The sequence below is a fragment of the Trachurus japonicus genome, chromosome 8 (assembly GCF_045865225.1).
Source record: "Trachurus japonicus isolate A0001 chromosome 8, Traja_1.0".
Taxonomy (NCBI): domain Eukaryota; kingdom Metazoa; phylum Chordata; class Actinopteri; order Carangiformes; family Carangidae; genus Trachurus; species Trachurus japonicus.
The window spans coordinates 7,330,281-7,383,324 of NC_140914.1; the positions used below are offsets into that span (position 1 = coordinate 7,330,281).

Here is a 53,044-nt window from a genome sequence, read left to right on the forward strand (position 1 = left end):
ACGTGGGTATGTATGTTTGTGTGCTTGTTTATCTTTTCTGTATGTATGTGTATGCAGTGAGGTTTACCTGCATCTCGTTGTGCAACGTGTGTGGCATGTGTTAATGTGCTTTGTATGTTTTTATTGGAAATTAATAAAAACATTGTTCAAAAAAAACTCTAGTACTTTCTAGAGAGTAATAAACCAGACATTTGCATGAAGACATGTACATTTAATTTTTTCTAAAAATGCTGTGTTCAAAAACTGACTTGTGACTTCTGTGAAATGAAACTGCCAGTAAGGACACGCCAAACTCTGATGTCGCCATCCCATTTTCACTATTGCAACAGCAACAGGATCCACTGTCCGGTCACAGTTAAAGTTGAGTCATTGTTCCGTCCGCAGCTTGGGAAAGTAGTAAAAATGCTTGATCATCATTAGAGTAATTCTATCACACTGTACTGTAGTAGAAATGAATTGGAAAGAAAAGAGTGTAATAATCTACTAATCTGCACTAGATTTCAAGCAGTACAGTAACTAAGATGTCCCTTATTCATCTAAAATTAAATAGATGACAGCACTGTGAACATATGTGATTGACAAGGAGAGGAATAAACTCACTCAGGCTCTTTGATTTCTTGTAATCACAGAGTTTTATGCTGATAATCCGTCTGTAATGCTACAAACAACATAATCCACAGCTGAATCCGCAAAGCAAAACCTTTAAACTGGATTTTCAAATTAACTTTAGGTCTCTTTTGAATAAGATATAAAAAGTACAACCTAAGATGTCATATGTTTTTTTGACTGCAGCACAAACTGATAATATCTTTTCAAGTTAAATTTGATGAGGTTGAAGAAACATTGTTACTTGGGTTGGTAATAATCTCAACAGTGGCTCCTACAGGACTGAAGATATTCAAGCATAAGGGTTTTTTGTTTTTTTTGCAACGGTAAACAAATCCCATATACAACAGGAATTAAATTTCACACAAATAAAATGTACAATTGCCTTTTATTATTATTTCAACAAAGAAATTAACCACATTTCAGCTTCTGCTCACATTGACATGGAAATCGAGGATCCGTTACATGATAATAACCAAAATACAGACAGCTCATATCTACAGGTAGAACTCAATGAACGGTACAAGTACAGAGGAACATTGTTAGAGTTACATTTTACTCAGCTGTGTTTATGTGTGTGTTTGTGTGTTTGTGAGAATGTGTAAATGTGTACGTTCCTTACTCAGCTCATAAAAATAAATGTACAAGCCAGCCCTGGGTCGTCGCCGCTGCTTAAAAAAACAAACCGACTGGGGATTTACTGTGTGGCAGCTCAGAACCAAAACGAGTCCCCTCCTGACATTTCACAGATGTGCATCTACTGACCGCTGGCTGTGAAGTCTGTGTTGTGGCCCGGTTCAAACCAGCTGGAGGTGAACAGAGAAACAACATAGAAGTAGTAGTAGTGAGGCATCTCTGAGGTGGCAGCTCATTTCCTTCTTCTGCTGGTTGACGAGCGGCTTGGTGACTGTCTGCTGCCGCTCCTACGGAGAGGAGAAACAGAAGGTCAATCATCATTTCTAAAACGGTACAGTTACAGGTCTGATGCAAAATACAGAAATAAAGTACATTAAAGGGATACTTCACCCAAAATCAATAATTCACCAATCATTTACTCACCGTCATGCCAAGGAAGGGTTTGGAGAACTTTCTGTGTCATCAAATACCTCCATACTGCTCGTCTGTACTGACCCAAGTGTCCTGAAGCTGCCACATGAAAAAGTTGTTCGGAAAAAACTAATCTGATCTCTGTTTTTAGCCTTATTGTAGCAGTAGCTCCCAGTGGCTGTGTTGGTATTTGTGCCCATGTGCGAGTTTTGCTGCAAGACATTCATTCGTCGTTGTAAACCATTGGATGTTTGATGTAAACACGGAAGAACATCTCGCAGCAAATCTCACACAGCCACTGGGAGCTACTGCTACAACAAGGCTAAAAACAGAGATCAAATACATTTTTTCCAAACAACTTATACATGTGGCGGCTTCAGGACACTTGGTCCAGTACAGACGAGCAGTATGGAGGTATCTGGATGTTTCATAGTGTGTGTTTTGGACCATTCAAAAGTGAACTCTATCTGCCGCCATTATATAAAAATCCGTTGCCAGCCGGACCCCCCCTGGAACTCCTAAAGCGTTTTAATGACTTTTGATGAAAGCTCTCCAAACCCTTCCTTGGCATGACGGTGAGTAGGAAATTGGCGAATGATTTTGGGTGAAGTATCCCTTTAAGAAGGAAGCCCAAAACTTTGACTACATGAGCACTGAGAAGCCTAAAAGGCATTTTTCTGAACACAGATTAATGGAAACTATTTTATCTAGTCTGTAACCAGGAAACCGACCTTCATATATTATTCATATGCTGCACATTTCAATGTGTCTATGTAAACACTCGGTGTGTCACTGTATTTACACAGGAACCATTATCACACACGCCATTTGTACACTTCGCTAGCTGCCAATTAGCCGCCAGCTAGTTCTAGTTCTCTGTAGCGTAAACGGACCTGCGGCTCGGCGAGGACGGCGCTCCTCTCATGTGCCTCGGAGGAGAATAACTGAGCGAGCGAGAATCTCTCAGCGAATCAGCCGGCACCCTCTGAGGCCTGGCAGGGCTGAGGGGAGAGCACAGGTGTAACGTCACAACACTAGTGTCAAATAACACTCATGTACCAATAAGAGCTGGAGATGTGGTTAAAACTAAAATATGATAGAAACACTCGTCGTTCAGTTTGGATCGTTCGGTGTTTTCACTCCATCATGAACATGATCCTTAAAACTGATGTCTGTCTTTCTCACCTTTGCTCCAAATGGAAATTATTCATTCATTCATTAAAAACAGCCTGACCCAGTGATACCATTCTGGTTTGCAAGAGACATTCACCAGCTATGAAATAATAATGTAACATTACGAGACAGAGTTGTTTTAGAGGCAAATGCAGCCGGAACTACATTCCAGACGCGGCTGCTGGGCGGAGTGATTTCAAAAGCGCAAGTAGTTCTGAGTATTTGCTTCATGTGTCATAATGTTACATAATTATACATGATTATTTCACAGCGTGGTGAATGTGCAGGTCACATCTTGTCCACTAGAGCGTTTTGGAGCTGTTGGATTGTGTATTTGATGAGGGAAAGGCAAAAGTACCGCACGCCTCTGTTGCGTTAGCTGAGCAGTTCGGTAATGAACCTACTCCTAAGACTATAGGGATTATGGCAATAGGCGAGTTTGCCAAAATGCTGAACTATCCCTTTAACAGTCTATATATAACTATAGGTACCACGTCTTGGCCAGTTGTTTCTTTAAGGACGAGACAGACTAACTAATGCAAACCTGAAATTTTAGCTCACTCTCAGGTGATTGCATACATACGCCATGAAGACATTCAATCAGTAACCATTCACGTAAACCATTAAAAGTCATTTTTCCTTCCTAAGACCTTTACTGCCATTTTTTTCTGTTTTAATTAATAAATAAAAGATTTGCCTTAAAATAATGTCACATAAAAATGAATTCGTTTTTTCTCTTCTTACCTCTTATTCTTCTTTTCCTTTTCATCGTCGGATGAGGATGAGGAGGAAGCAGAGCTTTGAGCTTTGGTTGTTTTCCTGTTGAACGGAAACCGACACAGTAAACTGTTAATAACTGGTGTGTTCAGTGATGCTGATTGTTGTATTATTGATTATTCGATCAGCTCTTTAGGAACTCATTCCCCGTCTCTTGCTTACCCCTTTCCCTGTTCCGCCTCAGAGTCGGAGCTGTCTGAAGAGGAGGACGAGGAGGAGGAGGAGGAGGAGGATGAAGAGGAGGAGGAGGAGCTGGAGCTGCTGCTCCTGCTGGCTTTCTTCTTTGCGTTCGCCTCCTTGCCGTTCACAGCGCCGTCGTTTCGGACCGTTGGCTCTGGCACTGGAGGAGCTGCCGGTGACGGCTGCTTCCTGCTTGGTCCCCGTGACGACGGTTTGGCGTCGGGTTGGTTGCCGGCGGGAGACCTCCTGGAGGCCACGTCGGAGCGCCGGGACTCCGACTGGGAAGCTCCTCTACCTGAGGGAGGAGCGCGGGACGAGTCTCTGGAAGGAGCCTGAGAGGAGGAGGAGCGACTTTTCTGCTCCCTGTCGTCTTTCTTCTCGTCTTCCCGGTCTCTTCTCCGGTCCTTCTCCGCTAACGGCTGCACGTCTTTCCTTTCCCGAGGTGGTGAAGGTGAGGATGAAGAGGAAGAGGAGGAGCTGGAGGAAGAGGAGGATGAGGAGGACCGAGCCGACTGGGGAACATCTTTTGGGTGCGGCTGCTCCTTCTCCATCTCTCTCTGTGGCTCCACCTCCCTCTGCCTGGGCCTCTGCTGTTCCCTCTCTCGCCCTCTTTCTCTGGAGAGGGAGCGACTGCTTCTCCTTCGTCGCTGTGGAGACGGAGAACGACGGGTCCTACAAGACAAAAACATTTACAATTTACAATTCAGCCACTAAAAACGTCATCTATATAATAAAAATGACAAAAAAAAAAAAATTTCTACAAAAAAATTCTGTGAACTACTAAATGCTAAACTTACAACATTAATCTCGCCATGTTTTGGCGAGATCAGTGCTGAAGGTCAAAACCATTTATCCGTGATCCTTAAAGGGATAGTTCAACATTTTGGCAAATTGGCCCATTGCCATAATAGTCATAGCAGTAGGTTCGTTACCTTTAATTGTTGGTGCAAGCTATTTTTAGAACGGCGGAGCAGAGCCGTGAGCTGCTCAGAGCTACGCTACGGAGGCTCATGGGATTTCTTGGTTTCCCTCATTAAACTCATCAAATACACAATCCAACAACCCCAAAAGCTCTGGTGGCAAATTCATGCAAAACCTCTGATGCGCGTTCCCGTCAGGGGCAGTTTTTCATCAAGCAGTCTCTGTATTTACCTTGAAAACAACTCCGTTTCATAACGTTCTGTTATTATCTCATAGCGTGGTGAATGTGCAGGTCACAACTTGTCCACCAGAGCGTTTTGGAGTTGTTGGATTGTGTATTTGATGAGTTTAATGAGGGAAACCAAGAAATCCCATTAGCCTCTGTAGCATAGCTCTGAGCAGCTTGCGGCTCTGCTCCGCCGTTCTAAAAATAGCTTGCACTGACAATGAAAGGTAACGAACCTACTGCTATGACTATAGTTATTATGGCAATGGGCCAATTTGCAAAAATGTTGAACTATCCCCTAAAATCGTTGCAAGGTTTTTTTCCTGTCCTACCTGATGGGGGGGCTTCGCCTCCTCGGACTTCTGGATCTGGATCTGCTTCTTCTGGCAGCTCGCTCACGCTCTCTGTCCCTCTCTCTGTCTCTTTCTCTTTCTCTTTCTCTGTCCCGTTCCCTCTCTCTATCCCTCTCTCTGTCCCTGTCCCTGTCCCTCTGCCTGTCTCTCTCCCGATCCGACCAGGCCGGAGGCGGAGGAGGAGAGCCTCTCCTGGACCGGGATGGTGGATCCTGATACTGCCTCGGTGGCGTGCGCCGGGCTGGGGAGGTGGGGATGGATTTCTGGGGCGGAGAGCGTGACCTCCGGGCTGCGGGGCTGGATCTCGCTGGTCTCCTGGCAGCATCCCTCTCCTTCTCCCTCTCCCTTTCTCTGTCTCTGTCTCTGCCACCGTCCCTGTCCCTAACTTTGGCCTCCGACCTGGTTTTCTCGGCCTCGGCCTCGGACCTGTTGCTGCCTCTGCTGTTGTCCGCTCTGCTGGGCGGCGGCGAGGGTGGAGGAGGACTGGGGCTGTCCATCTGCGTGGGGCTGTAGCGCTCCTGGCCTTTTGTTCTGGGTGGGTAGCTCTCTGCAGGAGCTCTGTGAGCAGCAGGAGCAGGAGGAGGAGGTCTTTCTCTTTCCCGCTCACGTTTGTCTCCTCCGTCCACTCTGTCTCTCTGGGGTCGTCTGGGCCCGTCGCCCTCGGAAGCGGAGCTCTCCTTTCTCCCATTGGCTAAATATCTCTCGACTGCGGCTCCGATGGCGGCCGGTGTGTTTTTCCCGGGGCTAGTGGCTTTCTCCCTCCCAGTCTTCTTCTTCGCCTTGCTCTCGTCTTCGGAGGATGAGGACGATGAGGAAGACGACGACGAAGAGGAGGATGAGGAGCTGTCGCTGTCGCTGTCACTGCTGCTGCCGCTGCCGCTGCTACTACTGCCGCTACCGCTACTGCTGCTGCTGCTGCTGCTGCTCTCTTTTCTCTTCTCGGCCTGCTTCGCGCTCGCCTCGTCTCGTTTGTCTTTCCTCGGAGGGCTTCTCGTCTTCTCCTGTCTTTCGCTCGCTCCTTTCTTTCCGTCTTGTCTAGTTTCTGCAGATGACCGAGCGACCTCGTCTCTTTTCCTGCCGACCTCTTGACCTCGCGCCCTGTCTTCTTCCTCCTCCTGCTGCTTGTTCAGGTGCCTGTCCCTCTCCTTGACGCTCTCTCTGTCTTTATCTCTCCGTCTCTCGCCGCCGTCTCTTTCCTTCTGACGCCCGTTGGTGACGGGCGAGCGAGGGGCGGGCGACGCGGAATCTCGAGACGGGTGACCGCCGTCCCTTCTCCTGTCATTTTTCTGCTGGCGAGGAGACGCCTCCCTCTCCTGTCTCTTCCCGGCGTCTTTCCTGTTGTCTCTCTCATTTGTCGCCCTCGAGGGTAAATCTCTGCGCTCCCTCTCTCCGCTCCTCTCCCTCCTCGCTCTCTCTTTCTCGGGGGGAGGCGGCGAAGGGGACGAGGAGTCATGTCTCGTCTTTCTGTCCTGTTTGTTCCTGTCTTTTTCCCGCTCGGTCTCTCTGTTCCTCTCGCCCCGGGCGTCCTGTTTAGGTGGACGAGAAGGCGGAGGAGGGGGAGGGGATGGAGAAGGGGATGAGGAGGAGGAGGAGGAGTCATGCCTGCTCCTCTGAGGAACAATCTCCTTTCCTTTGTCCCTTTTTTCTCTGCTCCTCGAACGCCTCCCTCTCTCCCTCTCGTTTTCTCTGCTCCTCGAGCGCCGTCCTTTGTCCATCTCTCTGCTTTTGGAGCGCCTTTCTCTGTCTCTCTCCTTCTCCTTGCTTCTAGAACGTCTCGCCTTCGCCCTCTCGTTTTCTACGCTCCTCGAACGCCTACTTTTTTGCACCTCTCTGCTCCTGGAGTGCATCTCTTTCTCGCTCTCCTTCTGTTTGCTTCTGGATCGGCGGCCTTTCTCCCTCTCCCAGCTTTTCTCTGCCTGTGGCGGTGGAGAGGGGGATGAGGAGTCATGTCGTCTTTTGGTGGAGGCCTTCTCCTTTTGACTGGGTCGCTCTTTTTCTCTCTCAAGATTGGACCTCTTCTAGATGATGGAGAAAAGATTTGTTGATGTACTTGAACATACAAATTCTTTTAAAGGGATACGCCAACATTTCTTGCCTCACTCCCGAGTCCATGACAAGCAGATAGACACCATCCTTTCGATTGTGCGTGCAGTAACGAGGGAGATAGAGCCGTATCGCCCATAATTAGCTTAGCTCAAATGCTGGAAGTGTATCGGTAGTGTTAGCCTGCCTGCTACCCGAGCCAAAATCAGCAGTCAGACGCTGATTTCATTTTAGCTCTAAACTCTGTAAATATATCACTTTATCGACATTTCAAACATTTTTAGGCGAGAAAGTAGCCGTTTAGATCAGCAGTGTGTCGTTAATTTGTCTAAATACCAGCTGTTTACAATTTTGTTCGGATGAATTCGGCGCTACTCAAGCTAGCCGTTGCCTGCTTGTCATGGACTCAGGAGTGAGGCAAGACACGTAAAAAAAAAAATGTTGGCGTATCCCTTTAACCATCAGATAAATCAGTTCAACTTGGGGATCATTTGAGTGAAAGATTCAGATGTTTCTGTTTCTGATTGATGCAACTAGTGCAATTCTTACCATGTCACCTCCGTGGCGGGGTGGGCTGTGCTCCTCGTAGCCCCGCCTCCTCCTGTCTGGCGATCTCTCCCTTCGTCCGTCATCAGCTTTTCTTGCAGTCTGGTCCTGCTGACGTGACCTCACTGGAGCTGGAGACTGGCTGTTAAAATCACAGAGGGGACAATGATCAGTTTAACCCAAATTAACTTCTTTGGGGGCCACTGCCAACACAGAGAGGAGCAAAACAAAATGCAGTTTGAAAAAAGCCAAAGACTAGGAGTGCTGCCTTGAAATATGAGTTTCTTTTGCTAAGATGGTGCTCTTTGGAGAAGGGCTGGGTCAGTAGAAAAAAAGAGAAAAAGCCAAGGGACTCATCTTGTATCAAAAATTTAAAATGCCTTTATTGTATTATGGGTCAAACATAGTTAAAAAAGGATGCTTCGACGCGTTTCGGCCGAGAGCCTTCGTCAGGAAGTGTCAAGATGCAGTTTATTGAAGAAAGGGGACTGACCACCACTACTGGTCTGTAGTGGAGGAAGAATGAAGTCTTTAAAGATTTGCACTCCCCTCCACCTTGAAACACAGTTCTAGCTTTATTTATTTATTTATTTATTTATTTAACAATCCACAGCAACATACTGCACCAAGGTACTGATCTAATGTGCCACCTGAGGTTGGTTTCACCTATTCACACACCTGTGAGCAGAGCTGGAGGATGCACTCCTGTGTCGTGCCGCCTTTGCTTTTGGAGGACTCGCGCTTTCACTCTTTTTTCTTTTCTTCTTTGACACCTTCTGTTTCTCGTCTGAGGAGCTTCAAGTTGGGAAAGAGATTGAGATTGAAATGTGCAACTAAAATAACAGCCACAATTGTCACACTACAAAAATCATCGGACTTCAGTATCGTTTCATATTTGAATGAACTGCACCAGGATTCACACAAATACACCTACCTATCTTCTTCCTCCGTCTCCTCTGACGCGTCACTGAAAGACAAATTCATAAACCATTGTAAGTAAAAGGCCAAAAACTCAATTGTAAAACACTGACAAAAAGAATCTGGCAGCAGAATACCGTTTCTTTTTCTTCTTTTTGGACTTCTTCTTCTCTCTGCGGGGAGATGGGGAGGGACTCTCTGAGCTGCTGAGAGAGGAAATAAAAAACCCTGTCAGACCCGCTACCTGCTGTAGTCAGTTACTTTTCCGTTCTCATCCAATTAATTTTCTCACCTGTCTTTGTTCTTGTTTTTCTTTTTCTTCTTCCGACCTCTTTTCTTTGGCGGGGAATCAGAATTGTCTGAATCTTCCACCAGCCTGTGAGAACAAGGACAACACTTTCCCAGTCAGGAACAGAACAGAGGCGGCACAATGAGTAGTGAACTGTAGTGAACCACAGTGACCGGTTAACTTAATAAAGCAAAACTGTGTTTGTTCATTGTTATCTTATCTATCTTATCTGCTTATGCACTTCTGGTTAGACGCAATCTGAATTTCGTTGCCTAGTACTAGTGGCATGTGCAACGGCAGTAAAGTTGAATCAAACCTAATCTAATCTAAAAGGCAATAAGTATCAAAGTGTCTTTATAGACAGATACACTATATCAGCTGATGATCGGACAAAGTTTGGACTTGAATCTCATGTTTAGATTAACTACTACTATCACTTCAACTACCCTTTAGCAACCGGCCCTGTTCACAACTATATCGTCACACAAGCTACCTCTGAAAAATATTAAGTTAAAGAACCAGTTCACTATAATGGATTATGTAACTCAAGCAGATTTGAAAGATGTCCAAGTTTATTTTCAGTGGATATCGGCAGAATCACACACCAGTGAGTGACTGCCTCCAAGGTCAAGAACAAACCCGACATGTCTTTATAAAATAGTATGAATGAGAATTTTCCTCAAATTAAATCTTTTTACTCACACTGTATTTTTAATAAAAACAAAAACAGATCACCAATGTTTGTAGAAGGGATTGCACACATTTAGTGTTTTTGATGATATCCCATTATCAACACCCATCGAAGCTTTTCATGAGTGAAACACACTCCTCTTCGGTGTTTAAAAAAAGAATCTGGGTCATATACTTTTATAGGATCAGTGTGCTGTCACTACCACCCACACCTGTGGTTGATTCTTTTCTAATTACAAGTCAACCCGTGTCGCTAACTGCGCAGTCTGTGCTTCTTCGTTCTCTTCTTCCTTTTTCAGTTACAGCTGGGAAACACAGACAAGTATTTTTAGCCACATTTGCCAGCTCTTGCTTCGCTGGGTCTAAATAAAATTTTAAAAAACCATTCATTTACACATACAACATCGCTGTAAGTGTTTTATGCCCGTCATACTCACGTGTAGTTCTGCTGCTGCAGCTTCTCCCTCTCTAGGCGTTCCTGCTCTCTCTTCTCCTTCTCCCTCTCCTTTCGGTCTGCATGGAAGGACGATCCATCCACATAATCGCTGGAAATACCGAAAGCAGCTCGAAGACGGTCGTTCTTCTGCTGGTTGGCTGCAGCCAGGGCGTGAGTCTCTGTCACCCTGGGAGAGAACAAACCAGAGAGACTTGTTACCATCATCACTACAAAACAAACCAAATGAGATGCACTTTGTATCTTAATGGATGCACTGATCTCAACATTAAGTTAGTCAGGTTGTTTGACTGCGGTGCTCTTACGTTGGTCTCTCGGTGGTGGCGGGAGCTGGCTCCTGCTTCTCCTGCAGCATCATGCGGAAACTGTTCACCTTCTCTTCAATCTCCTCTGCAGAATACCTGACCGTCCAAACAGAGAAAAGGACTTCACATTAACACTACTATTTTACTTTTTCTGCCACTACTTGCAAGTTTGCATACAACTCATAAAAGGTCAGTGTCAATGTGTGTATTATTTTACCCTTGCTCCTCCATCATGTCTTGTAACTCTGCACACTTGACCTCCAGCTGCCTCTTCCTCTGGTGCTCCAAGATGTCAGCATTGGGCTGCCTGTTGAGCTGACTCTCCAGCCTCTCCCGGTCCTTCTCATCCCGCTCGCCCCCGCGCTCATCCCGGGGCCGTTTGACCCGCAGGCTCGACAGGTTGCGCTGCACATAGCCATTGGTGCCACTGCCCCTTGGAGTTGTCAGGCCAATCCCATTGTACATGGCTCTGCAGAAATTATTATTATTGAAGAGACAAGACGCCATCACACCTTAATACTGAAATCTCCAAGTAGAAATAAAAAGTAATGACAAATTGTTATGAGGGTTTACAATATTAGTCTTGCAAAGCCATTTCATCTGTTCTTTTTACATTAGATAACATTTTTCTTAAGACAGCCAATAAGATATGGACAAGAAACGGACCACCCAAACTAACATGCAGCACCATTGATTTTAAATGTATCTGATGCATTTTAATATTACATACTATGGATCCAACCTTCTGCAGTCTTTCACTTTACTGTTTAAAGCATTGTAATATGTTGAATGACTTCCTACTCTAAAATGGCTGACATAAATAAACTAGTATAGAGGCTCAAGGCCATTGGGCTGCATGTGTTTCAATTCCTAACCCACATAAAAGTGGTTCACGGAAGGAAATTGTAATGAAATAATGACACGAACACAGTTATAATTCGGCGGCATTTTTGTTGACACAGTTTTGAGTTAAGTGTGGCGGCGGTTTCTCACTGTTGCTCGATGGCTTACGAACAATTTAGCAGATCGCTGTCTCTCCTGTGGTCTAAACATATATTATTACTCACATCTTGTGAATTTGTTCACGATAATAACATCTAGATGCGCATTAACACGTGCGCCAGAACAGGCCTGTTGCTAAGACTGTGTGTAAACTAGCAAATTTATGATGACTAACGCTGAGGTTGACAATCGGATAAAGCACTGGACTAATAAACTTTAGATCACAGAGCTGAAACTCGCTGCTATACCTCTATATATTATAACTTCGTGTATTTAACGCTTCACATTTCTAAAGGCCCCACCACACTTGTGCGTAGCGAACAATTCCTGTCCTAGCTAAGTTAGCTAGCTAACGTTAACGTATTTCTTACGTACCAGCGTTTTCTCCGGGAGCGGAGAGAAAACTGTGTCGGCGCGAATTTGATGATAGATAATATCCCGTAGAACCAGACTCTGAAACCGACCTTGTGATAACTGAGTAACCACAACTGTTAAGAATAATGAAAGGCAACTAGTTAGCTCTCAGCTAGCTAATCTGTTCTCCAACCACAAGAGGAACGAGATGAAAACCAAGTGACGTCACACGCACGAAACGTACGTCTGAAGTGAGTTGCGTTCAGGGACAAACTGTACAATGAAACTCGAATCAATGTCAATGTAAATCGATCACGAGGGCATATTTCAAAAATATTTACAGTTGGATGGCGTGTAACCACAGAATTTGTCTTCTAAATATATATTTTAAAAAATAAATAAAGACTATGCCATAGAGGTGTGCTACACTGCTGGTTTAAAGGGCAATTTGCCATTAATAAAACTAAAATGGCTGTAAGACCAATGATGTTATTGTGCCTTTTCACCCTGGGCCCAAGACACTCGTAGACTTCAAAAATTCAAGACTGTTTATGGAGCACTTGTTTTGGGGCAAAGGTATGAACTTTTGTGGCCAAATCTGACAAGAGTAACTCTGTATCATAATTTAGTTTACACACAATATGTCGGCTGAAATTATGTCAGTGTTTTTAAATAAAGAACAGCTGATTAAAAGGTTAAACAAAGGGAACAAAGACAGAATTGATTGAACAGCAGCTGCAGTCTTACACCTTACACTGATAAAGACTGCACCCATGTGGCAAAAGAGAGAAGTGCATATTGGAAGGTAGTTTTTGATACTCACTGGTGATCACCAGTTGAGAACCAGCAAAGACAGTAAGGATTGTACAAAGTGTCATGCAAAATCACATTTTGTTTCAATGTAAGAATGCCTTTTTTTTTTTTTGCCATTTTGTTATGTTGTCAGTCACCCATGGTCTTGATCTGAATCTGAAATCAAACTGGATTTATGTTTTAGACAGTCTCTCAGGTGTTTCGGTTTTTTTTGCCTTTATTTGATAGTGATGACAGTAGAGAAAGACAGGAAATGGGGAGCCAGAGAGAGGGGGAATGACACGCAGGAAAGGTCTGCCCGACGCGGGACTCGAACCGGGGACGCCTGCGGCGAGGACCGCAGCCTCTACATGGGGCGGCCGCTCCACCCACTGCGCCACGCACCGCCCCCAGTCTCTCAGGTGTTGATCATAGGTGTTGATGCAATTTCAAATAATAGTTATAGTGGTAGAACATACATGGAAACTTTGCCAAATAAACTAAGGTATAAGCATGATGAACTATCATTTCTATGTTTGTTGTAATTGCAAACATGTATAAAGATCAATTCATTTACAAACAAAACCAAGACAGATAGTAACATTTTGGGTCAACACAACCTAACCATAAACACTGCCAGGTGTCTTACATTACAGTTATATGGTCAACAAAAATTAAGTTCTAGGTTGTTTGTTTGTTTATTTATTTTTAACTACAATGTATGTCCCTCAACATTGCAGTGGCATTTGAATGTGTTCTAATAATTTTATTTTTATGAATAGTAGCCTGTATTTCCCTCAATTCTACCTATCTGGCATACTGCAATAAAAAAAAAAAGTCAGAATGCTTTCCTTGATTAGTCAAGCAAAGGCCACACACCTGTTTCCCATTAGGCTACAATTTAATTAAATCTTTCAGGTATATTCTCAGACTAAATTATTATGAGCTGTCATGATATTGACTCACCTCAATTACATAAGTAGGTATTTTATCTCGTCATATTTTACGGTGGCGTTTTTACTGAAGAAATAGCCGTATCTGTCATAACCATTAGAGGTCATAACCAACCAAGACAAATAGGACTCCATTTCCCATGATGCCATTGGCTGGTTTTTGACGCAAATTCGAAGATAAAAACATCCTGCCAGAGCTCGACCGTTAGTGACGCTGAAACCAGTGGAGGAGGAAGCGCGTGCGCCGCTGCTGCTGCTCTACGGGGTCGTTTCTCTACAAAATACATTAAAAACACGATAAAAAAATTTAAAAAATCGACGGTGATTCAGTAACGATGACTGAAGTCGACAACAAAAGCGCGAACATGCTTGTGAGTATCACCCAGATTGTATATATTTATTTATTTATTTATTTTTTAGCGTTGAGTTTAAACGGCTCTGTCTGTGAGATGTGGGTGTGTTAACAGTAACGTTAGCATAAGCTGTCAATGCTAATCCGGTGGCGTTCACGCAATCGAGGATGCCATTTGTTTAAAGATTTGCTGCTTAGACAAAGTGGACTTTGGACTGCCAAGATGTAAGCAGCAGTAGCAGCATTATCAGCGATGTGTTTTTTTATTTATTTATTATTCAATCGCTTATCCGACCAGTGACGATGCAGCGGCTAACGCTAGCTAGCCCGTTAGCTCGCCCGTTTAATGCGCTTTACATGGCAGCAGATGCGTTTCCCTGTTACCGTGCGATAACGATAACGGCTTCAGCTTTTGGGGCCTATTTCAGCTTAAAAACCCCGAAATCGAGTTACATCCGCCCTCGACGGAGCCCTGATGATAAACGTGGTTAGCGGCGCTGATCATATCGTCTCATGGGTCGATATAATACTGCATAGTCATGTCACTGATGGGACATACTGTTACCGCTGTTCACCGTAGATCAAGACATGAGCCTTGAATGAACTGAAAACCTGCTCGTTTCCACAAATGTTGATGAATGAATAAAATCACCTACAGCTCGAAACGTTAAAATATTGTCAAGATTGAGAATTTAATTTAGTTGAGACTTTGAATGCGCTGACACTTATCGTATTACAGAAGATACATATGATACAAATGGTGCAAGGCGTGAGTTAAGAATTCACATTCACTCATTCATTCAAGTTAATTAGACTGCATATACGTTATAGTTTCACATTGGCCCCTTAATTGGCTGAATGTGAAATTCACCCCCAGGGGAGACACCTGTCCTTGACTTTTAAGGCACTCCCCGTTATTCTCTCAGAAATAATGCTGACATTACAGTGGTGAGTAGTAGTCTGGTGGTGTATAATGTGTGAACTCCTGTGCCCAGGCTCAGGAAACGGCCCAGCTGGAGGAGCAGCTGCAGGGTTGGGGTGAGGTGATCCTCGCTGGGGACCGAGTCCTGCGCTGGGAGAAGCCTTGGTTCCCCGGGGCCCTGATTGGCGCTACCACCGTGCTCTTCCTGCAAGTCCTTTTTTTTTTTTTACTGCACCCTGTGTCACAGGGGTATACACAGCTGGGCACATAGTTGGCATAACTTACATTTCCTGCCTCTCTCTAGCTGCAACAAACACAGACAAGGAGCATCTAAACTAACATCAAAATGTAGGTGGAAGTGCTCTGGTCCAAGTTAAGCTTTCTCACATTGCTGCAGCACAAAACTAGAGGAAGGAAACTTTGTAGATTAATACTAGATTATCTTTCAACATTCTTTAGTTTTTTCAAAGTAATTTTGAAGCAAACACTCTGGGTGAAGAATCCACGCCAGAACAGTAACAGACTGTTCTCATAATCCACCGAGTGCTGTTTTGCTAATACAATGCATTCCTTTTTTATATTGCCTAAAGCACACACCCTCCCTGTTAAGATCTGCTTCACCCCTGGTGTTTGGAGGTTCCTAAAGTTACAGATCAAGCATGCAGGCAACGCTCAGACTCAAGAAGCAGCAATTAAAAAAACAAAAACAAAACACTAAGATAATGGAAATGAGCAACTACTTATGAATACCCGATACAAAATGCCCTTGTTTGATTCTGAGCAGCGTGTTTCTAACCATGACTGACGGCTCTGTCTTCCCCCTCCAGACTGATCTACTACCTGGACCCATCGGTGCTGACCGGGCTCTCCTGCAGCGTCATGTTGCTCTGCCTGGCCGACTACCTGGTGCCCACCCTCGCACCCAGAGTCTTCGGCTCCAATAAGTGGTGAGAGCTCCAGGATGAAGGTCATACTGTCAAAATGGGCTTTTCCAGTACACCATAAAATGTATTTATGTGAAACTTTCAATTAGTCATGGAATAATGGAGTTCTGTCTTTGAGTGCATACTTAATTTTGCTAAAACTAATGTGACAGCCTGGGCGCTGTCACCTGAAACCAGTCCTATACGGTGTCCAGCCACTTCATGGAGCTTTGACATTATACAGTGCTTACAACAGCCCCTTGACTCAGCTGTGTGTTTGATCTGGAGAACCAGACACCTAGAACAGGATAGAGTAACAGTTGGCAGTGTGTTGGACGCCCGTTCCCCCACCAGACACCTTCAGCCTCAATATATAACCCTGCATCAGCAGAGCGTGGCCTGCTCCCTTTTACACCGCTGCACATTCCTCTGACATGCCGGGTCTCTTCTGCAAGAAGCAGCAGGGTCAATGTTGTGTAAATGGTGAAGTTGAATGTATTTTAGTGTGTTTTGCATGTTAATGTTGACGTTTAGTGGAGTCACAAACCTTCTGACAGAGTTCAGTCAAGGGAGGAGTTGAGTTTCGATCGGTCTGGTCTGGTACTAACTGTTCAGAAGGCAGCTGGATATTATTAGATGCAGCTCAGGAAAATGTAGCTATTGATTATTTCTCAGTCTGAATATTGTTTTGAGATTTATATTGTGACTTGCTAAGTCTCCTGCAGAGTGCTCCAGATATAGCTGGAGTGTCTGTGCTTCGGTTAAATGGAGCTATCGGAGTCCGGTCACGGCTATCGCTTGGCTCGTGCCCAACAAGGACTGAAATAGGGAACGATGGCTAAGCAGAAAATGAAGACCACTCTTCCCAGCTGCCTCACTTCCCTCTTCTTGTCAGGCCCTTACTCTCGCCCCAGCCAGAGTCTCATACCAGTGGCCGTCTCTTTTAGACATACGTTACACCTCAATCCACATGAAAGGTCCTCATCTCTGAATTGATTCTCTCAATCAATAGTAACTAATAATTATTTAGCTCTAATGAAAATAACTCATGGTGAGCAATCGGATGAAACCAGGGATTTCTGTTCTTTGGTCACATGGTGAAATAAGTTGATGCAGCAGCACTAGATGCACAGTTGGGGAGTTTTTGAAGTTGCCACAGTCATTTCATTTTGACCAATGAGAGTTGGTTTGATGTGACAAACCACAGGTTTCCTCTTGACAGTGTTGTTGGTGACTGCTCACAAGCACCCACAGTTGTATTTTGTTTGTGTTTTTTTAATTTCCACCCATGTTGTCGTGTGCAGGACCACTGAGCAGCAGCAGCGTTTCCATGAGATCTGCGGTAACCTGGTGAAGACCCAGCGTCGTATTGTTGGCTGGTGGAAGCGTCTCTGTGCCCTCAAGGAGGAGAAGCCCAAAATGGTAAAAAGAATTTAACTTTCAACTGTTAACACACAAGCTGGTTAAATTAGCTGAGCATCACGTACCGTCGACATCAAACTGAGCCGTACGCCGCGATGCACCGGCTGCAGCATTGCAGTAAATGGAGCCATATCTGTTTATAACAATGGTGATCTTTCTCTGTGCTCCAGATAAAAATATCCTCAGCTGATTTGGCTTTGCTGCTCCACTTAGCAGAGCTCAAACTGGGTTACAGGCTGTGCTAACCGGGTTTTTCACAGCGTGCTTTAACACTGTTAGACACACTCTTCTGTTAACCCACCTTTAATTCAATGACAGCTTTGTTGGTTCCTTCAAAACAGCGTCTGCTCTGTGGAGAAGAGTAAGCTCTGCAGTGCATCTGGAGAATGGCTCCTTTTAAACTCAGTGATGCTCTGCTGTGCGTGCAGTCATGATGCCTCACACTGATGTGGATCGTCTGTAACATGATCTCCCTGCTTTTCACAGTACTTTGCCTCAGTGATCAGCAGCCTGCTGGCGGTGGCGTGGATCGGACAGCAGGTGCACAACCTGTTCCTCACTTACCTGATCGGTGAGTATTTTACAAATTGGAGTAATTCTACCACTTTACCTTTCCTGTGTGGAAGGACATGCGTCTTTCAGTCTGTCACTCGTCTGAGCTCTTGAACACAAAGTGAAATGTTCAAAGACTTCCTCATGAGTCTGTGGTTTTGGTTTGGGTTATATTGACTTATTGGGCTGCGTCACAGCACAAAGAGTCTTTGTCTTTGTGTTTGTGCTTTGACTCATCAGGATCCAGGATTGATACAGTTTATTAGCAGAACATCACATGTCTTTTTTCAAATTAATCAACCTTTTTTTTTTTTTAAATTGAGAATTAATTTTAAACCATATATTTTAGTTATTGTGCACCAGCAGTGGACTGTTATATTCCAAGAAAATAAATCTCTTCATCCTAAAAAGGTTCTTGGGATTAAGCATTTTCCCAGAAATTTGAATCTTTTTACCCAGAGGCCGTTTTACAGCAGATAAAGTCTGTGACTGTGAAGAAGTTGTAGCTGTTGATGTAGAAAGGAGCTGGGCCTCAGACCTGACTGGAGGGTTGGTGTAAGAAATTCAAGCCATTGATTAAAAGAACCTTTCATCACACAAAGTGAGGAAATGCCTCTTTCCTCTGCTGCCGTGGTGAACTACAGATGTGGCGATAGTCTCGCGTGACATGGCAGAAACAGGAAGCGATGTTTGTCAGTGACTTGTTTCTGTGTGAGAGGTTATTTAACGAGTCTCATGCTGGACTCAGACGTGGCTGTTGTAACAAAGGAGAGAAAACTGCAGCGCTGATGCAGTAGGAGTCATTGCATGACCTCTGCCCATTATTACCAGGCTTCCTGGCACTGTGACTCAGAGCTACCACAATAATGTGGATCAATACCTGGATCTCAGAGACTGCAGGCGGTTCTACTACTAAATTGATGCTGCTCTCTTATTTATTATTGGCAGATGATGGGCGAGTGTTCGTCTGCAGAATAAGACAGAAACAGGAGTGACATGTAAAACGAAACTAAAAATCTCCTCTTGGTTTTACTGTGAACAGAGAACAAACTGTCGGCAGCTCAGCGTCCCTCAGGGAGAGAGGCCGTTGGTGCGTCAGCCAGTCCTCCGTCTGTGTAGGAGCCAGGCATCAGTTATATAAGCTGCCTGAGACACGTCAAGTATCATCTGACGGGAAAACCATAAACTAGGAGTGACTCTGAAACAAAGTATTCTGTATTTTAATCTGAGATTAAGTTAATAGTGACTCATGAGTCTTAAAAGCTTAGGACTCGTGACTCACTATTAGCTCCACCAATACTGTCGATTTTTGCTTTAAAAAAAAAAAACACCAACCTTTATAGAATAGTTGTGCTGATGTGACGCCTTCATACCAGATAAAGCAAACCCGTTGCTGAGGCATTTGCGTGAAGAGCTCTCTGATAATCTTATTTCCTAAACTGTCTGCTCCCTTGTTGCTCATCACGGTGTTGGAATGCAGAAAACATAATTTGATAAAATGTCAAGTTATGTTTATGGTGTGGTATCCATTTATTTGTCAGTTGCCTAGCAGTGGTGTTGCTGTGATAACTGCTTCAACACCAAGCAATCAGGCACTTGGCTTCCTGTGTTAAAACAAACAAAACAGAAACAACAGCAGAAAGTCAAAGTGTAGTTTCTGTTCTGTAGCCCATAACCCTGCAGTACAGAAACATTAGTTCATTTTGGTTTAATGTGTCGACACTAAATTATCTGACAAGTGTTTTTTACAAACCTTTTTTAAAACTGTGTGATTTAAAATCTTGTTTTCTAATCCACTTCCATATTTGATCAAGTTTGCTTCGTCTCTCCCTCAGTGAGTTTCCTGCTGCTGCTGCCCGGCCTGAACCAGCACGGCATCATCTCGAAGTACGCTGGCATGGCCAAGAGGGAGATCAACAAACTGCTCAAACAGAAGGAGAAGAAGAACGAGTAGATGAAGGTGTGGAGACGAAAGAGGGGAATCTCTGAAAGAAGAAGAAGAAGAAGAACAACAACAACCACCACACAAAATGAAAGGTGGAAGGAAGTTTTTAAGAAAGGAGGACCGAGAGCCTCCCGCCTCCTCGGTCTCAGCCACAGAGCAAGACGCACTTTTTTTTTTTTTCTTATTTTCTTCACACGTTCAGTGAGTTTAATTTCTCCCGCCCACCACTTGACATTTCATCATCACCCACTCGATTATTATTATTATTTTTTGTTTATCTGCCATGCATGCTGCCTCCACAAGGTTATCAATATTGTCACGAGTTCATACACAACACTGAAACATTCAGCAACACGTGCACACAACCCCCACCCTCCTCCCCATCATGTACACAAAGTTAAAATCCTTCCTTCCGTTTCTTAGTTTAAGTGTGCTACGTTTTAAGATGTCAGTAATGCTTTTAAGCCATTCCCTCTACTTAGACAAAGTGACTACTGAGCAGTTTTTGTAGCATTACTGCATCAATATGAACCTCTTGGATTCCTCAGTCGGGACTTTTGTGTCACAACAGGTCATGAAAGTTTTACTTTTTTTTTTTTTTTTGGTTGCTTACTCTACTTAGGTTGTATTTAAAACGGCGCTGAAAACAAAACTGGATTTTTAAAGCAGAGCTCATCAGGAGTGAAACTGTCTCTAGTTCCAAGCCTACTGCTGTACCGCTGCTAGCTGGACTCTGTGGTCTATTAGCTCTTATATTAAAAACCCCCTAATGTGTTACAGGCGTGGGGTGTCTCTGTGTAAATAGACCTGTCCCTCACTCTGTTCCTGTCGGTCATCCTTTTATTTATGTGTTCTTTCCTCCTCCGTCTCCTTATTTCTGGTCTGTCTTTCAGCTCATGTCATTATTTGTCTTTATTGGAGATCTTTATGAAAACAAATAAAATTTGATTTAAATGAATTTCCACTGGTCTTGTGTATCGTTCCTTGGTTTGACTTGATCGGTTGAGAGTGGGATGTATGGAAGTTTACAGGGTTTGGTTTTACTTAACATACTGAAACATTTGAGTCTTGAGATGCAAAATGAGGATCTTTTGTAGCTTTTAAAATTCCAGAAGTTATAAGTCAGAAAAATACAGTACAGTCTTTTTTATTCAATAAACTTTTTTTTTTTTTAATGAAGAACTCTTAGTCATCAGCATGTGAATCTGATTTAAGTAATATGACTGAAGTTTTGTACCAGCTGCTCAGCTTGGATTTGTCACGCTTTGATTTTGATCAATCTTGTAAGAAACATACATTTAACAAAGTGAACATCTTAAAACCAAGAGATGTGCAAGTTAAACAAGGGTGATTTAATTAATAACTTATCACATTTTTCTTCATTTTGAATGATCTTTAAAACTCATACTAATTCCTGTTGTAGCTGTATGTCATCACTGAGACTCTGCTGTTTTCCCCCCCAGGGCTGTTCTGTTGCACAGTGACTTCTTAGAAAGAAAATTCCCAGTGATGTTCCACACTTGAAGATTTGTTGCAGTCTGTCTAAAGCCTGACACACAGCCTGCATTTAAAGTTTATGTTTAATACTCATATAATTCTTGTAATGTGTGTTGTGGTGAGTGAATCTGAATGCAGATCCTGTCTCCCACAGCCTGTAGCTGGTCTGTGGCGCAGTCATCTGATTGTGTTCGACTGCAGACAGGTCGAACAGAAAGATGAAACCCTCACACGATAATATTTTAGTACTTCTGTCGCATCTAAATAAGACATCTCTCCAACAGGACCAGCAGGTGATGCTATAAGAAAGCAATATGGCTGAGATCCTCCCTGCAGCTGGTGGAGAATTTGGTTTTACACTGATGTGTTCACTGTCCTCAGGTGGTCACAGTAGTGAACTGCAACAAAGGAAAATGAGCCCTAGAAATAAATCCCCAGTATGTCAAACTCATACTTCATGTGATAATTACTCTGATTAATGATTGATATAATAGTATTTGGGATAATTACACAAATTATTGTCATGACCTGGTAGGTATTCTGTGTGTTAGCAACAAATTTAAATGGAGTGAGTGTTGCAGATCCTCACTGTGACTGTGATACAAGGTCAGCAGTTCTTTGTCTTTTAATTCAACATACAGGCGTATTGTTCTGACCTGAATAATTCAGGTGAAACTTGACCCATACAGAGCGACATTAAAGCAGATATCAGTGGAATGTTTTTGTTAATATAAGTCCTAAATAGTCCTATTTTCCGTCAGCAATCACTTACATGAAGTATTTCAGCCTAAACACGAGTCTCTCCGTCACTCTGCTCTGCTGTAACCCGAGGAGAAAATTTTCCTTGTGGGATACAAGTGTTATCCAATGAGGGGAGAGAACGGCATGAAGGGCTGTGTGTGCAGCCAAGGGATGCGCGTGAATGTGGTGACGTAGCACGAGGACCAATTGATGCCTGACAAGGGCGGGGGCTGCTAACTCATGGTGCGTTCAAGGAAACTCGTACTTTGTGTTTTTCCTTCCTGTGAAGTCATACCAGTTCGATCTGGTACGAGTTCACGGGTCGGAAGTTACGAGTGGCCGTTATAGGGAACTTTCACAGACAACAGGACGGTAAAAACACGAGCTACGGGTTACCTGGAACGCTACCAAGTCGTAGTTGTGACTTGAAGCTGTAACTTACGGTTTCAAAAGCCTGCCTTGAACACAGCATTAGCCGAAACGGCCGTGCCGCTGTTATCTGCTTTAACAACCCTGACAGGTGCCACTCTGATCAGAAAAATAGACTCAGCCTATGTCAGACACAAAGACAATAATATAACAGCTGAAGTCGTAAATGTTTGCTAAAATCACTGGTAGGCTACTGTAGTGGGTAATATTGCAGGTTATAAAAGAAGTGATATAAAGTGAACCACTTACACTCCACATACAATACAGTGAGTGAATGTCTTAATTCAAAGCAGATGTTTGAGTAAAATTCACCTGCAAGCACTTATGTTTTATGTGTTGTTGTTTTTTTAAATCTCCCTATAAATAATACCTAAACTTATTATCATTATATTACAGTAATCACGTTGGCATTATTGAATGCGAAGCACTCCAAACTGAATATAAATAGAATACAGACAACACAGTTACTCCATTGTTTTGTGTAAAATGTGGTCATGGATGGTACATGAATCCACTTTTATTATTGTTTTTTTTTGTTTTTTTTTTACTTATTTGTTGCTTGTTTACTGTAGAACCTGACTATCTGATCATTTAAAAAGGCTCTCAAAAAGTACCTCATCAGTCAAACCATGTACCATCAATCATGATAAGACATTTCTTGTCATTTTTTTTCTTTTTTCTTTTCTTTTCTTCTCTTCTTTTTCTCATTATTACATTCATTATTATTGTTTTGCATTATTCATTCATGTAGTATGTATTTTTCGGTAACACTTTACAATAAGGGTCCCTTAATTAACGTTAGTTAGTACATTATTAAGCATTAATATATAAACTAATGTGTTAATTAATGCTGAGTAATGCATACATAATGATAACTAATTACATTATTCAACTTTTCAATTTAATTTACTAACTTTGAGTAGTAAACATTAATTAACTGCTTACTAATAGGCTACATTAATTAATGTGTTTCCTAATCCTAAGTAATACATAATAATGATTGTTAATATATCTGTAAACAGTTAATTAATGCTTAATAATGTACTAACTAACGTTAATTAAGGGACCCTTATTGTAAAGTGTTACCTTTTTTTCCTTACCTCCCTATATTTACTGTATAATCACTTACTTTTCTACTTATTTTTTCTAGTTATCGTTTAATTATTCCCTATGTTCTTGTTTTTTAAGTAACATATTGGTTTTTGAATATGTGGGTGAGGTTTTCATATAAGCCCTTTTGGGTTTCATACCTCCCCTTTGCACATCCCAGTCATGATGATTGTTCCATAGACTGTAAAAATAAGGATTGTTCATGCTGTTTTAAATGATACAGCGGGGAAAATAAGTATTGAACACGTCAACATTTTTCTCAGAAAATAAATCTAAATAAAAAATAAAAAAATAAAATAAATAAAAACAAAAAAATAAATAAAAATAAAAATAAAATCTTTGGTTGCGTAGGTCTTTAGACAGCCCTTAGACAGCTCTTTGCCATTGCCCATAATGCAATACTTATTGTCTGACACCTTGGTGGTGAGAAACCTTTTTAAAAGGCATCAATCAGGACTAAACCAGCAGATATTACTTTGCACTGATAGGAGACAGGATTACATTCTAAATACTAAACTCCAGCTGCTTTCTTGGCTTTAGTTTCCATACCCTTTTGCCCCTCCTTTTCTTCATGTGTTCAATACTTATTCCCTGTGTCATTTCACTTTATTACACATAACTTAATTTATGGGCATTACTGTTCGGATTTCTTTGTATGTGTGCATTAGTTGGGTTGATGCCGACATCTGGTGAAAATTTCATGTCAATAGCTCTATTAGAAATATATTTTCTGAGGAAAATGTTGGCGTGTTCAATACTTATTTTCCCCGCTGTATGTTCGTGCAAAAAAACACCCTTCTCAGCAGCGCCACCCTGCGGCCTGCGGAGGAACTGCAGCGCTCCGGACAGCGACAGGCGCTCGGGCATCTTCCTCCTCCTCCTCCTCCTCCTCCTCCTCCTCCTCCTCGGTCCATTCAGTCCGTGATCAACTCGCCGTTCGATCGAGCGTCACCAACGGCTCTTCAGCGTCCGTCCTAATGGCGTCTAACGGTAAGAAACACGGCTAATCTCTGAAATAAATACCATTTGTCCAGCGTTTGGAGGTCGATGTGAAGGTTGAACCTGGTGGTTAGCTTAATAACACTAGAAAATAATACATTTCTACCAACCGAGATGAACCGACACCGGTACCGGCGGCGACTCACTTAGTTAGCTGGTTACGAGAAGCTAATCTGCAGTCAACACCGAGCTCGACTAGCTAGCTGCTTATTAGATCGGGTTCAGCCGTTACTGTGTTGTTTTTATTTAATTGCACAAATTGCACGGTTGCGGTTCGTGAGCAGCACCTCCTAAACATCATTTATCCAGCCGGAAACCGGGTCGCTAACACCGAACAAACGTGTTAAAACGAGCCTGCTGTCTTTTATCATTAACATGAACCTTAACGAGCTAACACAGCAGGTCGTTGTGTGCTTCAGCTAACGTTACTGACCCAGTTTGTGATGGCGACCCCGGCCCGCCTCTCGCTGTGGGTGGCTGGTTACGGTGGAGGTGCAGCCCATAGATATATAAACGATTTATATATCTATGGTGCAGCCTATGTATGGAGCATACATATTCACAAGACAGGCAGCACTGTTAATGTAATTAATAATTTGAGCTATCTTGTCATAACAAGGGTCAGTGACGTGATGCAACTTAATATCAAGTGGTGCAACTGGTCTGTTTTCATAAAAATCTGACTACTGTATAAAGTGACGTAAATCTTGACTCAAATGTGGAATAAATGTAGTTTATGTTTTATGTTTATGTTTATTGAGATCCCCATTAGCATCTGCATAGCATCCGCTATTCTTCCTGGGGTCCAAAACATATACATGGAGACAATAAAAGAATACACATTCACACTAAACAATATAGACATAGACATAAAACAACACAAACAATTTATACAAACAATATAGACCACATAGACAAATACAAAACAATATGCAGTAGGCCTATACCTTAACAACATGACATACATTCGCTACATTACACAACAACAAAATAACAAGACAAGACAGCTCCAATCAGGTTTCCATAATATAATAATACCCCTCCACAAATAATTAATTGACTCTACTATAACCACTATCTATATAATACTATAATAATAATATATAATACACTGACTAACCCATATATTTATATATGGTGTTTTGGTGTTTTTAGGATATGTCCTGCCCAGTGTTGCCAACATGTATTAAAATGTAGGCCTAAATATAGAAACACAGCGAAACAATCTGTTTTTATTTAATGTTTATTAGGTATATTTTTTTATTAGTACACTTACATCCACTGTAGGTGGATAAAATATTTAATATGCTTCATTCTTTTGTGGTTACACCATTTGACATTTTTAGGGACATTCAGTCTTTTGTTAAAAATGCTTCAAATGTCATTTCAAATGACATGAAACCAACATGTATACAAAATCTAAATGTTAACAAATCTGATGCTTTTAAAACAAATAAGATAGAACAAGATATTTCTGAATTGTTCATCTTGCCAACCCTTATTTGTCACTGACCCATATATATATATTTTTTTTTTTTACCAATACAGGACAATGATAGAGGGTTATTGTTCTTGCTTGTTTATCAGAAATCACACTGTACATCACAGCCATTCATTAGTTGTTTTTTTTTTAAATATCATAATATCTTACATTGACACCTTGTTTTGTTTATACCATAGATTATTCCCAAACGTCTGCCCAAGGGTGAGTAATGTAACCTCTATCACTATGCCAAAAGCTCCAATCACTTTCTTAAGACGATAAAGATAAGAAATGTATAGTACAAACATTCAGGTTTAAGAAATACATAATTACCACTTAAAATGAATGAACCTTATTCATATTATTCTAGAAACTCACTGACAAGAGCTAATCCTCTCTGAACCTTCTTTGCAGGTATGGGTCCTATGGTGGAGGTGGAGGTGGTGGTGGTGGAGGAGGTGGAGGTGGCGGTGGCGGGGCTAATCAGGGCTATGGTCAGTCCCCCGGCCAGAGTTACAACCAACAGGGCTACGGCGGCTACAACCAGGGCTCTGACAGCTCTAGCTCCTACAACCAGGGAGGTTATGGCAGCTATGGTCAATCCCAGTCAGGTAGAGGCAGACTCACTCACAGTCCAAAAACCACACAGTTGTTGAGTCACACATGTTTTGGAATTTAATTAAATGCCCCGTCTTCTCCTTCTTGCTCCCAGGAGGTTATGGTTCCCCACCCTCTAACCAGGGTGGCGGGGGTGGTTACAGTCATTCCAGTCAGTCCTACAGCTCTGGGGGATACAGCAGCAGCAACCAGCCGTCCAACATGAGCTACAACCAGCAGTCCTCCTTCTCAGGTTACAGCCAGCAGCAGCCTCCTCCATCCTCTGCAGGGTAAGGCACCTAATCCTGCATGGAGAATATCTTTGCTTTTAAAGGGATAGTTCAACATTTTGGCAAATAGGTCCATTGCCATAATCCCTATAGTCATAGCAGTAGGTTCATTACCTTTAATTGTCAGTACAAGCTATTTTTAGAACGGCGGAGCAGAGCCGCGAGCTGCTCAGAGCTACGCTACGGAGGCTCATGGGATTTCTTGGTTTCCCTCATCAAATACACAATCCAAAAACTCCAAAACGCTCTGCTGGACAAGTTGTGACCTGCACATTCACCACGCAATGAGATAATAACAGAACGGTAGGAGACAGAGTTGTTTTAGAGGTATATTCATGCAAAACCGCTGATGCGCGTTCCCGTCCGGGGGCAGTTTTTCGGCAAGCAGTCTCTGCATTTACCTCTAAAACAACTCTGTCTGGTAACGTTCTGTTATTATCTCATAGCGTGGTGAATGTGCAGGTCACAACTTGTCCACCAGAGCGTTTTGGAGTTGTTGGATTGTGTATTTGATGAGTTTGATGAGGGAAACCAAGAAATCCCATTAGCCTCCGTAGCGTAGCTCTGAGCAGCTCACGGCTCTGCTCCGCCGTTCTAAAAATAGCTTGCACCGACAAATGTTGAACTACCCCTTTAAATCTCAAGGGGTTTTATCCAAATAAACAAATTTCAATCAAATATGATTATTTCTTTACAGTTTGCTGTAAATATTGTTGGCCAGTATGTTAAATGCATAGAAGTTAGTGGTGTTGATGTTCTGTGGTATTTAAAAAATGTTTTCTGATGAGCTTCCTTGCTGTGACTGTGCATTCTTGGCCACATTGCGTTCTCTCAAGTGCTTAGCAATTTTTTTAATGGTCTTCTTCTTCTCATCTTCAACAGCTATGAAGGCAACTCACCGGCCCCTGGATATAACCCGCCACCCAGTGGTGGACAGAGCGGAGGTGGTTATGGGAGCAGCGGAGGTCAGACAGGAGGATACGGCGGCAGTGGGAGTCACCAACAATCATCCCCACATGGAGGAAGTCACTACAACCCACCTCCCAGCTACAACTCCCCTCCTTCACAGAGCTACGGTCAGCAGAGCCCGTATGGTCAAGGCGGAGGTCAGGAAGAAGTTCACACTAACTTGTTATGAATATATTATGTGTTTTGTTATTTCCATTCTCTGTGTTAAGAAGTTATCAGCTTTGCAGGGAGCAAAGACTGACATGACATCCAAATGAAGAGGTTTCTGGGTTGTTGTTTTTTTGCTGTAGATTAATTGTGCTAAATTGTAAACTCGTGTTGTCTCAAATTTCTCTTAGGATACGGAGATGAAAGCCCACCACTGAGTGGAGGAGGAGGTGGAGGATACAGTGGTCCTGATGGAGGTTATGGAGGTCAGGATGGCCGTGGGGGCCGGGGACGTGGAGGTGGATTTGGAGGTCGCGGTGGTGGCGGTTACGATCGTGGTTTTGACCGAGGTGGTCGAGGCGGACCAAGAGGACGAGGGGGCATGGGGTAAGTGTTAAAAGAATCAAGCAGTGTCCATGTTATCAGTTGTCTCTTTGGTAGGTTTTACGCACTTTGAGGACAGTGATGCATGTAAATGTTTCTCACCTTCGGTCGCATGTGGATCTGTTCCACATTTATACCGTAACTACATGGTAAATCAACCAAGAGGCGTCATCTGATGTTTAAATATCCGTCTCCCTCTTGCATTTGAGGAACAGTCATCTCAGGTACCTTCTCTTTGCAGCACTGACTGCACAAATCTTTGTCTCAGAGTGGTATGCTATACTATACATGCACCCTTCTTAGGTGAACGAATACAAATTAACAATGTAACAATTAAAACTGTGCTTTCACACCCCCGCCCTGACATAAGCTAATGATATGCTCTCTGCATCCATGACAATGCAGTGGTTGGTGTAATATAAATCTTGTCATCAGACGGTGTGTATGAGGCTCTGTGTGGACATTCATGTAACACCAACTCTGCATGCGCTGCAGGTGAACTCCAAGCTGACATAAGACCAAGTACACATTACCCACCTGCGCCTTAAACTACTGCATACAGGCTGTGCTGCAACTCTGGGTGTAACTTCTGCCACCTTGCTAAATTATGCTATAGAGCAATATTGATCCCAATACATGTTATAAAACATGGGGCTGTTCCATGACAAGAAGTAGACATGATTTACAAGACACTTTTATTACCACTCTGTGAATTGGCAGCAATTAGTGATTTTCTTTTTAATAGTTAAAACGCAGCAGACTTTACCAAAATACTGAAGGTTACATTGTGTGGATTCTCCACATCAACATAGTTATTGCTGCACACATGCACATGGCCGCTGAAAAGAAGCAGAGGAAACCATGTGTTAAGCACGTGATCTAAGCTGACACTGTCATCAATATAACTATTAAAGGGATAGTTCAACATTTTGGCAAATTGGCCCATTGCCATATTCCCTACAGTTTTAGGAGTAGGTTTGTTACCTTTAATTGTCGGTGCAAGCTATTTTTAGAACGGCGGGACAGAGCCGTGAGCTGCTCAGAGCTACACTACGGAGGCTGATGGGATTTCTTGGTTTCCCTCATCAAACTCATCAAATACACAATCCAACAACTCCAAAACGCTCTGGTGGACAAGTTGTGACCTGCACATTCACCACGCTATGAGATAATAACAGAAGGTTACGAGACAAAGTTGTTTTCGAGGTAAATGCAGAGACTGCTTGCCAAAAAACAGTCCCAGACGGGAACTCACATCAGCAGTTTTGCACGAATTTACCTCAAAAACAACTCTAAACTGAGCCTAAATCGGTGTGGTAATGAGCTGCCTGCCCCAAGTGTTGACATAAATCAATCATTGCCTTTATGCTGCCGCTGGGCAAAGTGGTAAAACCCTATCACAGTTTTAGTAATATGATTTTTCGCATATATTGTGATGTGGTTCAAAATTCTGTTTTGAAATTTATATCGATGTTCATACAATAAACAAAACAAACCAAACTAGTTTTTCATGATGTGCATTACATCATGAACTCCCTCCTCAGATCCCACAAAAGGACATTACACTTGTTCAGAACTCTGTTGTCTGTGTCAGTGCACAATATCAAGGGTGAGATGAGGGGTCTGGAGTTAACGCCCTTGTTGCTGAGTCTTGGTTAAAAAAAAAAACACATCAATGACATGAACATGCAATATTAACTCCCTAAAGACCATTAAAGTGGACCATTGACTGAGTGAAAAGCTACGACGATGAACCAGGGTCAGTCAGTGGATTGGGTCCAGCAGTCAGTGGGTTCCTTTAAGGTGTTTCAGAATATCCGTATCAAACTTAACCCTCTCCTCACTGTCAATAAGTCGGGAAAAGGCCCTTGTTTCAGTGATGCTTGACATCAGTAAGAGAGGTGTGATGGGCTCAGGGAAAAGCCAAATGTCATCACGAACAGGTTAATTTTTAATGAACAACACAATTGCAAAGCTTTAGCAAAAACATGTCTCTGCAGAACCAGGTCAGTATCACCCTCAAATGTTTCACTCAAGAAAGCAACAAGAGCAGATCCTATTTAAGCTAACATGCTGTGCCTGGTGTCTGGTGTTGTTCCCTCTACAGCAGCTCTTAATCACACTACATGATACTGTCCTGTAAACGGTCCTTTATACATTTATTCAAACACCTAAAACCTCTTGTACAGCAGACACTCCTCTGCCAGTGTGATGCTCCTGGCCAAAAAAAAAAAGCTGGGTACTGATGCAACCACAAGATGCCTGGTCCCAAACTTTCACTCCATTATTACAAAAATGATGGTAGAACCACACCCAACTCAGCATTGCATGAAAGTCAGATTATAAATAACAACAGCACTGGAAAACTAAATTGTATATATTTTAAAATCTGCACTAACTGCTGAGACGAACTCCTGTCAAACTGTGGTGAAAGCTGCCTGCGACACACTGTTCAGTTGTGTAAAAACTTAAAAATATTCATGTAAATTGTGTAACTGAGAAAAGATTATGGGCCTTTTGGTCCCCTAATACATTATTTAGGATACATTTTAGTTTTTTAACAAGAACATCATCATTGAATGAGTGAAGCTATGAAGCAGAAAGTGGTATGGTAAGTTTATGTTTTGATTTTCTTATAGAGGATGCACAGTATGTCATGTACTTCTTTGTGACCCCATAATGTTGGTGATGATGAACTCCTAGACAAATTAGTTTGCCATTCCATTTGTTTGTTTTCTCATCAGTTGTGGACTATATTTAAATCTCTTTTCCCGTTACAATTTTAAAGTCAGTCAGTCTCAGTCAGTATCCTTTAAGCAGGCAGGTGGCACTATACACCGACCAGCTGATTTCCTCCTTCACTATTCAACAATGGCATGATGAGTGATCCTGGTTTCAGGTTTGAGAATGAAGGGACATCAAAATGTGAGTTAAAAAAGCTGCTGGTGCTTGAATCTGGTCACACCTCTGGTTTGTATACCAGACATGATATCCTGGTATAAGTGTGCAATATTTAAAAGGCGCAAACCAAGCAGGTGTTAAAATGTGGACTAAATGAAACAAAGAAAGAGGAGGCGCTGTTATTAGAAAGACAAATGTGCCAAGCTTTGAAATACAACATGTACATAGCAGCACAACTAGATATGTTAAATTTTTGCCCTTTAGGCATTGATTGTAGATAAAAATTCAGCTAGCATGGCCATTAAGCCGCTACACACTGAAAACATCAAAGCCAATATGGTTCTCAAGTGTGTTTTTGTCTGCAAGATGTATTTCCATGCCAAGTAAACCATGGCCTAGACTCAGCCCCACATGCCACAGAACATTTGCCATCACCTGCTTTTCTCACCTGTTACCACCTCCTTCCCAACCAGCCCTGACCGATAACTGTGTAATACTCTGCTTTAATCAATCTTTGAATCTTCTCCTAGGCTTTTACCTTCTCTTCAGACTGGCTGTCTGCTCTTAAGCCACCCTTTGGGAAAATTCAAAATGGGGGATGTCTACAGACAGTTAATAGTCTTCTTTTAGATGGAGGAAAGATGAAATAAAAAAATTATCAATAATTTTGGTGACAATGGTAAAGGCCTCAAAGTACACCTGTTTAGGGTTTTGCTGTATTTGTGGTAAAGAGTAAAGGTTGTCTGAGACCTGAAAAATACCCAACACCAATACAGGGACCAGAGGTGTTAATGATTGGGTTGGTTAATGACACAAACCCAGTTCAATGATGGAGTCAAATGGGAACTAACAATTTACTGAAATACTTATATAAATTTGGGGTAAAAATGTGAAAATTCAGTTGCTTTTGACCAAATAAAGACGAGGTCTTTGGACCAAATAAAGACAAGGTCTTTAAACCGGCCTCTTGTCCTCAAGGTATATTCTGAGAGGCTCTGAAAAGACTTGAGTAGGGGTTCATAATGAAGAGGGGTGGGTTTAGTGAAGATACTGAGAGTGAAGGTTACCCACTACCCAATGAGAGAAAATCGCTGTCAACACCGGTCTTCAATGCGTGTCGTTTCTCTCTTCCTCTTCATCAGAATGGGCGAACGTGGAGGATTCAATAAGTTTGGTGGTAAGTGACAAAAAACAACAACAATTGGAGTCAAGGGAGGGGGGCTCAGAGACCATACTTAACACATAAAGTGGGTTTAAGTGTGTGTGCGTTTTAACCCAAGTATGACATTAAACCTTACTATTACACCTATTTAACTGATTGTGTGGAAACACATGCACAGAAAACTTAAATTCCAGCTGTTTGACAAACACAAATATGGCAGTGGAGGCTGAACTCATCCTCAAGACATAGAACTGGAGTGTGGAGTCTGAATTGTAATCTTTTTCATTGCCTGGCCTCGCAGCAAGAGCCCTCGTTGTATTGTTTCTTTGGCTAAAAGCCTGAGGTCCTGCAAGTGTGCTTTTACTCAGCAGAGGGAGTAGTGTGGTAACCTTGCCATTAGGTCTCTACTCTATCTCATGTCTTTGCCACTGGAATTTCATAGACAGTTGTTCAGAGCTTCACGAGTCATTAAACCTGACGCCTTGATGTGATTCTGTGTCAGGCGTCAAAAGAAATGAGTATCAGCAGCTTGGACTGTAAAACCACAACAACCTGCAAATATATATTGTAACTCAGATTTTGCAAACATGGTATTCAGTCATGACATCAATGCCCAGAACCAGAATGGCCGTAAACATTGGAGGTTTTCGTTCCACTGTTTAAAGATGAGAGTTGAATGGTAAAACTGGATCTGTTGTGCGCCTGGTGTATTACGTATCAAGTACCAGTAACTTGATACGGTGCTTAGTTAACTGTAAACAGAAGGAAAGTGTGTGGTTTCTTAACAACAACCGCCTGGTTGGATTGGAACAATAGACGAGGTGTTCCTAAAGCTGTCATTGAACAACTCAATCTTTTGTGTGGGTAAACCTCATAAAAGGTTTTTAATCGCCCATTTGGTTTCATTGGAGTAAGTGTATGTTATAGGTTTACTGTTGGAAGGCTTTGTTGTGACTGACCTATGATGGGGGCAGAGAGATACTTGGCATCAACACTGACAACATTTAGCTTGAAGTTGCTATTATCATGTTATATATTTTAATCAGAATTCAAAACCAGTAGTTAATATTTCTAGCTGTAACATCAACATTAGAACCCCCAGGGAAAGTCTTCATACTTCACCTGATCTTACCTAAACATGAATAACATGAATCTTACAAAATATTGTAAGTGAACAGCAACTGAAATAAACAAAATGCTGATGAGAAATAGTTTATATTAATAGATTTCTGGTGTTTGTGTCTTTGTATTGAAGACTTTATCGATTGTCAGATTGTGTTCAACATTTTGGCAAATTGGCCTATTGCCATAATCCCTACAGTTTTAGGAGTAGGTTTGTTACCTTTAATTGTCATTGCAAGCTATTTTTAGAACGACGGAGCAGAGCTGCGAGCTGGTCAGAGCTACGCTACGGAGGCTAATGAGATTTCTTGGTTTCCCATAATAACGAACGTTACGAGACCGAGTTGTTTTCGAGGCAAATGCAGAGACTGCTTGCTGAAAAACTGCTCCCGACGGGAATGCGCATCAGCGGTTTTGCATGAATTTAGCTCAAAAACAACTCTGTCTGGTAACGTTCTGTTATTATCTCATAGCGTGGTGAATGTGCAGGTCACAACTTGTCCACCAGAGCGTTTTGGAGTTGTTGGATTGTGTATTTGAAGAGTTTGATGAGGGAAACCAAGAAATCCCATTAGCCTCCGTAGCGTAGCTCTGAGCAGCTCACGGCTCTGCTCCGCCGTTCTAAAAATAGCTTGCACCGACAATTAAAGGTAACGAACCTACTGCTATGACTATAGGGATTATGGCAATGGGCCAATTTGCCAAAATGTTGAACTATCCCATTAATATAGTAAAAGTCTGCGCAAATTGTCTTCGTATCTAATGACGGGTTTGTTTGTTGTATTGGAAACACATTTTAGCAGTCGCTCAGTGAGTGTTCCACCAACCTGAAATCAATACCTGCTCACATTAGTCATGGTGACCTGGCACTGCCATGGAAAAAGCTGCACATGTGTGTTATCGGTGAGACATCAGTTGTCACAGGTGATGAGATAAATGTGTCCGTGGTCGGTTTCCTGATTGACATTCTTCACATGAAGAAAAATAATCAGTTCTATGTTGCTTGGTTTCACAGTCACTGTCAATGGTTCAAATATTCTGTTGAAGTGAGGGGTGCGGCACTCCCGATTACAGTGCAAAGTTTGTCTCAAACAAGGAAGATCATGCCCCAGAAGTTCTGGTTACTAAAGCTGCTGACGTCAAAAAGGTGACGGGACTTAACACCTGACTCTAATGTGTAACCTCTGAAACTCTAAACACTTCAAGTTGGTTTTAAGATTTGGTAAAATATGTGTAACTGTGCAAAACCACAAAATACATCCCTACAACCCTAACTCTACATAAATCGGTCAAAAAACTAACACAATGGCTAACAAGGTGTGTGTTCCCAAGATGTATGTTGGGACAATTTCCAAGAATCCTTTGTTAAACGGTGGGAAAACTAAAGTAGACAAAGGAATGAACAAGTTAATGACAAGGATTACCAGGTCACATACTCAAAAAGGGGATTGAGTTTCAATGTGTTTGGTTCCATGAGTTAAGTTTGTGTGAAAGGCAGTGATTTTTAGAACATGAAGAAACACAGTGAGTGCACTGACTTGTGTAGTGTTTTAAATATCAAATCGGGACCACAACCTAAGTGAATTTGCATGAGGTATCAGATGTTTTTGTTTACGGTAAGCAAACAAACAAACAGACAAACATAATATCACAACATTGAAGTGGTACCGTGGTTATTCTGGAGTTCAAAATCTACTTAGGGGCAGTATCTCAATAATGTGGACGATTCTGTTTCTGATACTTGTTCGTGGGACGATATCAGCTACTCACTGCCACCTGCGCACGGCTGTTGTGAAGTGTGGTAATTAATTATAAAGGACGTAATGATATAAAGACATGAAAGACTTGAAACCGACACTTGAAAGACAGGATGGTAAAATGGGCTTTCTGTGACACGTATGCAGGCTTCCCCGCCGCTGTAAGCACTTTAGATCATGTATCTCCACACACAGAGTGGCTTTGAGCTAAACGCTGGTGCTTTGGTGGGAACGAAGTGTGGATGAATTTACAGTTCGTATGACTGGTGTTTTGCTGTGGACAAACACATTTCTTTTCCAAAGCTGATATCTGTGTCTTCTTTTCCTCAAGGACCAAGAGACCCAGGACATGGACATGGAGGACCGGGCTTCAGTAAGTCCTTTATTATTTCTTTTGTGTTCTGATGTCATGTATGGTTTCGGCCATATTTACTTCCAAGAGAAATGTTTGTCTTGCCCCTCTCCCATAAATAATGAATTGGATCGTAGTTATTGTAGAAAAGAAACTGATCTACAAACAGTTGTGTATGATCATTAAATGGTTGTGTGGCCCAGTGATGTGTCATCAACTTCTGGTTCTCTGAACATCTTGTCATGTTTTCTGCGAACAGTGCAAGACCAGGATAACTCCGACAATAACACCATCTTTGTACAAGGCCTGGGAGACGACTACACTGTTGAGTCAGTGGCTGACTTTTTCAAGCAGATTGGCATCATTAAGGTAAGTGCTGCATTATTACTGCTAAACATTAGTGGCCAGCAGTCATTTATTTATTCACTTATTAATGCATGTATAGAATGATTTACTTGAACTGTGTAATATGGAGCCATAGCTCTGGTAGATATGTGAATTCAAAGAATATAAATTTGCTTTCAAGAGTTTAATGCTGTTCATCATCGTGTAAAGTTAAACCTCAAACACTGATACAATCAGAATCATGTATTTCAGAGTAGAGACACAACAATAGCTGAAATGGAAACTGATACTTGTTGCTTTTCCTTGGTGCGTAGATCTAGTCAGATTCTTGTGCAGTTACAGCTTTTAAATTAAATGTTGATCTGCAATAATCTGCTTGGCAGCACAAATATTTCCCCAAGTTTGACACTTTTTGCAACTGGGTCACTAACTTCTGTCTCTGAATTGTCCCTGTTTTTTTGCATCTGTCCATCCTCTTAGGTCAACAAGAAAACGGGCCTGCCCATGATCAATCTGTACACAGACAGAGATACAGGGAAACTGAAGGGGGAGGCCACAGTGTCCTTCGATGACCCACCCTCAGCTAAGGCCGCCATCGACTGGTTTGATGGTACGTTGTTTATCTGTCCTTTAGGGCTCATCTAAATTCAGTGTTCACTCCAGGCTTCAGCAAAGTGTGAGATAAAACATGAGTGTGTAGAACGTCCTGATTGGTTGTTTATTATGGATGTTTTCAGATCTTTCTCCACCTCAGTAACTGAAGCTGTTGTGTTGTTTTAAAGCAGTACTAAAGAACTTTCAGTTTTGGTTGAGTTTGGCGGTGCCTGTGGACCAAAGCGGTAGTGTTTTGCCTGAAGGAAGACTCCATTTCCCATGAACACTAGCGTGAAGCCCTGTAAATATCCTGCATTAAAATTAACAGAAGACATCAAAACTAAGTTTCTGTTTCCAGTGGATCATTTCAAAGTGAAAACACAAACATAATCCATTGCTAAAGTGCCGTTTTGCCTGTTCCCTCCTTGTTGTGACTCGCAAAAGTGAAAGTGAAAGTAAAGTGAGAGCAGGGTTCCTACCATGCTCCTCAAAGCTGCTTAGTGCCAGAGAAAGAGATACAGACCCCCTCAGGCCATGACAGAGGTGTCATTCAACTTGTTGTAAGTCGATGTATCATCACAAAAGTTATGAAAATATTTTATGAAGGTTGAAAAGTTCCTTAGTGCTGGTTTAACGTTTCTCATCTTCATCCATTTTGTAATTCAAAGCACATTTATTTAGGACTTCATCCCAGCTCCTTGTGATCTTTTGATCTATCTTACCTCAACAGGAAAGGACTTCAATGGGAATCCCATCAAGGTTTCCTTTGCCACGCGCAGAGCTGACTTTGGAGGTCGAGGTGGGATGAGAGGAGGTCGTGGACGAGGCGGTGAGACGGTTTTTTAATACTTAAACATTGTTTTAGAAGATTACAACTTGGGATCAGGAGATGTCCTATTTGAGACTAATTGAGGTCAAAGGTTCATTCCTGACTTGGTGTGATATGATAAAATATGTTTTGCAGGTACAAAATAGACTTCTTATTTCCAGATGAAATTTGGCACCGTAGACATTCACATTTCTGTTTTCTATGCTCTCATTTCTCATCTATTAACCTTTGACATAACCAAGGTTCAATTTTAAGTCTTTCATTATAATATGTAAGTCATTATTTCTACATTTGGTATACCATAATAGTTTTCAGACGTGTCTGTTACAGTGACACGCTGAGGTTATTTTACTCAGATTTTACTCACTTATTTAACATAAATCTTCGCTTCATAGTTCCTGAGAAGCCATCACAGTCAAATGTGTCACACTAACAAATCTAACCGTGTCGCTTTTTTTGTCTGTTTGAAGGGCCGATGGGCCATGGAGGATTTGGAGGGGGTCGAGGCGGAGGCTTCCCAGGAGGCAACGGCGGCGGTGGTGGTGGTGGTGGAGGAGGAGGTGGAGGAGGGGGTCAGCAGAGAGCCGGGGACTGGAAGTGTTCAAACCCGTGAGTCAGGATTTAGTGATTTCACTGAGGAGATAAAATCCCCGGACATTTCAACTAATGATAAACTGAACTTCACACTCACAGATGTCATTTCCTTTATCATTTTCAGTAACTGTGGCAACCTGAACTTCTCGTGGCGTAACGAGTGTAACCAGTGCAAAGCTCCAAAACCAGAGGATGCTGGTGGGATGTCGCCCATGGAAAGAGGTTAGACACATCATGTACCAGCTGACATGAAGGAAGAAGATATTGATTATGATTTTAGCTTGAGAAGAGAATAAAAAAACAATTCATATAAAATAATTCAAGTATTTTCTGATATTTTCCTATTAACTGACTTATTGCTGGTGTGACAAGGTGTACAGGTAGCCTGATTCTCATTTGTTCAGTTGTTGAATTGTTAGTTTTTACACTATACAAATAAACAGTTTACACTTGTTTCTCTTTTGGAGTATCATGATGCCGTTGAATTGTTCAAATGCCATTTCTTTTTTTAATTTTGTGGAATTATAAATGAAATTTCATCAACAAACTCCACAACAAAGCTTAACATTGAGTTTTAGTATTCATACTGACTAGTGATGAGTTAATATGACAGACAGTTATGTTTAAAGGGTGATGACTGTAGTGGTTTTGTTCCTGTAATAATCCAATAGAAATGTATTTTATCATTGTTGTATTATATTTATTATTGTGTATTTACACATAACCATTGAGCCAGGCAGCAGTTAAACCCACAGTGTGACTGAGACCAGTTTTCTTGTGCCGTCAGGAGGTTTTGGTGGAGAACGCAGAGGGGGGTTTGATCGAGGCGGCTTCAGGGGCCGAGGCAGCGACCGAGGGGGCTTCAGAGGAGGCCGAGGAGGCGACAGGGGAGGAGGATATGGTGCTGGCAAGATGGACACAAGGTCAGAATCAAATCTTTGTTCAAAGGTTCAAAACTAAATGTGGTCAAAATAAGTTTTGTTTTTATACATGAGGTATTGAACATTCAGATGGTGGTTTGGCTATGACTAAAAGCTTCTTGTTGGATTGATTTTAAAGGAGACATATTATTCCCCTTTTCCACAAATTAAAATAGTTCCCAGGCTTAAAGACGTGTCTGTGACATGCTTCGGTCAAAATACCACAAGGATCAAACATCACAGCTCTTTTCAAACACTAAAAACAGCCCTGTTCAGAACAGCTGGTTTCAGCACCTGTCACTTTAAATGCAAATAACCACTGGGTGGTATTACGCAAATTCGAAAACTAGTTACATCCCTAGAAGACAACTGAGGGAACAGCTCAAAAAACTGCATGGATTTCAACTTAGGGAACCTGAAAATTACAGATTTTTTTTGTCAATTCTCACATTTTGGAGGCTGGAAGGCAAGACAAACACCCAAATATATGTTAAAGAGCCTTCAAAAAGTGATATTTCCATGATATGTCCCCTTTAACTGTTTAACAAGTACAAGTACAACTTCATGCAACACATTCGTGAAAGTAACAAAAGGTCCCATAGTGAATTACTTCAGCGTGTCTCATGTGTGGAACCTGCACTAACTAATGAAGGGTTGTCTACCATCATCTTGACAAGCATTCAGCTGATGTTTGGTATGCCTGTCATCCATGTAAAGCTGTTAATGATAAATATGGGTTTTTACCTTTACTCACCTTAGCCAGACCTCCTACAGCTGTTCCGCCCAGAAACCCCTCCTCATTCTTTTCATAGCTTTGTTTGTCTCTGGTTTGTTTGATGGATGAGTGCTGCCAGGACAGGGAGGTCTGTGTAAGACTCTGATTGGTTTAGCAACTCATCCTGTTTGAACCCTCACTGATTCTGGGTTAGCTGCTCTTCCTCTTTGGTTCAGTAGTGGTGAAGTCAATGTGTTTGTTACTTGCAGGGGGGATCGCAGGCAGGAGCGACGGGGCCGACCCTACTAGATCTTCCGAGGACAAACCCCTCCCACCTCTGTTTGTGAGCCAGAGCCACCACTTCATACTGAACCCCACCCACTCCTTTTATATAACTGTTAACTTTGATCCTCTTGATTCAATGTGTAGAAATATGTGAGTCTCCCTGTTTTCTGTTTGCTCACTTCCACCTTCTCCTGCTCAGTGGGGCCTCATTCAGAAAAACAAACAGTCCAGTCGATGAGGATAATATTTAAATCACCAGCATCATCACTGGAAACAGACCAGATGAACAATGTTATCAAAGTCATCTCTGCAGAACGGATAGTAGTTTTTAGTTTTTGGTTAAAGCCCCTACAAGGAACTTTCAGTTTTTCTTTATTTTGGCGTTCCCTGTGGACAAAAGCGCTTGCGTTTTGTCGGAATGAAGACTGCATTTCCCATGAGCTCTAGCGCTCATGCGTCAGGGCTCCAGACTAACTTTTTTTGTGAGCAGTTTTAGGCAAGTTACTTTGGAAATGTACCTTTGTGTGTAGTGATATGCGCATTTTCAGTGAAAAGAAAAGAAACTTATTAATTATCATCCTACATATTTTACGTCTGCGCGACTTGAGGTCTTGAGGTCCCGGTTTCACTAGTTAGAAACAGCTGATCTTCACACCGATGGGCTCATTTGCTGTTAAAGGTCACACACAGCGACATCAGCAGAAACCAGAGACTTTTGCATATCCAGTTAAAAGTTCCTTGTAGGGGCTTTAAGATTAATTTCTCTAACGTGCTGAAACGGTTGATGAGCCTCGTGCAGGATCCAGTCAACTAACAGATTTTCTCTTTTTGTCATATTTGAGTGTTTAAAGGGAATTCGTGAGAGAATTGAGGTGAAGAGTTCATTGACATGTGCGTGCAGTTTAATGAACGTGAGTCATCAGACAGGTTTGTGATGAACCTCTGTGAAGTCCCAGTGTCTTATTTATTCATTTGTTTGTGAACAGGTTTAACTATAATTGAACTAAAGCTGCTCTTTGTCCTATCAGTGATGTGTGGTCACCAGACCTCACCTCACCTCGCTGCTGTCAACCTGACACACCAACCTGCTTTACAAAGACTCAGTTATGCCTTTAACTTCCTCCTTCTAATCTTATTTTGACAGACGCTCTCCATATTAACACAGACTTTTGTAAATGAGGCCCCACAGTGAAGGTGTTTTATTGAGGCTGAACTCTTACTTGTGTATTTATTTATTCATGAGTTGATTTTTGTATTGTCTTGTGCTGGTTTTCAAAAGAACGTGTTGATAAAACCAAACAGTGCCTCTGTGGTCCTTATTCACCATCGACTTGTTTACAGTTGACATCATGCTGCTTTCAAGCAACTGGTTTGTACAGGAAACTAATAAAACTGATGGCGCTCTGGTGTCAGAAACTACAGACGTGCCCGGGGGAGATGCAGAAGCGAAACATACCCAACCTCATGAACTTGTTCGGTTTGTGTTAAGTATGGGAAAGATGATGCAGGTTTAATCTCTCATAATTGTCACAACTATTACAATCCTCGTTGCTGTAATCAGGGATGTTAAACATTAATTCATCATATTTTAATGCTTATCCTAACACATGAAACTTGAACGATTAAGACGGCCAAATTGTTTTCCTTTTTCCTATATAATGGCGATAGCAGTTTCATCACCTGGAGCAATGAGCAAGTAATTATTTTTAATTGTTTATCATCTCCTGAGTTTTTTTTTCTTAATCATTGTGTGGGAGTTGCAGTGATGACGTTTCAGTTTACACTTCTTCATTCCTGAAGACTTCCTTGTGTAGCTCAGCATATCTGAATGTTTGTAGACTAACTGGCAAATCCAGTTTGTCTTTACATGAGAAAAATAATAATAGATGCTTCGCAAATGGAGTGACTCCCATCACATCCATGCTGAAGAAATATCGGTAACACTTTATTTGATACTTATCTCTATAAAGCATTATAACCATACTTATAATTGTTTTATAATGCAGTCATAGCATTGTATAACTACAGTTATAAACACTCATAAATGATCATAATGCTTTATAACAATAATCATAACACACTATAAAGCATTTTATCATGACTTATAAGGTCAAGTATACATTATAATTGTTAGTAACTCGCTGACAATGCCCACATCGATAATGCATTATAAATATAGTTAGAATTGGCTTATAAATGTGTAAAACTATCATTATAAACACTGGTAAATTATCATAAGACTTTATAACAATATGCATAACACATAGATAATTTTAGGCTTATAAGGTCAAGTATTATAATAGAGTTATATCATAGACTGTAAAAAGAATGGACGTAGCGTCCGTGACGTCACCCATTGGTTTTGGGGAGTCGTTTTTGTGACTCAAATATGGCGGCCTGAACAGCGCCATGTTGGATTGGCCGGCCGAAAACCCGCCCACTGGCCTCGAAGCAGCTGTCCACGGAGCTGCTCGGACCTGTCACTCAACGTTTCCGCGCCCTAATTGGCCAGAATTTTAAAGGGATAGTTCACCCTAGAATGATATTTCGCTCATTATCTACTCACCCTCATGTGGACTAAGGGCTGGAAGAAGTTTCAGAGTCCTCCGTCCCTTCTCTGAGTTACAGGGGGTCTTGGCGTAGCAGTGCATGTCCATATAACGGTTGTAAAGGGACACCAGAGCTCTTCGTAAAAAAACACACACAAAAAAACATCCAAATACCTCCATGCTGCTCGTATGTAATGTCCGTCTTGTGCTGAAGCCCCAAATTGCGTAATTGTCCCGAAAAAAATTAAATAAGTCTATATTTTACGGTTACTGCGAATCACGCGAGATTTGGACGGACCAGGAAGAGGAGCTTTGAGAAGCTTCCGCTACAAACAAGCTTAAAATATAGACTTATTTAATTTTTTTCGGGACAATTACGCAATTTGGGGCTTCAGCACAAGACGGACATTACATACGAGCAGCATGGAGGTATTTGGATGTTTTTTTGTGTGTGTTTTTTTACGAAGAGCTCTGGTGTCCCTTTACAACCGTTGCATTGAAATGCACTGCTACGCTGAGACCCCCTGTAACTCAGAGAAGGGACGGAGGACTCTCAAACTTCTTCCAGCCCTTAGTCCACATGAGGGTGAGTAGATAATGAGCGAAATATCATTCTAGGGTGAACTATCCCTTTAACCTAATAACAGTAAAACGGTAGAGTTAAGAAAAAATTCACCCCCCTCAGAGTGTGTGCGGGGGTAGAAACTATTGATTGAGACGAAAAAACGTTCTGACACCAGGCTTTTAACATGTTTACTGAGGATGTAAAGTCGGCGATTTTAACATGGGGGTCTATGGGGAATGCTCCCTTCTGACACCAGCCCCCACAGGAATCCGAGGGGATTGCAGTTTTTTGAACGCGGAAGTGAGCTTCACTTCTCAGACCGACAACTGCCCCCTTGGTTATAATGCTCTATAATGTGTTATGCTTATCGTTATAAAGTCTTATGATCATTTCTGAATGTTTATAATGAGAGTTATACACGTTTATAAGCCAATTATAACACATAACTATATTTATAATGCATTATCGATGTGGCCATTGTCAGCGAGTTACTAAGAATTATCATGTATTATAATACCTGACCTTATGAGTCATGATAAAAAGTTTATAGTGTGTTATGATTATTGTTATAAAGCATTTTTATGATCATTTATGAGTGTTTATAAACAGTGCTATAACTGCATTATAACTCATTATAAGTATGATTATAATGCGTTATAGAGATAGGCGTCAAATAAAGTGTTACCGAAATATCAATACAGCTTCTTTAAAAAACAACATGCGATGCGCTCTATCTACTCAACCCCCGAGCCCCCCACCTGCTGAGGTCTAATGTGGGTTTTTGATACTCATCAACGGAGCTTTAGTGTCTACATGAAGACAGAGTTCATGACAAATCTAAAACAAAAAATACAATTTTGCATAAACATTCATCTCCGCTGCAACAGCCAGTTGGTTTGTTCTACTGGTGCAGCTGGGGGAGGACGTGGCTTCAAACAGGTGCAAAGTCATTTTGTGTTCAGTCAAAGCTTGATTGTAGTAGGGGGGTAGGGGCGGTGTTTAGCTCAGTTATGTGTTGAGGCTATCCACCTCTTTCCGAACGTCAAAAACGTAAGCCTGTTCTGCCGGTTTTGCTCTTCCGGTGGAATTTTATGTTTACGTTTCCATGGTTTCGGTAGTCGCGGTAAATGCATGGATTACTTTTTTTTTTTCCTCAATTAAAATCTGTAAAACGCATGGATCATCACACCAGCTTTTAACAGTGGATATCACACAAATTGACATCCGTGTTAAAATCCAGCGTTAATAGATCCATGCGTTTACCGCAACTATGACAACGACTGAAAACCATGGAAACGTAAACGCACAATTCCACCAAACGGCAAAACCGGCTTCCGGTTTTGACCATAGATGACGTTCGGAAACTTGTGAATAGTCCTCACTGCAGGCGGCCCCAGTTTGAATCCTGCATCGAGCGGCCCTATCCTGCATGTCATTCCCCCCCTCTCTGCCTCCCATTTCCTGTCTCTGTCTCAACTGTCCTGTCCACTGAAGGCAAAAAAGCCCCTGAAAATATAGGTAAAAAAAAAAGAAAAAAAAGCTTGATTGTAGTATCCACCTGGCCGCCGAAGGAACCGTTAATTGGAGTCATCATCGTCCGCTTTACCCTGTCCGCCATGATCGCAACAGGTTCTTCGTCTGAATCAAACGACAAGGCCAGATTAAAGCAGAAGTAAGCGATCCGGTCGTTTTGGCTAACTTCCTGTCAGCCGATGGAGTTAGCAGTCCCCGCCCTCGTCCCTACGTCACCACATTCACGCGCATCCCTTGGCTGCACACACAGAGAGGACTGCCCCTTTAAGCTGTTCTCTCTCCTCATTGGATAAAGGTTGTAGGATACAAGGAAGGTTTTCTCCTCGGCTTACAGCAGAGCAGAGTGACTGACAGACCCGTGTTTCAGACCAAACACTATATGTAAGTGATTGCTGTCGGAAGATATAACTATTTAAGACTTATATTAACACAAATATTCCGCTTACTTCTGCTTTAAAGCCTTGTAAAAGTAGATAATCTCGACAACCAACAAGTTTCTGCTTCACAGGGTGATAGACAGTGGTAAGCAGTATGTCCCATACTTCCCCTTATCGCACTGCATAGACCTCCTGAAGAGTGTCGTCCATGAAATATGTGTATTCCTTGTGAAAGCACTCGTTCCTGATGAATTTCGGCCCCAAGTTCTGTTCTCGCTGATTGTTGGGCATGTTGACCATCCTGTTCTTCTAGAGAAACATGGTGTATTGGCTGACTGTGGACCTGTGTTTTCTGTGACCATGTTTATAAACTGGTGGTCCTCTATCTATCTAAACATGTCCACTTCATCATGGCTCCCTCCCTCTGGGAAATCCAGCTGAAAAACAGTTGAAACGCCAAATTCTCCAGACTGGCCACTGAGATTTAAGGTAAGGCCAGCTTTCAAGATCCTGTTGTTGTGGTTTATGTTTTCTTCACCTTCAGGTATTGTCGTACAGTAGGCTACATGTGAAAAACTGCTGACCTCTGAGCTAGACACCACGAAATTACCAGGATGGGTCTGTATTGCAAGGAACCTTCAGGCTAGAGTGGTAAGGTAAGGGTGACATCATTTTTTACACAGTTGTAGACAAACTTATTATCTTTCTCACAATGTGCTTAAAAAAAACAGAGAAACGTATAGAATTTGTACAACAAGCTTCTTATGGACGCCAGTCCCATCCAGCTGCCCATTGACTCCAAACTGATTTCCAGAGAAAAGCAGAATTGTCTCTTTCTTTTAATATTTACTCTAGAAACACTAAAAACATATGAACATGTTCAGGCCTTTGGACACTCATGGTCTGCTTCTTCTTCTAATAGGAGCTACCGTTTTGTCACAAGCCCAAATGTATTACATATTGCACTTCACATATCTGCTATCCACTATCATCTTCTGGACATTAGTTTCAGGATTGTATGTTTTTAGATTGTGCCTGTTTTTAGATGTGTTTACTTTTCATCTTGACTGTTGTTCTGGGACCTGAGTACAAATTTGTATTCACAACAATGAATGACATTGAACCATTTAAGTTGTAAGCCTAAATTTGACAGGTATATTTCAACTGAATCTCACTCAGGAAAAAACTAAGCAGATAAAATCACCTTGACACTGAGGGCAGGCTGAATCACAGCCCTCTGTTTTGTGTTTGGTGTGTCTTGTAAGCCCATGAGACACCACGTTTAAATAAAAAACCTACTACTACTACTACACAGGTGTTTTAGACAGATGGGCGACAGACTCAACTTTGTTTTTAAAAGTGCTTAAATTATAATTATTTATTGTTAGTATGTGACACTAGAAAGTCACACCATCAAAAAGGCGACACGCACAAGATGCACTCCTGCAGCATGGCGCTATTATTATTATATAATAATAAGTTGAACACTGAAACATGCCTCATGACAAGAAGACATCATGTCCATTATGTGTTGTTGGCAGACCTGATCAGACATCATGAGTGAGGACATCTATAATGTACCATACCTGAATGGAGGTGTATAGGGGATGTGACCTATGACTAACAGAAACCCGGAGCAGACCTGTTCCACCACCTTGAGCAGGCCTGTTCTGAGTTTATGCAGAGGGAGATAGAGAGGGAGGAGAGACGAAGGGTACTTATATCAGTGCAGATGACAATATATGGACTTTTAGTTATGGCTCTCTACAAAGTGATGTGTGTGGCAACTCTGCTGACTCTCCTGACACCAGGTAAGGAAAAATAATGTCGAGCAAACTTTGAAACCTATATAGATTAGTCTGTGTTAATTCTCATTTGTCCATTTCCAAAGTAAGCATCTCTAGGCAATTGAATCAGGTCAACTGGACTTAGCTTTCAGCTTTATAGATTAGTGTATATGCAGGTAGCATATACACATAGCCTATGTTCGAACATGTGTTTGGCTTGCATATGCATTTGTGCCACAAATGCATATATGCACATCTTTTTTTTCTCTCTCTTTATTGTTCTTGTTTGTTTTGTTTTCTGAGTTTTAACATGGGCACTATATGGCCAATATTTGAACTATTGCAAAATACCATTACTGTATGTAATCATACCTATTTATTTATCGATTGCATTGATGCCATCTACAGTCTGTCTGTTCAAAACTTTTAAAGACGGGGGGAAAAATTCACATCTATGTGGTGTAAACACAAGACACAGAATTGTTGTTTCAAGAATCTTTCTCTTTCTACTTTTCAGAGTCTCACTCACAGTCTGATGGTAAGTTGTTGTTTTTTAACGCCAAATCAGAAGGTATCTGATTACGAGGGGCCAAAACGACAAAGCTCCAATTACTTTTAATTAAATCAATATGTACATTGGCACAGCTGAAAAGTCCTATGCTTAGTCCAACGGTGTAGTACAAAGTAAGCTTACTAGGCCCAGTGCTGTAAACCCAACTAGACCTTGTGTCGTGCTGATTGGTGCTTGCCCCTAAATTCTTTGGTAGGTGTTTAAGTCGCTTCATGGAGGTTGGAGAGCAGCAGGGTTAGGGTTAGCTGGCCACTTGGAGGGAAGAGCAGAGGAGAGCAGTGCAAAGAACCTCAGACTAGGGACAATATGGAATTTTTTGGACAATTTTTGAAATGAGATTCATTTCATTTCATAATGGTTTACAATACTACAAGGGTTCGGCAGGGCAAGTGTTATGTGTTTTCATGTCTCTCCTCAGTGTGTCGAGATGAATATGTCAGTTTCAACCCTAACACATCAGTAATGTGGCTTAGTCCATTATGGGCTACTATTTTTACATAGTAGTTGGCATAGTATCTTTAAACTTTATACCTTTACAAAACAAAAGCTGTCTACAGAGGTGGAGAGTGACCCTCATGTATTGAGAGAAGACGTATTTTAACCCTTCATGATGTTACAATGGCTAAACTTTTGCCAAGATCAATAAACAGCATTTAGGCTAATGCTAACTCTGTTAGCTGCTTTAAAATAAACTAAAGACAATTTAGATTTAAAAGCAATTAAACCTTTAGACAATTAACAAAATGAGATTAGTTTTGCTTTTAATCCAATCCATAATGGTTTACAATGTTACAAGTGTCGGGCAGGGCAAGTGTTGCTCACAGTGTGTTTTCATGTCTCTCCTCAGTGTGTGGTATTGCTCCACTCAACAGCAAGATTGTTGGAGGACAGGCGGCCACTGCGGGCAGCTGGCCCTGGCAGGTCAGTCTGCAGAGCTCTAGCCACTTCTGTGGAGGATCCCTCATCAACAACGAATGGGTGCTGACGGCTGCTCACTGCGTCGCAGAGTGAGTACTGAGCGTAGAGCTGCAACAAAACACAACATGTCTCCAACCGGAGGGTTACAGGATAAATCAGGGGAGTGGGGCATTCAAGAAGAAAAGTACTGTTCCACTACTCAGTATTACTGTACAGAATTAAGACTTGTATCCCCCTCAACCATTAACGAAGCCTGTGGCCAAACTGTGTCATCTTTTACATTTATTGAATTTATTGAATAAGTTTTATATTAAATACATCTTTTTCAGTTCATAAAACTGTTTTGAGGATACACATTAACCATGTCTTCCTAAGCTCCATACAATCCTTGTGTCTACTAACATGCAACTTAACTCTTCTCGTCACCTCAGCTCTTCACCACCGACTGTGATTCTGGGACGCCAAAGTCAAGAAGGCTCCAACCCCAACGAGGTTTCTCGTTCAGTGTCACAGACCGTTGTCCATCCTGATTACAATCCAACAACTACTGACAATGACATCGCCCTCCTGAGGCTCAACGCATCTGTCAATTTCACCAACTTCATCCGGCCCATCTGCCTGGCAGCCTCGGACAGCAACTTCTTTGCAGGCACTGACTCATGGATCACTGGTTGGGGCACCATTGGATCTGGTGGTGAGTCACTGTGTTTGGTTGCTAGTAGTTGCCTTTGTTGCTTCAGCTCTACATTTTTAAAAAAAAATTAGTGCCACCATGTGTTGAGTCGCAGAATAGCATGAAACATTTTAGCATATGCACCCATAGATTTGTTTATGATTAGCAGCATCTTATTAAATGGTGACTCACCTGTGAAAACACTCCTCCATAGTGTCACTGGTGGTTTCCTCAGGGCATCTTTAAAAAACAAAGAGGTTTGTTTATCTACGGAGTTTTAATGTTCCTAGGAATATTTGTTGATTTCATTTCACAAACCTCAGGACAAACAACTTAAAGGGATAGTTCAACATTTTGGCAAATTTGGCTAGCTAATGGGATTTCTTGGTTTCCCTCATCAAACTCATCAAATATACAATCCAAAAACTCCAAAACGCTCTGGTGGACAAGTTGTGACCTGCACATTCACCACGCTATGAGATAATAACAGAACATTACGAGACGGAGTCGTTTTCGAGGCAAATACAGAGACTGCTTGCCGGAAAACTGCCTCTGACAGGTAACGTGCATCAGCTGTTTTGCATAAATTTACCTCTACAACGACTCCGTTTAGTAACGTTCTGTTATTATCTCATAGCGTGGTGAATTTGCAGGTCACAACTTGTCCACCAGAGCGTTTTGGAGTTGTTGGATTGTGTATTTGATGAGTAATGAGGGAAACCAAAAAATCCCATGAGCCTCTGTAGCGTAGCTCTGAGCAGCTCACGGCTCTGCTCCGCTGTTCTAAAAATAGCTTGCACCGACAATTAAAGGTAACGAACCTACTGCTATGACTATAGGGATAAGCCAATGGGCCAATTTGCCAAAATGTTGAATTATCCCTTTAAACAGCAGAAGATCAATATTTTATATTCTATATTTACTTGTAGTATCTAGCTTCTGAAGTGATGTGGATGTTGACCCATTTTGTGAGAGAGTGTATTTCACAACAAGTTTAACCTGAGTCTGTGTCTCCTTAGTGCCACTTCCGTCACCACAGAACCTGATGGAGGTGCAGGTGCCAGTTGTGGGGAACAAACAGTGCAACTGTAACTATGGAGCGGGCAGGATCACAGGGAACATGATATGTGCTGGGTTAAGTGAAGGAGGGAAGGACTCCTGCCAGGTGATCATTTTACTATCAGTGTTTATCTCAGATATTACTTCATGTATAGATTCCCAGCTCTTAAATGTTCCTCTCGTCTCAGGGCGACTCTGGCGGGCCGATGATGAGTAAGCAGAACGGCCGCTGGATCCAAGCGGGAATCGTGAGTTTTGGAATTGGTTGTGCCCTGCCTAATTTCCCAGGAGTCTACGCCAGAGTGTCCCAGTATCAGAGCTGGATCAACAGCACAATCACCACCAAGCAGCCGGGCTTCGTCACCTTCACATCCAATGGGACTGACACTGACCAGAACTTCACCTGTGGAAGCCTCACAGCCCCTCCAGAAACCGTAGCCCCTCCAGAAACCATAGCCCCTCCAGAAGACATAAGTGAGAGTAAGTCAAAATCTAAATTCATTCTTTCGCAGATTTTAATTCTCATTAGTGTGACTGCTGAAGCAGTCACACTATTGTTCTTCTGTTTGGCCATTTTCTTCCGCCTTTTTACGGTCTTCTTCTAGTCCTTCATACTTTGTGCTATTTCAACAATTCATATATCAAAACGTGCAGCTTTTTTTGAACTTTATCGGCATTACTTTTCTCTTTTTAACTATTTATACTTTTTCAAATATTTAACTTTTTCTGATTTTTTTCAGCTTTATAATGTGTGTGTATTGCGTCTAACGAGCAGAGCCAGAGTGGTGCTAGAGTGGATAGAGGCAAAAAAACATTCTAGAGTTTTTCTGGCTAAACTGTCAGCACGGCCACAAATTAAACTCTAGACAAATTATTTTCTCCAGTTTTGTAGCCACACTTGTCTTCTGGCTAAAATTCTGGTCAAAAATGCAAAGAGACTTAATAATTTAAAATATTTTTTAAATGCAGCCAGGGAGCTCTCTGCTCTCATTCAGCCCAATGCATTTTTTTCACATCAGCAGGAGAAGGAGCTCAACTTTGTAACTTGCTGTTAAGTGCTTTTTAATTAGTGTGACTGCTGAAGCAGTCACACTATTGTTCTTCTGTTTGGCCATTTTCTTCCGCCTTTTTACGGTCTTCTTCTAGTCCTTCATACTTTGTGCTATTTCAACAATTCATATATCAAAACGTGCAGCTTCTTTTGAACTTTATCGGCATTACTTTTCTCTTTTTAACTATTTATACTTTTTCAAATATTTAACTTTTTCTGATTTTTTTCAGCTTTATAATGTGTGTGTATTGCGTCTAACGAGCAGAGCCAGAGTGGTGTCAGAGTGGATAGAGGCAAAAAAACATTCTAGAGTTTTTCTGGCTAAACTGTCAGCATGGCCACAAATTAAACTCTAGACAAATTATTTTCTCCAGTTTTGTAGCCACACTTGTCTTCTGGCTAAAATTCTGGTCAAAAATGCAAAGAGACTTAGATAATAATTTTAAATATTTTTTAAATGCAGCCAGGGAGCTCTCTGCTCTCATTAAGCTCAATGCATTTTTTTCACATCAGCAGGAGAAGGAGCTCAACTTTGTAACTTGCTGTTAAGTGCTTTTTAATTCATTTTAATTCACCAAAAAATAGTCACAGGTCACAAAAAAGTCCTCTTCTTACTTGGTGTGGCTAATTTATATTAATTTATTTTTGTTTTAAGCATCATTGAAAAATCTCACATTCATCAAAGTCTCAACCTCTCTTCTTGACAACTCCTCTGTAGTGTAGGGGTTAGGGTAACTGCCTGCCAACCCTAAGGTCACTGGTTCGAATCCAAGGGAAGAATTCTTGTTATGTTATGTTGAATTCTGCTCTCCTCCCCCCGCCTTCAATTGGTTACAGGTGTTTGTTATCTCCTTGATTACTTGTACCAGTTTGCAGCACATCATCACATTACAATGAATGACAACAGTCTTGAAAGCAGTGTGCTCTCTGTAGCCGAGTGGCAGAGTAAAGGTTTAGTGATCATATGGTCACGGGTTCGATTCCTGCCTCAGTCATTTCACATCATTGCTTGACTTTTGATTCCAATTATTCAGCTGTCATTGGACAGTCTTTGATTCCTCATAGTATAAAGCTCATTGTAACTCAGGTTCTCTGTGGCCATATGGTTAGTGTGTTAGGTGTTGTGCTATTTCAACAATTCATATATCAAAACGTGCAGCTTTTTTTGAACTTTATCGGCGTTACTTTTCTCTTTTTAACTATTTATACTTTTTAAAATATTTAACTTTTTCTGCAAATTAAACTCTAGACAAATTATTTTCTCCAGTTTTGTAGCCACACTTGTCTTCTGGCTAAAATTCTGGTCAAAAATGCAAAGAGACTTAGATAATAATTTTAAATATTTTTTAAATGCAGCCAGGGAGCTCTCTGCTCTCATTCAGCCCAATGCTGAGAATTCTCCACAACTCTGTCTGAAACATGCTTATGTCTGTGCTCTCTGTGGCGAAGTGGCAGAGTAAAGGTTTATTGATCATGAGGTCATGGGTTCGATTCCTTACTTTTTTTTTTAAGCAGAAGCCAGTGATCCTCTTATCAAAGGTTTTCTTTACCCCTCACATACTGTCTCTGTCTGTAGCCTAGTGGTTAGCTTGCTGGTCTGGAGACCTGAAGGTTGCTGGTTCAATTCTTGCCTCAACAACAATTATAGTGAATTATTTTCCCAGTTGTCCTCTGTTGACTTCTGATAACTTGCTTCATGTTGAAACTGCTGCTCTCAGCCTGAAATTCACAGAAATTTTCATTCTAAGTCATTCAAGCTTGACTCTCAAGCTTTCTTGATGTTGACAGTGTGCAGATCATTAACAGACAACAGTCTCTGCAACTGTGTGTGCACCGTGGCCTAGAGGCAGAGTGGAAGTCTAATGACCATGAGGTTGTGGGTTCAATTCCGACCTTGGTCAAACATTTGTATGGTGATCACTGCTTGCACTATTTGCTAATTCTGCAACAGCGTTCAGTTGCTATCAGCAGTCACACCATTTCCATTCTTGGAA

At 41.8% G+C, this 53,044-nt stretch overlaps 4 protein-coding genes across 7 annotated transcripts in view; 3 read left to right on the forward strand and 1 right to left on the reverse strand.

Moving 5' to 3' along the window:
* Positions 1 to 977: 977 nt before the first annotated feature.
* srrm2 (serine/arginine repetitive matrix 2) lies at positions 978 to 12,140 on the reverse strand. 4 transcript variants are annotated; one of them, XM_085783492.1, is made up of 14 exons: positions 11,906 to 12,140; positions 10,746 to 10,997; positions 10,529 to 10,624; positions 10,207 to 10,392; positions 9,083 to 9,166; positions 8,928 to 8,993; positions 8,807 to 8,839; positions 8,551 to 8,667; positions 7,876 to 8,014; positions 5,263 to 7,298; positions 3,766 to 4,455; positions 3,571 to 3,645; positions 2,547 to 2,654; positions 978 to 1,529 (listed from the first exon to the last, which is right to left on the reverse strand). In XM_085783492.1, the coding sequence occupies exons 2-14, from the start codon at positions 10,991 to 10,993 to the stop codon at positions 1,475 to 1,477; spliced, it is 3,933 nt and encodes a 1,310-aa protein (XP_085639618.1). In that variant the 5' UTR covers positions 10,994 to 10,997; positions 11,906 to 12,140; the 3' UTR covers positions 978 to 1,474. The 4 variants fall into 4 exon arrangements, with proteins under 4 accessions (XP_085639618.1, XP_085639616.1, XP_085639617.1 ...); XM_085783490.1 differs by having other exon boundaries at positions 5,263 to 7,301; XM_085783491.1 differs by having other exon boundaries at positions 8,928 to 8,996.
* Positions 12,141 to 13,836: 1,696 nt separating this feature from the next.
* On the forward strand, positions 13,837 to 20,703 carry arl6ip1 (ARL6 interacting reticulophagy regulator 1). The gene is made up of 6 exons (XM_085783493.1): positions 13,837 to 14,000; positions 14,977 to 15,110; positions 15,731 to 15,850; positions 17,131 to 17,248; positions 17,735 to 17,819; positions 19,636 to 20,703. Exons 1-6 carry the CDS (start codon positions 13,965 to 13,967, stop codon positions 19,752 to 19,754), a joined length of 612 nt encoding a protein of 203 aa, XP_085639619.1. The 5' UTR covers positions 13,837 to 13,964; the 3' UTR covers positions 19,755 to 20,703.
* A 3,651-nt stretch (positions 20,704 to 24,354) lies between these two features.
* On the forward strand, positions 24,355 to 40,186 carry fus (FUS RNA binding protein). Its single transcript, XM_085783504.1, has 15 exons — positions 24,355 to 24,512; positions 26,202 to 26,226; positions 26,419 to 26,615; positions 26,717 to 26,891; positions 27,774 to 27,997; positions 28,199 to 28,394; positions 32,435 to 32,469; positions 35,665 to 35,706; positions 35,945 to 36,054; positions 36,511 to 36,640; positions 37,355 to 37,453; positions 37,924 to 38,062; positions 38,172 to 38,269; positions 38,835 to 38,970; positions 39,952 to 40,186. Exons 1-15 carry the CDS (start codon positions 24,500 to 24,502, stop codon positions 39,989 to 39,991), a joined length of 1,659 nt encoding a protein of 552 aa, XP_085639630.1. The 5' UTR covers positions 24,355 to 24,499; the 3' UTR covers positions 39,992 to 40,186.
* A 7,375-nt stretch (positions 40,187 to 47,561) lies between these two features.
* Positions 47,562 to 53,044, forward strand: part of LOC146982494 (transmembrane protease serine 9-like) — a 15,945-nt gene continuing 10,462 nt past the window's right edge. The window contains exons 1-5 of the mRNA XM_085785583.1: positions 47,562 to 47,583; positions 48,197 to 48,356; positions 48,699 to 48,961; positions 49,960 to 50,105; positions 50,188 to 50,479. Of these exons, the coding sequence (XP_085641709.1) occupies positions 47,562 to 47,583; positions 48,197 to 48,356; positions 48,699 to 48,961; positions 49,960 to 50,105; positions 50,188 to 50,479 (883 nt within the window). The remainder of the gene's footprint in view (positions 47,584 to 48,196; positions 48,357 to 48,698; positions 48,962 to 49,959; positions 50,106 to 50,187; positions 50,480 to 53,044) is intronic.

Bases quoted from the DNA above. Each gene is read 5' to 3' on its own strand.
- arl6ip1 (XM_085783493.1), top strand. From the start codon at position 13,965: ATGACTGAAGTCGACAACAAAAGCGCGAACATGCTT. The intron at 17,249-17,734 runs GTAAAAAGAATT...TGCTTTTCACAG, and splicing joins AGGAGGAGAAGCCCAAAATG to TACTTTGCCTCAGTGATCAG. The intron at 17,820-19,635 runs GTGAGTATTTTA...TCTCTCCCTCAG, and splicing joins GTTCCTCACTTACCTGATCG to TGAGTTTCCTGCTGCTGCTG.
- fus (XM_085783504.1), top strand. The intron at 26,616-26,716 runs GTAGAGGCAGAC...TCTTGCTCCCAG, and splicing joins CTATGGTCAATCCCAGTCAG to GAGGTTATGGTTCCCCACCC. The intron at 32,470-35,664 runs GTAAGTGACAAA...CTTTTCCTCAAG, and splicing joins AGGATTCAATAAGTTTGGTG to GACCAAGAGACCCAGGACAT.
- srrm2 (XM_085783489.1), bottom strand. From the start codon at position 10,993: ATGTACAATGGGATTGGCCTGACAACTCCAAGGGGCAGTGGCACCAAT. The intron at 8,840-8,927 runs GTATTCTGCTGC...TTTGTCTTTCAG, and splicing joins AAAAAGAAGAAAAAGAAACG to TGACGCGTCAGAGGAGACGG. The intron at 8,668-8,806 runs GTAGGTGTATTT...CCCAACTTGAAG, and splicing joins GAGACGGAGGAAGAAGATAG to CTCCTCAGACGAGAAACAGA.